The sequence below is a fragment of the Marmota flaviventris genome, chromosome 15 (assembly GCF_047511675.1).
Source record: "Marmota flaviventris isolate mMarFla1 chromosome 15, mMarFla1.hap1, whole genome shotgun sequence".
NCBI classification, from domain to species: domain Eukaryota; kingdom Metazoa; phylum Chordata; class Mammalia; order Rodentia; family Sciuridae; genus Marmota; species Marmota flaviventris.
The window spans coordinates 57,911,870-57,983,958 of NC_092512.1; the positions used below are offsets into that span (position 1 = coordinate 57,911,870).

General features: G+C 34.6%; 1 protein-coding gene across 2 annotated transcripts; it reads right to left on the bottom strand.

The window, feature by feature from the left end:
• Positions 1 to 17,396: 17,396 nt before the first annotated feature.
• On the bottom strand, positions 17,397 to 59,748 carry Crispld1 (cysteine rich secretory protein LCCL domain containing 1). Of its 2 annotated transcripts, XM_027948704.2 has the most exons (14): positions 59,491 to 59,748; positions 37,323 to 37,441; positions 36,864 to 36,996; positions 35,774 to 35,889; positions 34,993 to 35,093; positions 33,227 to 33,367; positions 32,985 to 33,045; positions 32,809 to 32,875; positions 32,472 to 32,602; positions 29,603 to 29,646; positions 29,434 to 29,506; positions 23,889 to 23,964; positions 19,824 to 19,954; positions 17,397 to 17,448 (listed from the first exon to the last, which is right to left on the bottom strand). In XM_027948704.2, exons 1-14 carry the CDS (start codon positions 59,746 to 59,748, stop codon positions 17,397 to 17,399), a joined length of 1,503 nt encoding a protein of 500 aa, XP_027804505.1. The 2 variants fall into 2 exon arrangements, with proteins under 2 accessions (XP_027804505.1, XP_027804511.1); XM_027948710.1 differs by lacking the exons at positions 35,774 to 35,889; positions 37,323 to 37,441; positions 59,491 to 59,748 and having other exon boundaries at positions 36,864 to 36,931.
• Positions 59,749 to 72,089: the final 12,341 nt, after the last annotated feature.

Here is a 72,089-nt window from a genome sequence, read left to right on the forward strand (position 1 = left end):
TATATGTTTGTAAGTCATGCATATATTAAACAGATTGCTAAAATATGGATTTTTATATGCATTTCCAAAGTTAAGTGCTTATCATATGCTCCAAAATTATATTTGAGAACAAAATTGGAGAAATTCATGACTTGGAGAGTCATGTTGCAGATCAAAGGTACGAAATGAAGTCAATAAGAAAGCATCAGATTTAGTGGAGAGCTGCCATTGGGGAGTGTGATCATGCTGTCAGTTGCAGTGTTGAGTGGAGGGAGTGAAGCCCTGAGCTCCTAGAATTCAGCATAAGCGATGTACTAGAGCTTCTCATAAGCAAGTGTGAGCCTGCTAGAGATAACTAAATGTTCCCCTAGGAGATGTTATCATCAAAAGGATGAGGGACACTATAACAAGAATCTGTATTGGATTCCTAATTTTGAACAACAAAAAAAGACCTGTAAAAAATAGGAAATTCTGCCTGATGTGGCTGTGCATGTGTGTCATCCCCACAGCTCAGGAGGATGAGGCAGGAGGACCTTGAGTTCAAAGCCAGCCTCAGCAACTTAGTGAGTCTTTAAGCAACTTAGGGAGATGCTGTCTCTAAGTAAAAATATAAAAATGGGCTGGGGTTGTGGCTCAGTGGTTAAGCAGCGTTCCATCCCTGGTAAGACCCTGCCCCTAAGAAAAAGGAAATTCCATAAGATAGGGAGAAAAAAAGAAAAACAGAAGGAGAAAGAATGGCCCCTGGTGGGGTCAGAAATAACAGCTGGCAAGTAGGTTGGGATAGAGTTGAAAGAGCAACCAGGAGATATTTCAGCTGTGAAGCTGTGTGGCCACCAGTTACTGATGTTAGCATATGAGAAAAAAGGAAGGGTCTTAACTCTGAATGAAGGCGGACTAACTTTTGGTTGTTTGCTTATATTAAAACCTGTCATTAATTTTTTTTTTTTAAATTAAGTCTTCACTTGTAGTTTGCAAGTTTGATTATTGATTATTCTGAAGACTGAGAAGAAAAATCATGAAACTTTTCCAGAGTTTCCATTCAAGGACAGGGAAAATTATCTCACTGAATATATTTTAAATAATTATAATAAAATAAAAATTTTCATCTTAATTACAGAGCACATCATCACTATTTAACATGGTTAAATTGATTATTTTCCACCATAAATATGTCATATTCAGTCTTTATTTTTGGTAACTGCCTGATTCAAGGTCTCCATCTCAAGATTTCCTGTATCTACTCAACAAGTGGGTTTACTTTGTATGGATTAAGTTGCTTTGACATGGAAAAGGGAAATGGTATGGATAGTTCTGGTTACTACTGCCACTAAAGTACTCAGTCATTCTGATATTTAGGACAGAGGGCAGCCATCTACTGTACCATCATGGGGTCCATCTGCTTCTAAACCCATTTACCAAATCTTAATTTCAATTATTACATTGTAGTTAAAGAACACTCATTTAGTTTCTTTTTTTTATAGATTCCAGTGCTCTGGTGAAATTCTTTCTTTTCATCTATGATTTTAACATATTAATCGGTTATTTTAAGTCTGTGTCTGATTATTCCATTAATTGGGTCACAGACACATCTGTGTCTGATTATGTGTCTCTCTTTCCCGTTTGTTCTGTTTCTTGTTATGCCTGGTCATTTTTTATTGAGTGTTGGGCATTTTGTATTGAAATTGCAGAGGCTCTGGATTGTTATTTCCCTTCTTCGGTCATATTCTGTGGTGAGCATCAGAAAAGCAGATCACCTCAAGCCAGTCTGAGGCTGCTCTGACTTAAGTTTGCTCTGCTTACAGTTTGTCTCAGGCTTCCTTATCTCTGCTTATCACCACTCACAGATGGAAGCATTCAGGGGTCTCAGATTTTCCTTAGGGCATAATTTTTGGCAGACCCTGACACTAATTTTTAATTATCTCTCTATCACTGTGATACTAACAAAATTTTTCCATTTCTTTTTAGAGCCTGTGCTTGGTTTCTTAGCATCTTGCTTCTCAGAATACAATCAGCAAATTCCCTGACCTTAAGGGGTGAAAATAATTCAGAGCTAACTACTTAGGGTCTCTCTTCTTTTGAAACATAGCTCCTCCTCCGGTTCTGGCTGACTTAGCATCTCTGCACTTGAAATTATCTTTCCCCAATTCCTTGAGTTTTCCTAAGGCTTTTCTGGTTTCTCTGTCTCTCAACAGCCACCCTCTACCTAACATTCCAGTTTTGTATCCAACACCAAAATTGGCGAGTGCCTTGTGGGAATGAGGAGCAAGTACAAAGTCAAGCTTACTTCAGTGATTTTCCTTCTCTTCTGGGACCTGGCCCTTTGAGTCCTGACTGCTTTCACAGTTCTCAAATGTCTTCTTACAAAATCTATGATTTTAAAACACTTTATGTGGCTATTTTAATTCTTGGTAAGTATTTTGGTCTGCCATAGGCTTCACTAATATAGGCAGAGTGGAAGTTCTATGTGGAGTCTTGAAGGGCAAATTAGGAATAGAAAACTGAAAAAGAAAATCTGTATAACAGTCAAAGTAAAAAGCATTGCAAAGCACAAAGTAGAAAGAAACTATGCTTTGTTTAGTGGGCACAGAGTTCCAAGAACAGAAATAGCACAAGTTTGATAAGGGGATAAGATGAGAGAGAGATTCTGGATTTAAGTAAGCAAATGTCTTGTTATTTCTAAGTAATATGGATTTTGTCCTATAGACAGTGGGATGCCATTAATAGATACTTGGCATGGAAATCACACAAGATACATGAGATATGTTTTTTTTTAAAGTAAAAAAATAACTCCTATGGTATTGTAAAACATGAATTTGAAGGGGTACGAATGATGGGTAGGTCAATTAGGTGGGCTGTCGATATATACCAAACAAGACCATCTGAGGACTTGAAGTAAGAGAGCACCAGTGATCGTGGGGAGATGTGAATTACAGAGTCAATGTGATTTTGTGATGGATCAAGCATTGTAAAGTAGAAGATCGATTCAGAAGTAACTCAAGTTTATGACTCTTAGAAGGTTCTACCATTCAGTTATAAACAGAATACAGACAAAAACCGGATTTGTTAGTGAAGAGAATAATATGTTGGACTTGACTTTCAGAGGCCTGAAGTACATTTATGCAAAGATGTGCAGTAGGTAGCTGCACTGATATGTCCAACCATTAGCAGAAACTTTGGGCAGGTGGGATGTCATTGTGGGCTGAGTGGTAGTTTCGAAAATAGCACTGCTCAGGCAGTACTTGTTCTCCTTTTTACACTAGCAATCTAGTGGAGACATAACTTGGTTATCAGTCCTTGCTGAGGAAATCAAGATATCAAGAAAATTTTTTTTCTAGAAGTTGCTAGAAATTTGTTTGGATCATAACTCATTTTCTTACTCCAGAGTTCAGATAAACTATCTGACTTGATCTATGCTTCTAATACAAAGATAATATAAATATTTTTAAGGGTATTATATTATTACATACAAACATATACACACAAACTACAGATTGAACTCAGGGGCCCTCAACCAATGAGATATTAGCTATACATCCTAATCCCTTTTAATTTTGAGACAGGGTCTCACTAAGATGCCAAGGTTGGCCTTGAACTTGTGATCCTCCTGCCTCAACTTCCTGAGTTACTGGGATTATAATGATACACCACAGTGTCCAGCTATAGACATAATATCGTTACTAAGGGCTCATAAAAACTTGAATTAGGCATGATTTTAAAGAATATTTGCTGTGGCTTAATCTTTCTATTCACGTGGGAAGGCATTCTTGAAAAAGGAAGGGTTTTGTGGCAGGTAAAGAATCTATTATTTGGAAGATATTTTTCAATTCACAACAAAATTTCTGCTGGCAAAAGTAACTCCTATGTGATATATTAAATTGTTCTATTATTATCTTAGGTATTATATCATAAGTTGATTCATTCTGAAACTATTTATTAAGAAAAAAACCAATACTAAACCTAAAATTGGATACATTTATACAAGGTGCGTAAAACATTAGCATTGTCAAAATTACTTAGATAAGACATTAATTTTGTATTGATAATATTGAAGATTCAAGACAATGTGCTATGAGGGAATAATAACATTACAAGTTTCAAAAACATGTCAAAGAAATAAGTCCAAAGTCTGAACTCTCAAAATACTCCCATCTAGTACATTTTAGCTCCTTTTAGTTTTGCCCTTTCTACTTTATCCATTTCAGAATTATAATATTTTAAAACATTTGAAGTTCTCAGTTTATGCCTTCAACTTATTTGTAAGATGACATTTCTGATTGTTTAGAGATAAAATTGTCATGTTGAGTACAATTTCTGTGTTCTTCCAAGCTTCAGAAAGCCTCCAATAGCATTCCTGCTTTCTAATCAAAGTCGAGAATTGATAAACTAGTAATGTCTGTGAGAAGCCACTAACATTTGTATGAAGTAAGGTATCTAACAAAACCAAAACACTTTGCAAATCATGTTACTTTTTAGAGATAAAGTGGCTGCTGTTATTGAAATCTTTTAAGCTAATTAAAGTAAAAAGTAATGGAAGATAGAATTCTCTTAGATTATATTTCTTTAAATCTAACTAAGGATTTCTGCTTCTCACCATGATGGAATGACTGGGCCAGATTTCCCTTTTCAACTGAAGTGTGCAAAATGATGGAAAAACTACATGAGAACACTCATTTCAGACTTCATCAGATAACACTTGTAGTGCCCACAGGAAAGAAAGCCAGCAAGGTGATCCCCATGGATCACCTTGGCTCTGTGCCCTGAGGAACATTCCATCTGGGCTGAAGGAGTAAGTTCCCAAGCAGAGTACCAGAGCAAGATTGTCTGAGCTGAGCAGACAGTATAAAGTTCAAAGGAAACGTACTCTATATACAAAGATATGAAAAATTGTACTCTATATGTGTAATAAGAATTGTAATGCATTCTGCTGTCATGTATTTAAAAAATAAAATCAATAAAACTAAAAAATAAAATAAAATAAAAGCTAGTATCCAGAATAATTTTTTAAAAAAGAAATGAAATGTCATACCAATTTTTATTTACTATTTTTTATGCTTCAAATAATAAAGATGTTTTTCCTAAAAAATTAAAAAAAAATAAAGTTCAAAGGAGGCACTTCTGGATATTGTAGATCAGACTTCTGGAAAAGAAGGAGTGATGTATAGAATGAGGTCAAGAAATGTGCATGGGGTCACCTTGAGTTTTTTGCTGAATACGAAGCTACTCATGCATAACACAAAATTCCAATTTATTGATTCTTGATTTTATTTGTTGGGCTTTAGGAGTCACATTCGGGAAGTCAGTTCCTAAGCTGACATGTTGGAGAGTTGGGCCTACTTTTTCTTCTAGTAAGTACAGGGCCTGTGGTCTAATTCCTAGGTCTTTGATCCACTTAGAGTTGTGTTTCATGCAGGGTGAGAGATAAGGGTCCAATTTCATTCTATTGCATATGGATTTCCTGTTTTCCCAGCACCATCTGTTGTATCTGTATTCCAATGTATGTTTATGGTACCTTTGTCTAGAATGAGAGACTTTATTTATGTGGGTATGTTTTTGTGTCTTCTATTTTGTTCCATTGATCTCCATGTCTGTTTTGGTATCAATACCATGCTCTTTTTGTTACTATACCACTGTAGTATGATTTAAGTCTGGTATCATGAATGATGCCTCCTGCATCACTTTTCCTGCTAATGATTGTTTTTGCTACTCTGGGTCTCTTATTTTTCCAAAAGAATTTCATGATGGCTTTTTAAAAATTTCTGTGAAGAATGTCATGTCATCTTTATAGGAATTGCATTAAATCTCTATACTGCTTTGGTAGTATGGCCATTTTGACCATATTAATTCTGCCTATCCAGAAACATGTTATGAAGAAGAATGAAATAATGGCATTTACCAGTAAATGAACAGATGCAACTGGAGAGAATATCATGCTAAGTGAAATAAGGAAATCCCAAAAAACCAAAGGCCAAATATTCTCTCTGATTTGTGGATGCTAACCCAAAACAAAGGAGGTTGGTAAGGAAAATAATAGAAATCATTGGATTAGACAAAGGAAAAAAAAAGGGAAGGGAGCAGGGGGGAATATAAATGACAGTAGAATTAATAAGACATAACTTTTCTAGCCTTGGATTTGAATAAACAACCAGGGTAACTCCACATCATGTACAATCACAAGAGAGGGATCCTAAATATAATAAGTTATACTCTATGTGTGTATATTTGACAAAATACATTGTACTGTCATGTATAACTACAAAGAACAAATTTTAAAAATATTCCAAGAAACTGGCAATTGGGGAAGAAAAGAGGGAACTATTTCCAGAGCTCTCATCAGGGACAGTGAAGATTCCTTTTTCATCGTTTGAAACAGATAACAGAGCCTTGGGATGGCCTCAAGTATGAGGCTAAACTCTTTCTAGATAGTGATAAAAAGACAGTCTTGATAGCTGCTAAGGAAGAACCAGCTGGTGCAGTGGCCCACTCGTGTAACCACAGAGGCTCCTGAGGCTGAGGCAGGAGGATCACAAGTTCAAAGCCAGACTCAGCAACTTAACGAAGCCCTAGCAACTTAGAAAGACCCTGTCTCGAAATTAAAAAATAAAAAGGGCTGGAGATGTGGCTCAATTAAGTGTCCTAGATTCAATCCCCAGTACCTCCCTCCTCCAAAAAAGAGAAGAACCATAATTTAAGCCACGATTTAGAGATGAATCCATTTACAGACGTTTCCTCACAAAACACATAACTCAGAAGACAATGAGATGTCATCCTTTAAAACTGCTGCAAGCAAACCACTGTGAACCTACAATTCTATGCCCAGTGAATATTTCTAAAAAAAGCAAATCAAAACTTTTGAAGAATATTTGTAATAATGAATTTGTGAGTGAATATAAAGATATTATATGCTATGTCTATGTACAAATATACCATAATGAATCACATCTGTGTATACATGTGTATATATGTGTACATATATATATATATGTCATATTAATGTACTAATTAAAATAACAACAGTAATAGAGGGAGATTAGTAGAGTAGAGCAAGTGAATAGGGAAATGATGATGGGAGGGAGCTGGAGAGTAATGGGAAGAAGACTCAGCAAATTATTATGTACATGTATGAATGTGGTGAGTGAATTCCACTATTATGTATAATTCTAATACACCAGTAAAAGCTTTTTAAAAATATCAAAATATGCTTGACAATTTAAAACAAACATAATTGTATATTATGAAATTTACAATAAGTTAAATTTATGTGACAAATAGTATAAAAATGTGAAGGGAAAAATGGGAGTACTTTACTGTAAGTGTTTTATATATAAGTAGAATAATACTTTGTAGAATAACTGTGATAATTTTAAAGATGAATATTGTAAACACTAGAGCAACCACTAAAAAATTAAAACAAAGAGAACCTGAAAAGGAGTGAGCAGTGGAGATAAAATGGAATATTAAAAATATTCAACTAACCCAAAAGAAGACAAAGAAGAAGTAAAATAAGATTGCAAGTAAAATAAAATCAAATCTAGCAAGTTGAAACCTGACCATATTAATATATACATATATAATAAACTAAAATATACATATATTTAATACATATGACCTAAATATCTAATTAAACTAAAGAAATTGTCAGACTGAATTTAAAAAGAAAATGCCCTATTCTATGCACCTATAGGAAAACCATATTAAATATGTTAAGTAGAGAGATTGAGGTAAGTCTATGATAATACACTCTCACTGCACACCTATTAGAATGGCTAATACCAACACATGCTGGTGAGGATGATAAGTAAATCTCAGTCGTTGATGGAGGAAATTCAAAATGATATAGCCACTTTGGAAAACTCTTTGACATATTTAAAAATGGTCAGATATACAATGTAATTTTCAAGGCAATCCCTATAAAGTTTTATTTATAATTACCAAAATGTGAAAACAATTTAATGTCCTTCAGCTGGTGATGAATAAATACACTGCAGTATAGGCACATAATGGAATACTGCTCAGCAGAAAAACTTAATGAGCCATGGAAGAATGGCTCAATATGGAAGACTCTCATATTGGTTATGCTAAGTGAAATTAGCCAGAATCAAAAAATTACATTGGTTCTATTTATATGAAATTCTGGAAAAGGCAAAACAATAGTTGCCACAGTCTGGCTGCAGCAAAATAACTGAGGGGTGACGAGCAACTTGTGTACATTGATACAGCAGGAGTGGGAGCCGTTTATTGTAGGACAAGAGGGGTATATATACATTACACACAGCTTATCTTAATTAACCTAAACTAGATACAGCAGTCAACCAATAAGGAATCTCCACACTTAACGGCTCGCTGGCGTTACTTCACAAACCACTCCCTCTGGCAAAATGCCAGGCACCATCTTGACTTGTTTACAGACCCTAACAAATAGTGAGAGTGATTTCAGGAACTGATAGTGGGAGACAGGTCTGACTTCATCAATGGAGCATCAGACAAATTTTGGGGTTGATAAAACAGTTCTGTAATTGTGTTATTTGCTAAATGACTATATGTATTTGCCAAAAGTTAGAGAATAGTATACTAAATATTATGCAATATATATAATAAAATGCATGAAAATTAGGGCTCAAAGATAAGTAACTGGATGGATGAAAAGCTGTTCCAAGAACAATCATAAAAATCCTGGAGTGACAAATAAGCTAGTCTTTAGAATAAAATTATTACCAAATATTTTATAGAGATTATAAGTTGGAATAATAATATTTCATATTCATTGGATTTAATAAAACATTATTCAAATGAACTTGATCTTTTTTTCATTTTATTAATGTAACTATTAGAAATTTTAAGATGATATATGTGACTCACATTGACTGTTTATCACATAGTGCTGGAGTCATGTGTCCAGACTTTTTTTAAACACGAGTATCATGGTAATTCAATGGGAAAGGACAGTCTTTTCAACAAATGGTACTCGGAAAACTGGATATTTATATGGAAACATAAATAAATAAGTAAGTAAATAAATAAATAAATAAACAAACAAATAAATAAAGTTTTCACTCTTACCTCACATATCCACAAAAATTAAATCAATAAGATCATAGAATTTGATCAATCCCTGGTATCAAAACTAGAAGAGACCATTGGAGAAAATACTTGTAATCTTCTGTAAGAAAAAATTCTTAAAGATGACACAAGAAGCATAATCTACAGAACAAAAAAAAATGACATATTGGTTTTTATCAGAATTTAAAACTTTTGCACTAACTGGAAGTAAATATTTGAACTATATGTATTAGACACAGGCCTTCTATCAAAGATATATATTTATTTTTATTCTTATAACTCAATAATAAAAAGACAACCAACCTAATTGGGAAATGGGCAAAAAATGTGAACAAATACTTAAGCAAAGTGTACAAATGGCACATGAAAAGAAGCTTAACCCTCCATTCATCAAATAAACACAAAATAAAACCAGAATAAGATGTCATTACACACTTGTAGAAAATGTAAAATTAACAGGTGAAAAATACCAAGTTTACCAAACATGTGGATCAATTGAAAGTTCTGATACCTCACTGTGGAAATGTCAAATGTCACAACCACTTTGAAAACTAATTCAGAAAAATGTTTTAATTTAGTCATACATTTATCATATGACTCAGAAATTCTACTTATTTACCCCAAAGAAATGAAGATATATGGCCAGGCACAGTGGTGCATGCCTGTAATCCCAGTGGCTCTGGAGGCTGAGGCAGAAGGATCACGAGTTCAAAGCCAGCCTCAGCAAAAAAGCGAGGCACTAAACAACTCAGTGAGGTCCTGTCTCTAAATAAAATATTAAAAAATAGGGATGGGGATGTGGCTTAGTGATTGAGTGCCCCTGAGTTCAATCCCTGGTATCAAAAAATTTTTAAAAAATGAAGATACATTTGAAGACTTGGACATGTAGATTCATGCACCTTTATTCATGTTAGCTAAAATTTAGAATGATTTTAATGCCTGTAAATAGGGTGAGTGAATAGGCAATTTGTTGTATATTTATATTTATACAATGAAATAAATACAAGGCATTGAAAAGAGGAGAAAATTACTTATAAATGTAGCTGCATAAATAAATCACAGAAACATGCAAAACAAAAGATAACAGCACAAGATAGTATATATCATATCACTAAATTTATATGATAAATTTAATCAGTAGTGGAAAAAAGGATAACAGTCGTTGCTGAATCTGAGGGCATTTGGGGATTGACAGGGACCAAGTGCCAAGGAATTTGGGGGAGTTTGTGGAAACGTCGTTTATCTTGATTATGATGGTTGTATATATGAATGTATACATTTTCATCGCTCAGATAATGGTTTAAATTGTGTTTGCCAAAATTCATCTGTGTAAGTCCTAATTATCAGTACTTCAGAGTGTGACTTCACAGATTAACTGGTTAAGATGAGGTCCCATTGGAGTAGGGTAGGTCTCTAATCCAATATGATTGATGTCCTTATAAAAAAGAAATTTTGAACAGACCCACACACAAGGAGAATCCTCTGTGAAAATACAGGTTAAGTTATAAGTCAAGGAATGCACAAACTTGCCTGCAACCCAGCAGAAGACAGGAGAGAGGCATGGGACAGATCACACAGGCAATCAGAGGGAGTATGCCCCTACCAACACCTTGGTCTTAGAAGTCTAGACTCCAGAACCATGAGATAGTAAATGTCTACTGTTTAAGCCATTTCCATCCATGGTGCTTTGTTCTAGTAGCCCTAGGAAACCAATACAACCCATCAAAATGTAGCACACAATATTTGTGTTTAAATTGTACCTTAATAAATTTGATTTAAAGTAATTGAATATATTTCATAAAATAATTCTGAAAGAAAATCCATGCAACCTCTGAGAATACAATCTCCTTCTGTCTCCCTATGTGTGTATATGTGTGTGTGTAATATCATTTAATTAGTGTTCAGCAAGTGCCAGGCAATTTCATCTATGTTCTTTAATTTCTCATATCAATGTTGTGAGGAATTTATCATTCTAGCATTATATGTAAACAAACTATACTGGAGAAGTTTGATAAAATGTCTCAGTAATATGGCATTATCTGATTAGAAAAAGGCAAAACCTTTACAAAAATACATTCCTCACTAGAAATTCAGTGCTATATCATGCCTTACCCTTAACTGGTAGTATCAATGTGCTTGGATGACTATTTATATTGTATATTTTTATCTTAAAGTAGAAATTTTTCTGTTCCAACTTCCACAACTACCCTTAAGATTCTGACTTTTAGTCCCTATCATGATGATAAGCTTGTCTTTATTCTCAGCCCTTAGAGTAAAATAGCTGAGTCTTTCCTCCTCTGATTTTCAAAGTCTGATATTGTTTTTGTCCTCTGATATTTTTATATACTAGCCTGTTCTTGTTTACTGTTCTTGTTTACTTGTGTACTGTCCTCTAACCTCCCTTTGAGGATATTAATAATACTGTTAGAGGAATGTTTACCTGAAACACTGGTTTTCTCTAATGTCACTCAAAGTCATGCTCACTTATCTGTGCCTTTCTCTGATGATCCTTTTAGTTTTTATGTTAATGTTTGAAGAAATTGATTCATGAACATAGGAATCTCTTATTATCAGTGGTGGCCTGACCTAAAATTCCCTTGTGCACCTGGTGACATGTTGGTTAGTTGGCCTCTTTTGCTGTTATGTGGGCAGGGTAGGGTCAGAGAATAAAGAATGAAGTCCAGCTGCCAGCAACTGGATGTTAGAAAGCAGATTCTGTGGTCACTTTAGTTTGTGACTCTTCCATAGGGTGACAAACTAATCCCTCACATCAGTGTCAATCTTGTCTACTGTGGGTGCTGAGCCCAGTCTCCTTGTGCTCTGAATTAATCACCAGTATAATTCCAGCTGCCATCCATCTTCAGGACATTCTTGCTTTTACGAGCACATTTGTGTTTCTCTTTATTTTCCCTTTTATGAACTGGGGGAGGGGGATTCAGTCTGTTTCCTGGAGAAAGTAGCCCAATGATTCAAAATCTGTGGAACACAAACTTCAGCTTTCTTTGATGTTTCTTGAACCAATATTCTTTTTATCTTTGTTATAGTCCACTTGTAAAGAAAGCTATTATCTCTATTCTTCTTCTACAGACCTTCCTACATCTAGCAAATTCCTGGAATAGCCAAGGATTATAAAATGTTCTATGTTTCTAAACCTGGCATGGGAGGAACTCTTGAGTTCATTCACAGTCCCAGCAGAAAGATCTTGTGGGGGTGATCTAATAGAGGAGTGAGGACATTGTGCTTAGAGAATGGAGATGTGAATTACTTTTCTCAAACTGGAGACACAATTTTGCTTAACCTTTTAGAATCTGCATTCTCACATTTAAGTATGGAAATACAATCTTGTCTCTTGGGTTTAAGAATCAACATGAAATGTATAGTGGTTTCTCTAACACATGGTTGGTGCTCAATACATGTCATGGCTTCTTCCTGCTCATAAAATCATCCACAATCCTCGGCTGGCAGATATTATAATCACTTAAAAGTCAAACTCTTTAAGTTCCCAGATTATTAAAGCACTTTATTGTAAAGTGATAGAGAACTCTAAGATTGATTTCTTTATAGAATGTATTCATTACTTTTCCTTCTGTGCTCAAACTCTGAATACCTGAGTGCCTTTTGAGTGTATTGATACCTGTCACTTCATAATACTTATTCAATCGAGGCATCTCTTTGAACTCCAGTGGTGCATTTTAATCCTAGAGAGGTTCTATCCAGGCTTCTCTGTTCCCTAACTTTGGTCCTGACTCATATAGCACATCATTTCTTCTATGCCCTCAAAACATATATATATATATATATATATATTTTTTTTTTTTTTTGCTGCTGTTCCTGCAATGTTCCTGCAATATGGTATTTCCTTCCTTCCTTCTTGTTGGTGTGATTATAATTAATATGTCTAATGAATATGTCTCCCTCACTAGATTCTGGTTTCCTGAAGACATTTTTGCTTACAGGCATGCATATCTACATTGATCAACAGTCCAAACACATTGTAGAAATTCAATATTTTTCTTGAATGAATGAAACCCCAAAGCAGAAAGCTTCAGGAGAGGCTATTGTACTTGTTTTTTTTTTTTTTTTTTTTTGTTGTTGTTGTTGCTGTTTGTTTGTTTTTGTTTTCCTTGTATTGTTTCTAGGCATGCTGTTTTCACATAGCTTTTAAAAAATTCTTTTTATGTTTAGCCCTCAGGACTCAATCAGTTTGGATTTTAGCAACCTGATTGCTATTAGCAACCTGATATTTTAAATAAGTTCATGCCTTTTAAATATAAATCCTGGATTTCTAATTCATTTTCTGTGCATGTGTCTTTTTAAATTGAGCTCTTCAGTTAATCTTGTGTGAGCCCTCTGCTTTTCATATTCATGAACATAGTCATAAACATAATTGTCAACAATTATGGTTTTAATTAGAAAATAGTTTTTAGCAATCATGGAAATATTAGTTTCCAAAACTTAATGATTTAGTGCAAGGATGTTTAGTTATCAACATTGTTTTCCACACTGATTATTTTGTGCAACATACATAAGAATTGGAGGATAAGAAGAAATAAAGAATGTTTAATTGCAAAGTGATAATAGCAGTTCTAAGGAGAGTGCCTGCCTTTTTTAATCTCAAACTGATATAATTTAGCCTTAATTCCAAAAAATGAATGAAAGAGAATGAGATTATTTCATTCAACTATTCATAACATTTCTCCTGAATGTTATGGTGCCAGGGTGAAATATCACCTCCTACATGTTTGTTTGTTTGTTTTTCTTTTTAAATCAACTTAAACAATGTAATTCTTTGTGAAATAAATAAACTCCAAATCTGAACTTTGGTATGTTTGTGAAAATGATAGCATGTTTCTTTGCTTAGCTCATCATATTATTTAGAAGAGTTGAAATTTCTTTTAAAAACATTTTTGAAATTCTAAAGAAGAGACTTCACAATATAATATTGAATGGAAAGTAGACACTAATATGAAAATTAACTAATGAATTAGGAGAGAAATTTATTTTTGTATTTTTCTCATTTGCTTGAAATTTAGGAATTATTTTTAATAGATGAAGACACTAACATAATTAACATGTGTTCTATTAAAAATTGAAAGCTAAAATAATGACGCTGATACTATTCTGTAAGTATTGACCTGTTTTAAATCCACATAAAGAATGTCTATCATCTCCATGAGCTATAATACTTTACATTAGTGTTGACCTTCCACTATGATAATATGCAAAAAAATATTCACTTATGTAATCCACAAATTAGGAATTATTGTAATATTCATTCAACAATATAGACACGGTAATTGCGGAGTGTAATAAGTGCAAACTCATTCAGCTAATTGCACTCTCAGGTAGAGAGAGATAAGAATATTATCATTCTCGAAGACTTACTGTCAAGTTTAAAGAACTAGATATAACACAAGCCAATTTAATAATTAATAGGGTCAAATTAAAAAGGCATGATATTGGGAACATTTAATTATTACCAAAAGAATTAAAAAAAATTCCTAGAAGATTTCATACTTACTGAAGTGTCCAAGGATGTATAGTATAGTATGAAAGGCACATAGTTTTTCAAGGTAAATAGTAACAAAAATAATGATAAAAATGAACACTGACCATATATTATTTGTGTAAAGTTCTTCTTAGTATATTACACATAATGTCACAATTGATTCTGAGGGCACTCTCTCTGAGAGGTTATATGTCCATTTTTCAGATGTGGTAACAGAAGAATAGAAAGTTTAATAACCCACCCAAGTCCATAGCCTTGTGTAGAAGACAGACAATATAAGTGTCACCATGTAAGTTCTTAAATGCTTTTACAATGGAGTTTGGTTTTCTTAAACAATGGAAACTCAGGAAAGGAAAAGATTTCAGTGAAAAAATAAACATGCATTAAAAAGGAAATGAGAGGGACCCAACAAAGGGGCTCCAGTGAGTGACAGTGCATGATGGAGCTCTAACTAGGGACAAATTCAAGAAACTGTATAACTAACAAAATTGGGAAGTCCTTACTGTGGGATAACAAGTGAGAAACAGAAGAATAAATTCATAACACACTATTTTAAAAGGTGGTAAAGTATGTATATTTTGGAAAAAGTGCTCCCACAAAATCTGCTTTAAGTTTTGAATTTTTAATGTCTAAATCATTAACTTTTGGCTATCTATATTTTGAACCAGCCATCTGCCTATTGATTGTCCATTAAGAAATTTTGGCTCATTCACAATTTGCCTTCTTATAGTCATGATTCTCTTTTTTTTCTTTTGAATTATCCAGCTTGCTTGCTATCCCTGACCCCTGCATGTAAATGATCTCCCATTTATCTGCACCTAAACACTGCTCAATTACTCTCTAAAAATATTTTAAGTATTTATTGTCTTGTCAAATCTTTCATAATTTCAGTCACTTCATATCTTTTGAGCTGTTTTCTTCTACTCTAAGAATAGATTTCTCTCATTTTATTCAAATTTCTTCTTGTGATTATGCTTCTAAAACTACATGACTGTAGCCAGGCCTGGTGGTGCATGCCTGTAATCCTAGTAGCTAGAAGAGGCTGAGAGCCAGGAGGACTGCGAGTTCAAAGGCAATCTCAGCAACTTAGTGAGGCCTTAAGCAACTCAGTAAGACCCTGTCTATAAATAAATAAAAATATAAAAAAGAACTAAGGATGTGGCTCAATGGTTAAGTGTCCCTGGGTTCAATCACTGACACCAAAAAAAGTAAATAAATAAAAGTGTTTTCTCCTCTACATTTTAAATATACCTAAGTAATTACACTGACTTTGCAACTTTTTATTATTATGCTTAGTTACACTAATATCAAAGTTATGGTTTGGATATGACTTGTCCCCCAAAAGCTTCTGTTAATGCAAAAATGTATTCAGAGGTCAAATAATTAGATTATGGGAGCTGTGACCTAATCAGTTCATCCTAGTTTGAATGGACTGAGTAGGTGGCAACTGTCCACAGGCAAGATGTGGCTAGAGGAGGTGGGTCACTGGAAGGGCACATCTTCCCCTCCCCTTCATTTTTGGCTTCCAGAATGAGCCATGAGCAGAGCAGCTTTCCTCTACTGGGCCCTTCCCCCATGATGTGCTGCCTCACCTTGGGCCCAGAGCAACAGAGAACTCTATGAAATGAGACCTCTGCAACTGTGAGCCCCAAATAAACTTTTCCTCCTCTAAGTTGTTGTTGTCAGGTATTTTGGTCACAGTGATGCAAAAACTAACTAAAATAGTTAATAAATCAAATTTAGACAACTGCTACCAATTGTGCTCATTAATTGCTTCTAAATCAAAGCATGCATCATACAAACAGAACTGAAAACAATACTTTGAAACATTATTAATTTTAATATGTTTATAGGAAATGCATAAATTCACCAGCAGAAAAAATACCAAACGTAACATTTTACAGATTTTTTAGTCTCAAAGCACAAAACATTTTTCATAGAAACAAATATATCACCACTATAGGTACCATAATATGACAACATTTATACACAAGGCCATTTGCCACTATGAAGACCAGTAGCAATGATGATGCAATACATTAGTTCATCTTTGTTAGAATGTTTTGCTATTATACTTCCTGGCCTGCAGGAGTATTTGCCAGGATACAAAAGACAATGTTATGACCTCAATTTAAACATTGCACAGGAAGCTATAGCTACCCATGCTTAAGCTATATTTACGACATGATTACTAGAAATGTTTTCATACCACTACTTTTACCATTAAAGCCATTCCCAAAAAACCAAACATTTTTTAGATTCATTTGAATATTAAAGAATTATTTTATACAAAATAGCAAGTGTAATAACATGATTTACTATTCTATATTCCTAAACTTAACAAAAGAAAAAAAAAAAACCTGTTCAGGTATTCAATGGAAAACAACTTGAGATTTAGTGCAGGTAACAATAGCTGAGGAAAACGTGATAAAAAGATTTCTTTTCATTTTAGAGTTGATCATTTTTAAATGCACCGGATAATTTTCTGAGGGCCATTCACATTCAATGTTGAGATTTGTTTTATTAGTGGCATATACAAAGCACCATATAATATAATATATATAATGTAGAACAATCATGACTATGTAATTAACTGTAGAAATAACTGCTAAGAAAATATAGCAATATTTAACACAGGATTTCTAAAACCATTACATATTCATTACTTTTTTCAAAGCTAATGTCCCATGTTTTATTTTATAGATTTTGTCTATCAATTTTTATGCAGTTGGCACTTTTGGGGGGCTGAAAATAGCTGCTATCTTCTGTACAGTAATGTTACAGTTTTATACAAACTTCAGAAATATGACATTTGGAATAGTCTTTATGATCCCCTTCCAAGTATTCCATTTCACACAACAGCAAATACTCTGAATGCCTTTCCTCCTGGAGGATTCTGTAAACTGCAGAAATGAAAAAAAATATTGATGTCATCTCTAAACATAATCCTTCTAATAAATCATGCTGTCTTATGACAGTTATATGAATCCAGACGGTTAACTTTCTAAGGCCACTATAATTTGTAGCTATTGGAATGTGTGAGTGAGGATGACATAATTCTTTAAATTTTGGTTGTACTCTAGACTGCAAGTTCATTAAAGAAATTGAAGATGTGCAATAGGAATAATAGTAGTCTCTAGAAAATGTCACAAAGTCTGGATCAAGTTTTCATATTTTATTTCCTTTGATTCTAATAAAACAGAGCTAAGCACCTATTGCTCCACTTTCTTGAGGTAATGCTGAGACTCAGTTTACAATTGATATTTATAGACAAAAGTTAACTCCAAGTCAAAAAGATGTCTGATATTTAAGCAATATTGCAGAGTACTAGGTCAGTACCATTTCTGACAGAATTTAAATTATATTGCTATTGCACAGATTAATTCTTCTTAACATCCACATTCTCAAGAAAAATATTAGCAGGAGAATTTAATGGTGAAGTCTGAAAAGATTCAAAAATTTGTTCACCAAAATGGAAAAATACACACACACATACACATACACACACACCACAAAGCATGCAGTGTCATTTTGGAGGTACTTTTAAAACAGAGTTAAAAGTAATGAGAACCATAAATTCTACTCTTTATTAAATTGTTTATTTTTTATTTGGCATCAATGATTAAACTACATTTTGTTTAAATTTCTAGAAATTAAAACATATTGATAAGACCACTAATCATTATTTCATCTTTAAACTAGAAGCTTTTGAAGTTTTTGCTTTTTTACATAGTTCTATTGGCTTAATAATTTTAAAAGATTTTAAAGACAATAAATGATCAATACAACAAATGCTAAGAAAGAGATAAAGTGTAAGTGCTTTCATGTATTTATTTATATATATATGTAACAAAAGGAAGAGAATTTTAAAGAAAGAAAATGATGCAGAAACCACAAATGTGCACACACACACCAAATGGATGGATGGACACACATGCACCAAGTTTTTCACACAAGCAAATGGTCAAGTTCAAGGTTTATCTCTGAGCCCATAGCCCTAGTGTAGAGCCTGAGTTCAGGGATTATTAAGTTATGTGACCTTGGGCAAGTCAATTATTTAATCAACTTGGAACATCAGTTAACATGTATAAACATCAGAGTTTACAGAACTGAATTGACATTATGGGGCTTTTAGTGAAGTTGAGAGAGAATTCTCAGAGTATAGTAGTGTCTAGTGTCTGGAATATTCATATTAGGTACTCCAAAATTATTATTCTCAGTTTTGTTAGAATGTCATTTTATAGCTTTAAGATGAATTTAAGAAATATAAGCAGTGAATGGAATCATATCACTTAGGTTAGCTTACAAAAGGAAATATCAGATTCTATAAACTCAATAATTCACTTTGCATATCATATCTGATTCTCAAGGCCAGGAGGCAAGTTATTGAGAAATCCCCCTCTCAATAATGGCCTCTTGATATGATCTCATCTGAATATAGATACTAAATGCAGATTTGTCTTTTTATGAGGCTGATACCCAGATGGTTATGTGAAAGACAATCTAGATATTCTGCATGTCATATCCTGTGGTGTACTTTAGAGTAACTAGTTGATATACGAATCCTCCATTGGTAATTTTGAAAATCCCAGGAAACATCTAAAAGGGATTTTATTCTGTGTCTATACAAATAAGTGGGACATAACATTACTTCCAAAGTACCAATAATTAAAAAAAATCATTGAAGGTTCATTTATCTTATTGTTTATTAACACTTGATAAGGTGAGCCACATGAATTTTTCTCAAATCCCCAAGTATATATAACACTAATGAGCTAAATACCATGAGAGGACCTGAAAGAGTTCGTTTACAACATGCAAGGCATCCAAGTTCCAGTGCAAAAGAGAATTTGGTTCTAGGGAAAATCAGACTCATTGTTTTTGTCAAATACTTTGTCAGATAACTGGATTAGAGAAATATTCAGTGCCTTGTTCATCCAGAAAGAATTAAGTATAAAACCTAATCTAGAAAATCCAAAAGAGGATGAAAGAAATTTCCTAATTATAAGAGCAATTAACAAAAGAGTGGTTCTGACTTGTAATCCGATTTTCATGTTGATTTTTATAAGCCTGCAGGAGACAGGCACCTCTGGTACTGCAGATTCTCCCACCCCTGGAAAACCAGTTGTTACACAAGTATATAAAGGAAACATCCAAGCTGGGTCGCCTAATGAAATCATGTGCAAGTGGGTCTGCTGTGAAGCAACCATACATCACAAGGTAGGTACATGAAAACAATTGCACACACACATACACATACACACATGCTTGTTTTTACCTTTCTGAGAAGATTCCATTCTGAAAAGACGCCGTGTAAGTCTTCCTTTTGTCCACAGGCATAACATCAACATAACCACCATGATTTCGAACCACTCCAGCATGTACTGCTGCTCTGCAGATACTGGACAGCTGAGGAGGCAAGGAGAAAAACATGCCACTATTAGGAAAGTACTGCGGAACTCGCCCAGCCTATTCTTCTACTTCTGACATCTGTCTATGCAGCCATTTAGGAGTTACTGGACAATGTTTGGCATATAAAGGAATGTTTCAAAAGGCACAAAGTCAAAGCCAATCCTGAGAAAGGTTGGATTATCTGTGCCTCATTCATGTTCCGTTTTGACTTCCATAAAAACTTAGCTCTATATTATCTCTATGGTCCATTTGCCAAAATATGGTCATATATTAAATGGGGATTTTTTTCCTATTACATAATACAATCTATGCAGAAATGTTTTGCCCTACAGAATAACACAAAGTGACCAGATTACAGATTACACTGTTATATTGTGTGCATTTACAAATATGTAGCAATGAATTCCACTATTATGTGTAATTATAATGCACTAATAAAATATTTGTGACAAAAAGGAAAAATTATAGCTTCTACTTAAATTTGCAATGGTTATTATTACTCTGGTTTGAAGGACCTGACATGAGTATTAGAAAAATGGCTTTGTTTACAATGTACCAGTTACATAATCTGAATTTAATACAATTTCTATGAAGGAGAAAATTACTGTTTCAAGTCTAATACTTTCAACATTTTTAAATGAATCCTAAAAAGTCAAATAATTTCTTTTGACCTATCACAGTCTTTCCTAGATTTTACTATTGGCTTTAAGCCAAATGTTCTACCAAAATTTGTCGATAGCTGAGTGCAGCCTAAGGGAATCCCATAACAGGAAATGCCTGAACTGTTTCAGTATAGAGCCACCCACCTCAAATCCCCATGGGTCTTTCCCAGTCTCATTGGCATGTTCTGTTCTTATCTCTCTGCACATGTGGGTGATTGGATATGCTTTTTTAAAGTTCACATAAGCGTGTATATCTTACGTGACCTTGCTTTCTCGCTGTGCTCTGAACTCTGTGCCATCAGTCAGTATTTATTAGCTCAAAGAGCCTGCAGCCAGGCTGTTTAATCCTTCTCAGGCTTTTCCTATCTCACAAAAATACCACACATCTAAAACCTTGTGTCCAGACTCTAAGGAGGCATTTTATTGACCATATGAAAGGCCCACACTGAATTCATAATCGTATCCAAATACAGTTCATAACAGATGGAAATAGAAACAGTTCTGTACACATATTTTTGCTCTTCTGTTAAAAGGGTAATATCAGCATTTTTTCCCCCAAGGCAACAAAAGTGCTTAGATGATAACATTCACTAAATCCAAACACTTTTACTATGTTTTGAGACTATTGTTTCGCTTACAGCTCTGCAGTCAGCAGGCATTCCAGCTGAGTTCAAAAGTCAGAAGTTTTATTTATTTTATCCATATCCATACTTTGTAAGAATATATTATTTGAAAGAAATAAGAATTTTCTCCAGGCATATAGTGGAATTTTGTAATGAATGTGAAATTAACAATCTGTAATAAACTACAAATAAAAATTCAAGGCAGTAAAATGTGCACGTTCTAACTCTACAGTGTAAAGTAGGAGAGGGCGGAGAGAAAGAGAAAGCCAGAGGGAGGCAATTTGGTTGACTCATGCTCATCTTTCCATATCAACCTTATTTGAAGGGATCATATATATTGTAGGAGCTGGGAACCCTGGAAATTATTGGTTTAATCTGACTCTGCACTCCCCATGTGACTGTAATTTTTTTATTGCCAACTTACTCCCTAAAGAACCAAATAATGATACATATTATCTACCCTTCACTGAGATAGGAAGATAAAATGATCTCAGGATACAAGATCTAACAAACTCTAATTTTAGACAATGATGGCTTCAAGGTACAGAACTGAATGGGCTATTCTGAAAGATTGTTTTTTTACAGACATGACTAAAATTAAAAGTTCTGATGCTTAATGGGAAAATCGGAAGAAACATCGTTTCTGGAAGTCTCTAAAGAGTCTAGATAGACACATTCCTACATATTAATTAGTTGTTTTCAGCAAATATTTATGTGTAAGATATTTGCTTAGTGTCTGATGCCACTGTGTGCTCTAGGTTCTGTCAGAGCAGAAACAAGCATAACTTGGCAGATACCGAAGAAGTGATGAAGAAATTTTGGACAGCACAGCTGCTGCCCTTGAGGAACTCACAAACTAATAAGAGAGACAGGGTAACCAATAGGATACCTAACAAAATAGGTAAAGACAACACAATAGGAGATGAAAGCAGGATGAATTCATGCTTGAATTAGGAGGGCCAGCAAGGTACCTCACAGAGAAAGTAGCAATAATTTGGAATATAAGAAACAGCCATGATTTTGACAGAAAAATTTCAAAAAGGGTGTATTTCAAAGAGATAAGAATATAAGCACAAATGTGAGGACTAGCAAATTCCAGGTATCTGTAGGACATTTAAGCTGCAGACAGTAATAATGCAAATTGCAAATCTAAAGCATGTAAAGCTTAGAATGGGAGAATCATTTCAAATTGTTGAATTTGAGCAAACCTTGGACCCAAATGAATGTTTCAAAAGAGACAAGGTGGTAATATGCATATTTCAGGCTTCTTTATACAAGCAGATTCTTGTAGTATTCTATTGAATAAGTACATTCTTACTTTGGATTGTGTAAAGGGGAGTGAGGGGAGGGGTGGGAGGGTTGGTGATGCAAAAGACAGTAGAATGAGATGGATACTATTACCCTATATACATGCATAACTACACTATTGGTGTGACCCTATACTCTGTACAGCCAGAAGAATGAAAAGTTGTGCTCCATTTGTGTACAATGTGTCAAATTGCATTCTACTATCATGTATAACTAATTAGAACAAACTAAAAAATCAAAACAAGAAGATTCTTAAATTTATTTTTGTAACTCTTTGGCTTAGAAATCTGTGATGGTTTCTAAATGTCTACAGCATGAAATCTAAACTCATCAGCATGACTTTCAGCGTCTTCACCTGTACATTCCCAGAGCAGATTCCTCTCTCTCTCTCAGACTAATTTGGCTGTGGTCCCTCTTAGCTTCAATTTTCAAGCTATGGCTACGAGAAACACATTTAATCCATGTATTTGTAGATATCATGCAAACCACCCAGAATGTTCCATAATCCCCTCTACCAACCAACACTTTAAACCTTGCTCAAAGTACATTTATCCAGAAGGAAACCATCATGGTTAATATTCATTGTTCAACCCTCTTAAGTCATCTACTTACAGCATACATGCTATTAGTTTACTTTTGTACTTTAGGGAATGATCTGATTTGTATTCTATTTCTCAAATAGATCTTTTTAAAATTTTCAACTAAGTTTATTAAGGAATAATTTACATAGAGTAAAATTTACCAATTCAACCTTTTTTAAAAAGGCATACAGTTCAGTGACTTTGTCAAACATATAGTCATGTAACCACTAGAATATTTTCTATGCATTTAGCAAATTCTATATGTTTAGCAAATTCGTAATCATCCAATTTATACTTAAGATGTAGATGAATTAAAAGGAAGAGAAAATAAAAATGCATTTTCCTTCCCAATAATGCCTCCAAGGTTATTTCTTTAAGTGCCTGATATAAAATACATGAAAAAGATATATGCTAGGGAGTAATATTGGCCAAATCATATTGTCATATTGTGTATATATAGGAATATGTAACAACAAATCAAATCATTATGTACAACTACAATGCAAACAAAAATGTGGTGAAAAGACATACTGGAAAGATATAAATAACAGCTTATGCAAAATAAATTTTTGTACACTCATATTTGCACATGAATATTCATTTTTCAGTGGTACTATTGAGTAACTGTTCCAAGAGTAAGTCTCTGGGTAAAGAAACTTTTCTTATTCTTACATAAAGGCACATATATACATTTAAATATATGCATATATTTTATATAAGCATGAATATTGAGATCTATATTAATTAAGATACTTACATCAGAGTAAATTCGAGATCCAATTACACGAGCATAATGTGGATTTGCCTGCATACAGTTACGAGGACAATATACTCTGAAAAAAAAAAAAAACATGTAATGTAAGTGGCTTACTTCAGTCTTTCTTATTAATAAGAACATAGGCATTCATACGCAGAACCAAACTCAACATTGTAAACCCTATTATTGTTTTCTCTCCTGAAGTAGGTCAATTGTACAATCGGCACAATTGCTTCTGTTTATATTATCCACATCTAGGTTTCAGCACAAATGTGAGATATTAAATTTAGTCAGGAAGACATTTAACTTGGGGATTCAAAGCAGAAGAAAACATCAAAAGCACCTCTATGCAGTGGAGAATCTGCTACTCATTGTGTCTGTAGAATGTGGCCAACAGACAACTAGAAAAATTCGAGTCACTGTCATAACACTTCATAATTTCTTTTCTGTTTACATGTTTTGTCTTGTATTCAATTCATGGCTTTAATTATCATCAACAAACACCTGATTTCCAAATTTGTATCTGTAGTTGGGACTTCTTTTATTCAAAAATTATAGTTGGGTGCAGTGGCACATGCCTATAATCCCAGAAGCTCAAGAGGCTGAGTCAAGTTCAAAGCCAGCCTCAGCAAAAGCAAGGCATTATATACATAGATATAGATATATAGATATATAGATATACATAGATATAGATATATAGATATATAGATTATATAGATATATATCCGACCATTTATTCAACACTCCTGTTAGTTTGAGGTCTAATAAATATCTCAAACTTATTTTGTATGAATCAAAATTCCTAAGCTCTACTCCCCAAATCTACTTCTTTGTAGGATTCCCATCACAATACATGGTAATTCCATTGTTATAGGAGTCTCAGCCAAAACCTTTATTCTACCCATGGTCCCTTTCTTTATCTCACATCTTACACTCAACCCAGCCATTTCTATTGGCTACACCTTAGAATATAAGATCAGGGCATCCCTAAGCATCTCAAGCTCCGTGACTCTGGATTCTATCATCTATTATCAAACTGACTGCAACAGGCTTTCCAGGGATGATCTTGTTCATTACTGGTTCTCTCCAATCTATATCCATATGTACAAGTCCAAACACATCATTTCTCTGCTTCAAATACTCCAGGGGCTTTCCATTTCATTCAGAAGAAATGACAAAATGCTTAGAATGTCCAACAAGCCCTGCATATTCAGTACGCCATTAACTTTCTGAGCTAAACACTCCTTTTCCTTCCTCACTCTGCTCCAGTCATGGTGGTCTGACAGTTATTTCTTATACACAATGTGATTCTGCATTGGGACATAATCATATTCTTCTTTGCATAAAACGTTCTTTCTCCAGATATCCTACTGCCTGTTATCTGACTGGATTAGTTCATTTAAAACAAATTTCCCAAAACTTTGTTTAAATATAAAATTCAGTTATCAGTGTTTAATCAAAAATATTTTCAAATCTACTCCTAGAGTTCAAGAAACTGTCATATAGCACATTTTTTAAGATCAATTGCTCTTCTTAGTTTATTCTCTCCCCCTATCGTGTACACACATGCACACACATGCAAGCATGCATGCCAACACATATTCATGCACTAAAAGTAAATATAAACCAACATTGGAAAAAATACAATTAAGTTTTACATATTAAATGAGATTCTCAATATAAGAACTACATGAAAATCACTGGTGGATGATGATATCAAGGATTTTCAAAAATCTTCATTGAAACTACCTTAACCAATGAAGCAGCTCTTCCTCAGGATAGCATTTAAAAAACAGCTCTAGTTCTTATTTCTAAAATGTGCATAACACTGTATACTTCAGACTGTACATATTTCATATTTCAATATCTAAACCAGAACTATTTAAACAATAAGAAATAAATGAATCTGAGCATTTTATAACTTTGAATTTAAAAATTGACTGTTATAAAAGACAGTGTTGTGGGGAACAATGGCACACGCCTGCAATCCCAGTAGCTGTAGGGCTGAGCCAGACTCAGTAACTTATAGAGGCCCTAAGCAACTCAGTGAGACCCTGTCTCTAAATAAAATACAAAATAGAGCTGGGGATGTGCCTCAGTGGTTGAATGCCCCTGAATTCAAAGCTAGTAGCCCCATCCTCCTCCCCCCCCAAAAAAAATACAGTGTCTGGGGTTTTACAGAATGAAGGGTGTCCCATAGACTGGAAAATGAGCTGACTACATCTGGGAACTGCTGGACATTCACTGCCCTCCCACTGGTTGTAAAACTACCTGCTATGCCCTTAAAGTCATGCTGTGTGAACTCCACCTTAATCATATTTAACACTTGGTTTACAGAAGGCCAAGGTCAATAGCTTTGAGGTGAGTTAATATCTACTTAGTTAAGTTCAGGTAAAAACAGAAAAGACAGGGCAACTTTTTTGCTTGTATCCTATATCTATTTTTAACATCTTGTTACGTTCTATAGAGAAGGTAGGCAGTGATCTAGTAAACATTTCATTATCTATATTTTGCCTGTAAGCCTTGAATTAAAATGCTGACACATTTTAATGACACTTACTTTTACATATTAAGCATTCAATAATTTTAAAGGCCTAATTATTTATAGATAAATGTAAAGCATGATAAGATTTCTAGTAATACAAATGTGCGTGCACACGCGCATGCACACACACATGCACACACAAATTCTATAGTTTATTTTAGGTTATTCGGTAGCTATGAAACCTCCCAAGGACATGACTATGCAGGCAGTCCTTCACGTCCTTCATTAGCTACTTTATTTATATTATCCTTGCCATTCTTCTCCAGGATATACCCTTAAGTGAAATAAAACTCTAAGGCATATAAATCAATCACATGGTTCCCTAAAAGTTATAAACTATTATGTCAGTGATATAATTAAGACCTAATTTATGAACTATTAAAAATTTTACATGAGAAAAGATAATCTTGGTTTCACTATTCGATAAAATAAAAAGTTAAAAAGTATATAAGGAGGTGCTTTCCAAACTACATAAGGTAAAAATTATGTATAAATTCTTAATTCTATGGATTTATTATTTGGTGAAAACATAATAAAATTAAATTTTAAAAATTTATATCATTTTCCTTTTTTGGATGCTTCCCTTCCTGGAACAAGCCAAGAAGTAGGAAACTCATTAATTAATATTTTACTTGAATGATTTTTCTCCTTGGGAAAAATATTGATATACATACTGTGAGAGAGATAGAATTACCATTTGTTGAGTATTTACTAGAGAAAGGCTTTATAGTCTATGCTCCATGGAGATTATGCTTATTATTTATTCCTACTCATTTAGCTGCATGGGCCCTAACATAGTACTGAAATATGGTGAATAACAAATATTTATAAATGTGTAATTGTGATGCTAAAGTTCATCAACTTCACCTATCAATATATCTCTACTTCTCCCTGTAAACACATAATCTGTGAGTACAGGACTAGTCTGAAAAAAAAACCTGCAAAATTTTCTAAAATTAGAATAATGACTGAATCAAATCAGTAAGCTTTGTAATAGCATAACTGGTGAAGCTCTAGAAACAGAAGATTATATTATTATAACAAATTTTTAACATAGCCAGGCAATAGGTGGCACATGCCTGTAATCTCATTGGATTGGGAGGTTAACACAGGAGGATCATGAGTTCAAAGCCTTCCTTAGCAAAATAAATGTGCTAAGCAACTCAGTAAGACCCTGTCTCTAAATAAAATACAAAATATGGCTGGGGATGTGGTTCAATGGTCAAGTGCCCCTGAGTTCAACCCCCAGTACCCCAAAAAATAAAAACATAAACAATGTTTAACATATAGTTCATTTGTGGTCAGATGGTAAAAAAAGTATACAAAGAATTTCATACAGTAAGGGATCCTCAAAGTATTCCATCCACTTTGTAATCTGCTGACTTCAATAAAACACATATGCTGAAGAATCCAGAAGTCTCGAATCAGTATGCACCAAGTTAGCTGACCAAAAACATTATAACAGTATTCTTGCATTACAATAGAAATAAAAGGATTTGGTGTTCAAAAGGAAACAGGTTAGATAGATATTCCTGTGCGAAAGAATTGATACCTTAAATCACATCAATAATTGAGAACCTTCCTTCTGACAGAATGAAGTATTTGCTTTCCTGTATCAACAACATAGTCTTTCGTTACTTTATCAACAACAAGCTCATTCTTGAACTGAGATATTACTTCAGTTTTAAAAGGGGTTTTCCTAAGTAAATAAATTTTACCATATAATTAGATTCCTTAGTTGTTTTTTTTTTTTTTTTTTTTGGGGGGGGGGGTTAGCAGGAACTGAACTCAGAGATGCTTGACAACTGAGCCACATTCCCCAGCCCTATTTTGTATTTTATTTAGAGATAGAGTCTCACTGATTTGCTTAGTGCCTCACTTTTGCTGAGGCCGGATTTGAACTCATGATCCTCCTACCTCAACCTCTGTCATCAAACTACCATTATTTCTCTAAATCTCATTATGAGTTTGGGAAGCAGCATGTCTACGACTAAGACAGTATGTGTAGGCACATAATTTACTTTTCTTCTGTGTTGATGATGGCTTGTGGATGTACTGTTCCTCTAATAGTGTTCATCTTAGCTTGGTTCAGAAAAGTGAAGACTTTTTCTTCATTATTTTATAGTAGATAAAATTTCATTATAATTTTTAAGAACATATTAAAAACAAAAAGAAAAGCAGACATAGGCCTTTTGACTTGAGTTGCAATTAGATTAATCTAATTTAGAACCTGAATAGCAATGCTAAAACTACATCATTTCAGTGTCCATGAAAGAACATTTTATAGAAAGAATGTTTTTGTATCTCAAAGTTCATATGTTGAAGTCCAAACCCCATTGTGACTTTGTGATAGGACCTTTATGAAGGGAATTAAGGTTACAAGATGACATAAGGGAGGGCCCCTTACCAAATATAAGGATTAGTGACCTTCTAAGAAGAGATACAAGGGAGTAAGCCCTTTCTCCAGCCACCGTGTGAGTACACAAAATACATGGTGCTGCCTGACAGCTAGGAAGAGTCCCAATAAGTAACCAAATCATACAGCAACTTGATTTTGGGCATCCCAAACCTCTAGAACTGTGAGAAAACATTTTTGTTGTTTATACTATCTGGTATATGGCATTTTATTATAATAGCCCAAGCAGACTGATAAAGAACTCTTTTGTAGCAAATATGAACATACAAATCACATGCACCATCCTTGTTGCTAAAGAATAGCAGTAAGTACTCTGGAATTTGGAGAAGACATACTAGGAGGGCAAGGAGTGTATGAAGTTTGTGAAGTCCCATCACTTCTTCCTGCTTAGCAGTTCAAGATCATATGTATATGATCTTATTTTATAGTCAATAAATTCCACTATAATTTGAATCCTGGAGACATAGAATTTCATGTAAAAACAGATCAAAGCCACACAAACACACACACACACACACAAACATACACACACACGTGCATATACATACACACACATATGGGTTAAAAAAATTAGAAAATGTTACCTTGGGCAATGTGAAGCAGGCTTATGAAATGGACAGAGCTGTTCCACAGTAGTTTCACAAGTCACAGCCTGAACTGAAGAATAAAAGCACAAAACAATAAGTGACTCTGTTAGAAGTGAAAACCCAACACACAGTAATAAGGAAATGAGATTTAAAAAAAAAGTCTCACCTGTTACTTTAGAGACTGTGAAGGAATTAGCAGACTGATATTTTCTAAAGATAAAAAGACAGTAATATCAATCATTTGCTTTTAGGCATCATCATAAGTATAACTACCTTTCAGATCCATGCACACTATATTTTTAAAATCTTTTTCATTAAATTACCTATGTAAGTAGAGATATAAGAATACATCACCTAGGATAAATCCATACTACGTTCACTTCTTAACATTAGAGGGTGGTTTCTTTTCATTATAAATCTCAAAAATAGATAATAACACAAACAATGCACATACTATCTGCATATTGGTTTCATATCAAAATTAAAATTCTTAAATACTAATTCCCAGTTTCCATGGAACCCACAGAGGTAAACACAAGACAATGTTGTATAAAGACTACAAATAATACGTCCCTTAAAGGAGTGTGCATAAATCAATTTTTATTTATCCTCATATCTAGTGAAGTGTCTATAGCACATGAATGAATCTCTCCTCATTATATGAATTATTAAAAATAGGAATATAAAGTTAGGTACACTGTTATATGTTAAAATTTTAATTGCTTATGCATGTCCAGATTTTGAGATAAATACCTGTTGCAGAAGGTAAGGATTTCTGTGATGGGGTGTGTGTGTGTGAAAAAAAAAAATATATATATATATATATAATATATATATAAATGTATATATATATTATATATATGTATATATATATTATATATATATACCAAATATATATATATATTTGGTACTAAGTATTGAACTCAAGGCCACTTGGCCACTGAGTCACATCCCCAGCCCTATTTTGTATTTTATTTAGAAACAGGGTCTCACTGAGTTGCTTAGCTCCTCACTTTTGCTGAAGCTGGCTTTGAACTCAAGATCTTCCTGCCTCAGCCTCCCAAACTGCTGGGATTACAGGTGTGCACCACCGCACCCAACCTTGTGACGGTATTTTTAGCATGGATATGATGTGTTCACCCTCTGAACATGTTAGCTCAGGATTGAAGGTGCAAATCTTTTTTTTAATGCTTCTATAAATTTTTATTTATTAGTTGCTCATGACAATACAATGATCTTGACATATCATACATTTGGTTCAAATGGGGTATGAATTCTCATTTTTCCACATGTACAGGTTGCAGGATCACATTGGTTATACAGCCACATATATACATACAGCAATACTAGTGTCTATTGTATTCTGCTGCCCTTCCTATCCCCCCTCACCTCCCCTCCTATCACCTCTCTCTACCCAATCTACTGTGACACATTTCTCTCTCTCTTTTTTTCTTCCCCCTCACATCATCATACATGTATTTTGTATAATGATGAGGGTCTCCTTCCATCTTCCATGCAATTCCCCTTCTCCCTCCATCCCTCCCACCTCTCTTTCCTATTTAGTGGTAATCTTCTCATGCTCTTCCTACCTACTCTATTTTGAGTCACCCCCCTTATATCAGAGAATACATTCAGCATTTGTTTTTTAGGGATTGACTAACTTCAGTTAGCATAATCTGCTCTAATGCCATCCATTTCTCTGCAAATGCCATGATCTTGTTATTTTTTTAGTGCTGAGTAATATTCCATTGTGTATAAGTGGCACATTTTTTTTTTTATCCATTCATCTATTGAAGGGCATCTAGGTTGGTTCCACAGTCTAGCTATTGTGAATTGTGCTGCTATAAACATTGATGTGGCTGTGTCCCTGTAGTGAAGTTGCAAATCTTAACAATCTTTTATTTCTTTCAGTTTCAAATTCAATATTCAATATTTATCATCTGCAATGTGACATCCCTCCCAATAACATTATTCGAGTCACAAAGTATATATAACCTATCAAATGTAGTACACTTCATATGTCAAGAGAATTTCTACAACAGACAAGAAAACTTAAACTTAAGAGAAAATATAAATGTTCTTTAATATAATATGCAGAGCTTGGCTTAATAAAGCTAATAACTAGTAATTATTTATTGATGTAATTTATAAATTTTTGCTGAATGAATTAGCTAATAAATATTTCTACAAATATATTTTACTAAAGAGAGTTTTGCAAGTAGCTAAAACCTACATATCAAGCCTCTGAAAAAAACTATATACATAAAAGTTCATTCCACAAATTTTAAGGGTTTTTAATAATTTATTTTCTATAACTATGAATTCCAGCTTAACCCTACTATGGAGCTTGATTAGATTAAGTTGTATAGTTACAAAGAAAGGAAATTACATTTGCTAAGAAAAACATTCTTCTGAAGTTCAACAATTCTTCTGAGGTTCAAAAGACACTACACAAAGATATGTCAAAAGATTATTTCTATTTTCTAAAGAAAAATGAACAAAAATGTAGTGTTTTAGAATAAAGTGCTTAGTGTGTATAACATGAGAAACATTGAAAACAGTAATCAGTGCTTCTTATGGTATTGAATTGTATTTAGACTGACAGTGAAAGACAATATAGTATATTATAGACTTAGCTAATTGTTCTTTACCAAGTAATCTGATTTAATTCATTAAAAAATTACTGTTGCATAAAATAAATCATTTTCCTTAAACAGAGCAGAAAGAATATGCAAATTAATTATTCTTCTCTGGGGTATCACTTGCCATAGCTAAAAAATTCATTGCTTTATATTAAACTGTAAATTTACACATTCTTAACAAAACTCTTGAAAATTCAGATCATGCCCTTTATAAGCAAAAAGGTTTCAACTTTGAATTTAGATCCTTTTCCTTCTTCTAATCTATGGACACTATGTAGCTAAAACACATCTTGAAAATTACCAACTTCTCTTCATAAATTAAATGCTTCTACACTTTGCCCTAAAATAATGTTTTAGTTCATTTTTAAAATTTAAAATCATCTGGGTACTTACCCAATTGTTTGAACACCGTTTCTATTGGACTTGATGAAATAATGTTTTCTTCCTTGTCTGGTGATATCAACCCAACCACCCTCATTGTCTATGATACCATAATGAATTGCAGCTCTACAGATGCTGGATTGCTTGAAGGAAAAAAGAGGAGACATCAGGATGTTAAAATATTTAATCTCTGCCTAAGATAAAACTACTTGCTACTGATATGACTTTAAATTAAATAAATATGTCTAAGAAAAATATACTTAATATAAGTTGCTATATCCCACATGCAAATCTTAAAAATTATAGGGAAGGATTATATTTCCATAAAATTAACATTTTTGATACCTACCATTTCATAATGTACACTGCCAATGACTTTAGCTTTACTATCCAAACAGCCAGCGGGACATTCATACCTAAATGAAAGTAATGGAAACAATATTTAGCTTCTCTGTACACCAGTTTGAAATAAAAAGATTTCTTATATATTGTCAGTTGATTTTGAGAATGATAGTTAAGTATTACCTATTACAGGTTGTCCCTTTGCACTGGTCTCGCAATCTTACTTCACAAGAAACAATCTGGGCTAGAAGGAAAATAAAAGAAATCACCAAAATCATCTAGATAATGTAAAAGCTGCTACATTAGTTATGTATAATATAATGACAAGTTTGGGTTCATTCCCAAATGAACCAAATTAACAAAATCTACATGGCCTGGCCATCTAGGACAAATTTTAAATTCTTATAGTGATGAAGAGGTCTTACACATTTGCTGTGTGCTGATGACCTCATTTCTGTTGCTGTCATCTGATCTTGTCTGGACGTGGGTGTCATGAACTTGTGCCTGCTGACGCTCAATTTCATTGGTTTCCTCTTCTCGAGGAGGATAATAGCTATCTGACCCTTCTGTCAGAAAGAAAGAGATATTTGAGAAAAATGAATCCCAATTTATGTGAGCAAAAGTTACTAAATAATGAAATGCCTGTATACAATGTTTAGTATTTAAAACTAGAAGAATCAGTACTCTTTTGGCACAGATTTTATTCTTAAAGTCATAATATTATGTACTGCACTGAAGTAAATGAAATACACATACAAGACTTTGAGCCCTTGATTCATCTGTGTGAGTATCTGGCTAATATTCAGTGGAGTCATTTCTAAACTCTGCTTGTATTTCAGTATGTTATCAGTGTTTGGTTTTCATAATGACATCAGAAAGTATGCATAGTGATTTAATAATGCCAGGTATTAGGAAATGTAAGTTTTGCTTTCCCAAATGAAATCATATTTTTAGAATTTTCAGCAGGATCACATTTAGAATTCTCCCATAAGAAAGATTGATGTGCCTAAAGAAGGATTGATGTGCCCTTGTTATTTACTACAATATCCATTTCCATGGAAAACATTTTTTAAGAAGGAACTCAGTATTCAAAAATTTCATCTTGACAATGGGAGATAGTTTCAAGCTTTAAATATAATTTTTTTTCTCAGACTGTACTATATCAAGGGCTTATCAGTGGCACATTATAGAGCAGTATATTATTTTCATGTGTGACCCAGAACTCAAAACCTAGGAAAAATGAAGTCTGAAGGCAGAGGAAAGCCAACTTTAAGAAAAATGATCCTTGGTAAAGGGCAGAGACATAGCAGGTTCATGGGTAGAGTATAAAAAACAAAAACTAAACAAAACAAACAAACACACCCTCCCCCACACACACACACACACACATACACTCACAGTGAAAAGATGGTGCAAATGCTTCCAGGAATTTAAAAATAATCTGACCTAGATGGGCACTTCTTGACTGCTCATTATAGCTAATGAACATTCATTCATCAAGAGAAAGCAAGACATTTCAACCAATCGTCATTAAGAAAAATGTACAAGGCAATAAAAAGTGTCCCCTTGGATCCTCAAAAGCATGACTTTCACAAAGCTGTGCCAAATATAATTTGTCTCTGTGTACTATAAACGTGACACCATATTTATATTTACTTTTTAAGATTTCAAACGCATTTGAGTGTACTAATATTATAATAGTTTCATAGTACAACAAATGCATTAATATTATAACAGTTTTTATAGTACCATTATATATGTTTTGGGATATTTTGGCATAAAGAATTGTACAGCCTACAGTGAAAAGTGGAGAATCAATATGATTCATTGTGTATAAGGTACATGGAGAGTTTTGCAAAAACTCTAAATTCACTAAAAATAAACTTAAATTGTCAAAACCTTAAAAAATTAAAACAGTTATGGAAACAACTCTAGTCAACAATATATCCAAAAACAGCTACGGAAACTAAGTGTACTTTTGTGTAATTAAGTACATTTTTAAATTAATTATTATTATTATTTTAATGTGTGTGGTGCTGTGGAGTGAACCCAGAGCTTCATGCATGCTAAGTAAGGATACTACCCTGAGCTATACTCCTAGCACTACTTTTTTTTTATTTTTTAGTACAAATTAATGCAGACTGAATTAAAATATAAATCAAAGTGAATATTACAACAAAATAGCACTTACCTTTGTAGCACAGATTTTCTCTACAGCCCCCTCCAAAACTAGGTGGGCAAGCAGAACAGGGTCGTCCATGTTTGTAAGGGGCATGGCCCCACCAGTTTCCCCTTAAAGAGATGATACACTCCATTAAGAGGTAGTCTGACAGCATGATTTATAAGACACTGAAACATATCACCCTATATGAATCTTCCAAGTAATGATCTTGATGTGTTACATGTATATATTTTGGTAAGTAGTCCTTTTGGTTACTAGGTTTAAATACAGATTTCTACCTCATTCTTCTGAAAATTATCAAAGTAATTTACTATATTACTGTTAAAGATTTAAATTTTTTACTGTAAACTAAATATTATAATGGAATATTCACCTATATCCCATATGCTTTAATAAAAATAGCTCATAAATTTAAATTTGTCCCTAAGAATGGTTGTGTAATTTTTTAGAGAATGTTCAAATGGTCTTTATAAAGATAAAAATACATTTTCTCTAATCAAAATTACTAAACATCTATGGAACAGAATAGTTCAATGAGTGAAACTGAAGACATAAATATATGATTCCTATCTTCACAAAAAACATATTTTCAATTTTCATAAACCCTTTAAGCACTTATTTTATGACCTATGCAACTATAATCACTGTTATATTAGTGATTTAGGTAAAGTGAATTAAAACAATGTGGTTTACTCAATATATACTGAAAATGAGAAAAAAATCACAAATATAAATTATTTTCATGTTCTTAGAAAAATTTACATCTAAAGGTAATGTTTTGTCTACTCACTTTGGGGAATAATTGCACACCAAGTAGACAGCTTTGGGCCATATCTGCCCCCAGATGTTCATGTTATGGCACAAATTAATGGCACAGCCTATTCTGTTACTGGTTGCCCACACCACCTACATAAGAGAAAAGAAAGATTCAGAAAAAGCAGGCTAAGATGAACGAAGACAACATATCCAGGAGAAAAATGAATAGAAATTGAACTGGAGAAACCAATATTTATCAACTAATGTGAAATGAGGCAATATCAAAAAGTGTATTTTCCCCAAGACTTTGGTTTCTGCTGAATTAAATTTTTAAAAGGAATCTAAAGGTAAATAATTCTTTCTTGAAATATAAACTTACTAAATAATTCAAAATTTAATATCTTCACAAACCTGTTTGCCATATTAACATGTCTATGAACTGAATTTTAGATCTTAAACAGAAAGCACTCAGAAAAATATTGAAGTGTTGAGATTTCTTATATGACAGGATCTTTTCATTGTGCCACTGGTAATTAGGAAGTTCCAAGTTGATCTTAAATCTTATCACATGGCAAAGACATATAGGTTTCATCTCACTGGTAGATTATTAGTCTCACTGATAATAGGCTATAGGAATTCTAGAAACTGAAATCAGTGGTGAGTTTTGTCTAGTCAAATCTGCCTATTATTTTATTTAGAAGTTTAGAACACATTCAATACCAAATATGAACATAAAATATAAAAAAATACATAAATGCTATACACCTATAAAATGAATTGTTACTAGTAAATAAAACTAAAGTTTTATACTTTAGAGTAAAACTTTGACATTAAAAATAGTAAACTGCTCCCCATATGCATTTATTAAGGCCATATTAAAAGATGTTTCATATGAAAAATCATGGAAATAATGTCTTTTTAAGTCTTTTGGACTTTTTGTGATAATTAGTTTTATTATTTAAAGAAATTTATAAGGCTGTTTCATGTAATCAGTAATGATGTGAGTTTTTAAAACAATAATCATTTCAAATAACATAATAAAGACACATACTCAGTAAACTCTGTTCTCCTCCTGTTGCTTAATTAAATTTGGAAGAATGGAGAGAAACATACCCCAAACATACCTGCGTGTAATGAGTACATACAGGGCCAGAACATCTGAATGGACAATATGGGTTACATTCATGTTCATAAGGGTAGCTAAAGTCTCTCACTTCATCATACCATGCTTGCACATGAAACGTTGGGGGTCTATACCTGTTAGAAGCAAATAACGACAAAGAATAAGTTGGAAAAATTTCAAAACAAAATATGGCAAAATAGATATATAAAACTTGGTTGAAAGATAGTTCAGTGTAAGTTGCACATTTTAAGCACTTCTGTCCATTATATTGTATCAATGATTTAAAACAAGCCTAAAAACCTGCTGACAATTCTGGTATGATATTTCATTTTTGTTATTTATTTTATGATATTTTATTCTTTTAAGCATCAAGGCTTTGAAAGTCTGCAATGAGAAATTAATAAGTATTTCATTTCTAGCACTTATGTTTTTGAAAACAAAAATTCACATTTTAAGCTACCTTCCCCAATGTGCTCCCAAGTTTTGTCCGATGGATGGCAGCAAGCTTGCAGGTCCGTGCTCCCACAAACAAGTTTCAGCCCAGGATTCTGCAGATCTTTCCAGCTCTACATCCCATGTCTACAATTCAAAACAGAAATAAAATAAAGTTACAAGAATACAGTGTGCACATAGAAAGTACAGACATCTCTTAGGTTTATAGCATTCATTATTCATTTCTTAGGATTTCTTCCTTCTCTACAAAGTCAACATCTTGGTCTTATCATCTTGATTTTCTTATCTAGACTTTTGCATTAGTCATCTAATTAATCTCCTTGACTATGTATTTCCTTCAGCCAATCTGTCTTACAAATGTTGAGAGCTACTAAAGTGATCACAAATATATTTTTCTGCTTAAACACACCCAATAATTTTCCATACACATAAAACCCCTGGTCTTTGTTCCTTATGATGACATGCTATTCCTTGCTGGTATTGTTTCCTTTGCCTTAAACTTCAGTTATTGGTCATATGCACCCCTACTGTTTTTTTCCTATCCTACCTTACATAACACAGTCTCCGTGATACCTTTTCAATTCTTTTAGAAATTTTGAAGCTCTCAAAGACTCTTTATTTAGCACCTATGACACTATAGTATTAATGTCTGATTGCATGTCTGATCATTTTCCTGAGACATAAAGTTGTCACAAGGCAGTTTACCTCATGCATTTTCTGAGTCTGTCAATAAATGCTGGTTGAAAACATGAATGAATAATAAATTTGATTCCTATAAATTATATATGATTTTTATACATTAAATTAAATGACAACCAATTCATTTTAAAATAATCTATAAGGAAATTATTAAAATTATAAAATGATTACAGAAATAACTTTTCAAACTCTGGGTTTAGAATTCAACTTGGCATTTAATTTGAAAAATAGGCAGTGTGCTAAACATGATAGTAAAGGCACTAAGTCAGGTAGAAAGGGGTTTGATCTTGGCACTACCACTTCAGTGTTATGAAGACAGGGAAAGAGTTCAGGGAAGAGAATATGAGTACAACTAAAGGACTAGCAAGGAGATTTCAGAGAGTAGATGAACTGAAATGACATTTAGGAATCTAAATTCCTCAAAGTTGATGGGAGACAGAAGGTAAGTGGTAAAGAAAAAGAAAAGGTGAAGACTGACATGTTATAAGAAAGGAAAAAGGGCAAGAGAAATAGATTGTTGTAACAGAAGTATGTGTCTATGGATTTCCCTGGCAGAATCTCAGCAGGTGGTACAAGGACTATGTATCTGAGAGGTAGAGCACAGAAATATATAATTGGAGTTCTGGAGTTCTATGTGAAGAATTATGCAGTTATTCACCCAAAGATTAATTTATTCAGGAAAAAAAGATGTAGAATGAGAAGAATAATTTAAAAAATATATATAGGGTTACCAAAATTGAAGGGGAGGAAGAACAATTAAGATTGTACATTGTGTCAGAAAAATGACAGAAAATTGAGAGAATCTAAAAAGGACTAGATTACAGGAACGACAGAACAAGAGATTTAGGTAATCAAGAATGGGCAATAAGATCCAGTGCCATATAAAGGTTGAGAAATATGAGGTTTGCTAAGTACCCATTCTGGATTAAGAGCAATTTCAGATCAGTGATGGGGAGAAGTCTTAATAAGTAAGTGGAAAGAAGGTGGAGAAAAGCAAGCATGGGTGAATTAATGCTTTGCACAGAAGGAAGAGAGGCGAGGTGGAAGTTGAAGAAGGGAGGATGTCAGGGTGTGGGGAGAATTTGTTACTTTGATTTCAAAAAATGAAAGAAACCATGAGACAGACAGATAGACAGACACACGCACGCACACACATACACACACACACACACACACCCCAGTGTGAGGAACAGTCTCATAATTCATTCATAAAATTTCCCTAAATAATCATTCCTCTCCATTCAACTGTGAATCTAAAAGAAAATCATGTTTTCAAAGTCACAAAGTAAAATCTAATCAAAGTTAGAATAAGTATATTCCTATTATTGCACACTTTTATTAACCAGGAAAATATACAAGGATATATGTTTACATGCAACTAAAATCTTAGGAGCTGTAAGACTTTCAAAAAAACTTAAATTTTACTGTTAATCAATGTCAAATATTCAAGATAACCAGTTTTAAGACAAATGTGAGAAATGCATGCTACAAATAAATATTTATCAGACATGTACTTTTTGCTAATATGGGCATACTATTCATTAACTTGTAACAATTAATTTGTTTGACTTAATTTTATAATTACGTATTTTATCTATTATATGAAGACATAATGCAAGTTGCTATAGTTATCTGTCTAAACAAAATTTAGGTAAAAACTAATGAATTTAGCTAAAGTCCCAGAAAATGGGCAAAATGCTGATTTTCCTTTTGTTTCTAGAATGTTGAAGAAATAATCAACTCTCAAAAGCAGTCATGTTTCCAAACAGAACTAAGAAATAGGTTGTCCTTAAGGGACAAATTGTCTACAATGCTGGAAATCAGGGACTTGCATCTTGTTAAGTCATACTACAAAACTACACTTATCCTAAGGTTTCCAATCCAGCAACCGCCTGTCAGGAACAGCCAGGAATTGGAAGAAGATCACACACAGATCTAGATGGCTAGGGAAAAAATGTCTAATGATGTTTTAAAATGCTCTCTCCACATAAGGTATAGATGAATTCCCCCCCCTCTCTCCTTCAGTCTGAGCTGCATAGTGACTTCTGATAAACAGAATGAGGTTGTAAGACTTCTAAGGCTAGGTTAGGAAACAGAACTTCTATGTGCTTTTGGTTTATATTTATTTTCAATTTTAAGAAACATCTTGAATAAATGAACCAACAATTTAAAAGTTGGGCCACAGTAAAGAGATAGCTGGAAAGACAATGTGGAGAGACAACACAGAGATGGAGATCAAGAACAGTTTGCTCCAGCCTTGTAAGCTCCAGCCAAGCCCTCACGTGATGGTGCTCCAGGTCATGGAAACATGTAGGACCCCAAAGGAGCACCACCAGCTGACCTGCATTAGAGTCCTGAAGACCGTCATTTGAGGTCATTTTGCTCTTGTTTCACATGATTCTATAATCTTAGATGTCATTTTTTTTTGGATAAAATTGAAGATAGACCCTTTTTAGAGAAGATATACAACTAGCTTCAAATTAATAAATTTGTAAATTTTGATAGTTTGTTTATATATACTATATAGAATTTAAAATAAAATCTAAAATATTTCATTCATATGCTTTAGGCTAATTTTTCTTATTTGTAAAATATGTCAGCTGAAATTTGATTACTCAGAAAGATGACTTTGAGGACTAACTTCATTTACTGTGTATACACCATGTGTAAGTTGCTTCTAAGTTGCAACTTAAATTTTTGGTTAGCCCACTGAAAATAGGAGGAAAACACGTTGAATAAACTATAATATCACCAATAAGGTCATTATTATTTTAACATAAGGGCTGAGGCAGAGAGGGCATACAGCAAAATTCAGTCCTTTATCAATATTTAATAAATATTAATTAGTGACAATTTAAAAGAAATTATTTAAAGAATGTAATCAAGAATAGGTATTTAGGTCAGATTCAATAATACAAATCAAAAAGATTATTAGAACACAAGGTACTGGAAATATAGCTCTTCTGGAAGAAATACTGTCTGTCGTGACATGATGACAGTATGGTATGTGTATATTTTCATTCTACAACATGTTATTTCAGGTTTTAAGACTATCAATAATTCATTGTAACCATTCTGTTTAAAATGAAGGTTGGTCTCTAAGAATTGCTATTTAAATTCAGGTTTGAAAATTAAATCAAGATGGCCTAAGGGGCTTTGGTTTTGTTTCTTTCCCTCTCTGAAGTATTCACCCAGCATTCAAGTCAAACTACACTAAAATTACCATTTTATAAAATGGATCCCGAGGTATATAGAAATGAAAACGCCTTTGTTTTCCAGCAATATTTATATGTTGTTCCTTCTTGGAACATAGTAATGTCTTCAATGAAGTTTTATTAATAAAAGAAACATTGAGAATACTATTGACATTCTTTATTTCATTAGTATTTTTTTCCTGTTTTTTGTTTCTGTAGTATTGGGGATTGAACCTAGAGTTTGCATACTCTAGGCAAGTGCTCTACCACTGAGCTACACTCCCAGCTCAACATTTTTAAGCCAGTCCAATATGGCGGCTCACTTATTCCAAGTATGTGTGTGTATAAATTTAAATCTTAACAAAAGACTTTGAATACATAATGACTTTCGTATTAAAATATTATATTTGTAGAAAGTAGAAATTAATAGTTATCTGGACTAACATTAAACTTTGACCACTATCCTTTGTGAAATCTGAATGAATATGAGCAATTCATATTCCCACCAGGATATCTGCTATCCTGCTCAAATAGATTATTCAATAGTAGTTGGAAATCATTCAAGAAGATGGCTTTAGTAGAGGTAATACTACAAGCTTACCAATAAGTTATATCACTGTATATTAGGCAAAAAGACTCCTTTGAAATTTAGTGTTTTCTCTCTCTTAAGTATGGAGAAGTTTTCTCTTTAATAGTTTTAAGTATTTTCAAGTACATCTTCTTGAGCATAGTAAATTTATAGCTATTTTCAGATCTATATACTTTGGAAATTGAAGTTTTGGGAATTCCTCTTCATAGCTTCAAATTTTTTATTGCACTATGTCATATAAGAGTTTAAGATGAATGTTGATTAGTCACTATGAACTGTTTGGAGATGAGCATTATCTGATAACTAAGTCTTTGCAATTGGTAGTTGCTATGATTTGAATATGAGTAGTTGTCCTCCAAAAATACATATATGATGACTTGGTACCCAGAGCAGCTCTGTTAAGAGGGGCTGTGAAACTTTTAGGAGATGGGGCCTTATGAGAGGTTCTTAAGTCATTGGGGGTCATACTCTCATAGGACTGTGGGTTCTACTCATTTTCTCTGCTTCTCTGCTTGATATGTGACTGCCTGGTTCATGATATGCTCCCACCATTGCCATGGGCTGTCCTCACCAAAGGCCCAAAGCAATGGGGTAACCTAATCCTAATTTGAACCTCAAAAACTGTGAGCTAAATAAACCTTTTGTCTTTATTAATTGCCTCAAGTATTTTGTTTTAGTAATATGAAGCTAACACAGTATTAAAAACTAAAGTGGAAGACAGACCATATTCCACATAAAAGTTAAACATCCATTTCATACAGAACATATTATAATCAATTATTGAAATACTATAAATAGCATAAAAATATATAAGACTAAATTTGTTGTATGTTTTCACAAAAGTGATATATCTTTAATGTATTCCCAAGATGAATGTGAAAAAAAATCATAATCGGTTCTTAAGTATCATACTATTAGGTAATCTAATGAAATGACAAACACAAGCCCATGACATCATTTAAAACTTAATGTGGACTTTTAAAATATGCATTGCTTTCTAGCAAAATAATAATCTAACATAAGCACGGTGGCATTAAAAAAGCAGTAATGCTGGACGTCTGAATCTATGTTGGATACTCTGGCCTTGCCTTCCCACCACTGAAAATTTCAAGTAACATGATAAAAACTATTTCCTAAAGCTGTTTGAGCATTTGGAATAAACTCTGAAAAATAAATTCCACGGTCAAGGTCAATGAGAATTTCCTCTCCTATGTGGAAGCTAGAAAGGAGAAGGGGGGGAAAGATGAGTCTTTGATCTCATAAAAATAGAAAGGAGACCAGAAGAATAGAAAAAGAGGCCAAGTGGGGAAGAAAGGGAGGAAAATAGGGATTTATTCAATATAGCAGAATGATATTGACCAGATTACATGGTTCTATCATTGGCACATAAGTATAATTATAATGTCAAGTTTGGTTTCTGTTTTTCTTATCTGTAACATCAGAGAAATGGAAAATATATTTTTCCTTCCTTTTAGCTTTAAATGCTATTATTTGGACTTACGTTCCCTTGGAGATACCCCATAGTACTTGCAGCACCCATAAGAACATACTAACAATAAAATAATACTTCTGCTGACAATAAAGAGATTTTCTTAACTAAGGGGCAAAAGCAGTTTTGTGACTTCCAAGATCACATAACCAAGTAGGCTTCAGATGTTCTAATTATGAGTAATTATTAAAGTAGAGCTCAATTGTTTCTGAGCCACCTGTATTAACACTGTTCAAAATAGATAAATATAACAAAAGGTACGAAAACGAATTTCCAATTAAGGGAATAAGAAGATATTTTTAATCAAGAAGTTAAAACCAGGCCTCTCTTTAGCCTTGTCCTGAAAACACAATGGTAATATATTTGAAATAAGGCACAGTCCTCTTTGTGTAATTTTTCTGACAGTTAACAGGAACACAGTGATTTTTGTGTCAACTCACGAACATCAAAGTAATTTAAATATATATATATATATATATATATATATATATATATATATATATATATATAATTGTCTTTTATAATAACACCTTTACAAGATTATTCTTGCTATCTCACCACTTCTAAAAGACAGGTTCTTAAATTAATCATCTTACTTCAAAATTGAATACCTCCTCAAATCGCCTGTTTGATTATTTAAATCAGAAACTGCAATAAAAATAATCTGATGAAATGTGTTGCCCATGTGATCCTTTCTTTAACTGGATCACCCAGATATCCCAACAATTCATTATTCTATGGAAGCAACATCAGACAGTTTAAAAGTCACCGGATTCAAATTCCAAATACAACTCTTCATTCTAAGTCTTTAAAGTAACTTTCTTTTCTTCCAAACAGACATCAGCGAAATAAATAAACAAATAATTCTGTGCTGAAAAGGCATCTGATATTTTAGTTAGCAAGTCACCTGGTACTAAAAAGCACTATGGAAAAGAGCCGCAATGTGCCCCTGGCCATTTGAGGTTACTGCAGGTATTCAACTGCTGTTTCACCTGTCCTGAAAAGACTTTGTAGTTGTGGGGAAAATGCACAAGGCTCAGGTTTCAAAGAAAGCACTTAAGTCACCAGCACAGAGGCACTGCCAGCTTCTAAGAGAGCAGGATCACCTCAAGGCCATGCACACACTGAGGTCTCCAGGAAACTGCAGAGACTGTGAGGCAGGCCAGGCAAGGTTCCTTTAAAATTGACTCTAAAACAAAGCCACATCACTAAAAGAAAAGTAGTAACCCATGAGAGAGATGCCTAAAATTAATTTATTTCTGATATGGAAATCTGAATTCCAATTAAACACCCATGTTTTAATATTATACAAATACTATACATATACATATTTTTTTCTGGGGGGAGAGGGGCATTTACAGGGGATTGAACTCAGGGGCACTCAACCACTGAGCCACATCCCCAGCCCTATTTTGTATTTTATTTAGAGACAGGGTCTCACTGAGTTGCTTAGCACCTTGCTTTTGCTGAGGCTGGCTTTGAACTCACCATCCTGCCTCAGCATCCTGAGACACTTGGATTATAGGCACATACCCCTGGGCCCACAGCTACTATATTTAATATTATAACAGATGCATAATATAGGGCAGATTGTCCTCATGGGGCAATAGAGCCATTAATTTGAGACAACACTTACATTACATTTGTCCAGAATTTCTATTAATTAACCTCATCTCATTGCACCATTGAGGCCCCTGTGGCCAACCATTCTCAACATGGGCCCTTTACAGCTGCTCTAATAAACTTTTACTATGGCTCCTAATATAAAATTTGGCTTAGAATAGATCACAAATAAACACTTATTGATTATTTCTAGTCTCACATTTGGCCTGGGACTGAGCAATAACTTAGGTCAGATGTACCAGAACCTGAGTTCCCAGCCTTAGATAACCATGCTTAGAAACCACTAGGGAATACTGTCAAAATATAGATTATGACTCAGTTGGTCAGGAGAGAAATAAATGCTAAGTCTAACCTGGTGCCAGGACCGTGCTAAGAAGCCATGCTTTCAGTAGTAAGGTTCTAACACCTGTCCATTCATATTTCTTGGTCACACCAGAGATAACCACAGGTTATCTTCAACAGGACTGTTCTCTCTATCCTCTCTTCCTTAACTACTTAAACCCTATCCTTTCTCCTCTTGGAAAGTCCCTTCTCTTGGAACCAACTGCAACCACAAAACTCCCTTTATCTCACCCTCCTCTGAATCTTTTTTAAACATATAAGTTACCTATTACTATATGTTATGGTTTGTATGTGTTGTGGTTTAGATCTCGAGTGTCCCCCAAGGCTCATGTATTATAGGCATGGTCCCCATGAAGCAATATTCAAAAGTGGATGTCTGGAGATAGGACAGGATTGTGAAGGCTCTCATCTCACCAGTGGATTAATTCATTGACAGATTCATAATTTGAGGGTTTTATTGGGAGATGGTGGAAACTGTATAGAAAGTGAAGCCTAGTAGGAGGAAGTAAGTCAGTGTGGACATGTCCTGGAAGGGTACATCATGTCTCGTGTCCCCTTTTCCCATGCCCTCTCACACACTCTCTGTTTCTCCTCTCACTGTCTATCTGTCTCTTTCACTCTCTTGCTCTCTGCTTCATGGCCACCATGAGCTAGCTGAACAGTCTTCCTTCCACCATGATGTTTTTGCATTGGAGTCAGCACACAATGGCCTGAATCCTCTGAAACCATGAGCCAATATAAATTTTTCCTCCTGTCAGTTGATTTTCTCAAATATTTATCACATGAATGAAAAGCTGACTACCACACTACATATTCTCCTAATTCTCTCTATTGCTTTGAGTCTTACCAAACCAGAATTTTAACTCGAAATTTGTGCCTTATACTTTTTTTCCATGGCACCTGTGTGCCTGAGACTGGGCAATAACTTAGGTCAGATACACAAGAACCTAAGTTCCCAGCCGCAGAGGTACATGATGATTTAAATTTAGGTGGAAGGACGTCCGTTACATAAGGGTAAGTCCCTATCAGTTGAAGTTGAATTTTTCTGTAAATGTCATAACTTTTTATAGACTTTCTGATAAAGGCTACAGTAATGCCATTACTCTGTTCATTGTCACGTAAAGAGAAGAGTCGTTTACTCTTCAGGACTAAGCTCTCAAGATCTGAGGAGATCTCAGTATTCAGTTTTTAATATTTCATATATTTTATATTTTAAGATCAAAATGATAGTAACAGGGTTTGAAACTAATTAAAACTTGCTTTAATTTACTGCACTTAGAGATGCCTACTTTAAAAACAAACATTAACATGAAAATTTTGTAAAAGAAAAAGTTGGTGGACAGATATTCATTTTACCTCTCTCACTGTATTGAGAATTCTGTGTTTTTTCCAATGATTCTTGCCTCAGGAATGACAGGTTGCTATGCTTCCATAGAAAGCCATGCAAACTCTATGGTCTTCTGTTTTCTTGACTGCCAAGAAGCTGAAAGCTATTTTAATAACCACAGCATTTCAATCAGATTCTTCACTTTACTGAGGAATATGCCTACAGCATCCCCTTCCTGACATTTAAAACAATGACTATCATGATGGCAAATATGCACATACAGCTTTCCAAAGTCTTTATCTGAAAACCTGAGAAATAAACATTATGTTATTCTTCATTTGTCTCCATACAGCTATCTCAGCCCCCGATGTCATGTACTATATTTCAAGAGGCTCAACTACCTAGAGCCCCCTCAGGCTCTCTGGTTTCTGGTTGGTTTTGGCCAATGGAAGACATAGATGACAAATCAGGGCAATTTAAATACTGATTATGCCTTCTGAGTCCTCTCCTCTCTGCCTGTCCATGGTGATGGTGTTCTCTCACACAGTCCAGTTCCAGGTTTCAGTCCCACTAAGTTGTGGCTCCACCATTCAAGGCTGAACATCCAACCATCTCCTGTACGTCTCTCACCTTAACCCAGTCCACACTCTGCCTATAGACCTCTCTTTATTTTATTGTTTTCTGTAGAGCACATATTAATGTATCATTTGTTTCCTGAGAAACAAATATCTGAGTATAAAAGGATCTCAAAATTTTTATCAGCAAACTATCTAACATATTATTGGACATATTCCAGATCTTAATAAATGTTTTCTTCTTCCTATTACTCTAAGAATCACAAGACTCTAAGAATCTGCTGTAATTAATATGAACTTTTAATTTCCATTTGGAACCTTGTTGATATTCACATGACCAAGGATGAATTTCAAACCCATTTTTTTCATCAGTGTTGGGGATCAAACTCGGGGCCTCTTGCATGCCAGGCAAGTACTCTGCTGTAAGCTATGCCCTCAGCTCCCTAAATCCAAAGTTTCGAATGATCTAAACACAGGATAATCACTGCCATCTAAAGTTCAAATGAAAGAATAATCACAGAATATGAATTAAAGTTTAGAGTAAGTTATTCCTAGCATTGCTTTGAATCTCTTAATAGTCAAATAATTGGAGACCTTGCTAACATTAAATTCCCAAATTACATTTCTTCTAAAGCTTCTAACTTCAGGAAATAAATGATACAACAACATGTGCTCTACAGAAAAACTAAATAAAAGAGTTTAGGTGATACCAATACTATCTATCTATCTATCTATCTATCTATAAGTATATACACACACATACACAGAAATACATGTTTGTATATATACATGCATATGTATCTATATATGCTAAGACAAATATTTTTAAAATATGAAGAAACCCAAAGTTTTGAAATAATTTGTATTGATTTTCAGAAACCAAACTAAATGCTGCCAAACTACTCCCAATGAAATGTTTCTTTACAGGTAAGCAGAGAAAAAAATTAATAGTGATATGCTGTTGCTCAAGTCTGCCATGAGTATCACTCAATAGAACAAGATTCTCCATCATTTGGGAAAATATCCCCTTGAATATCTACAAAATAGAGGCCCAGATCAGTTCACACAGATCACATCTGCCACACTCTCCCCTTCAAAGCTGCACTCATATTTACCTACCAATAACTACAGATAAAGTTCTCACCATCCAAATGCTCTATACTATAGACCCTACTACATAATCACTATAACCTCTTCCAAATACCATTTCAAAATATACCTCTTCTAATATACCTCCCCTGGCCACTCCTTCGTTCTGAATTTGTTATGCTTATGCAGTTTAAAAGATACTAATGTTTTCTTCTTACTTTATATGCTTTATATGTTGAAGACAGTTCTCAGTGGAAAGCCTTGGCATTGTGATCATTCTATCTTCAGGAAGATCCCCTCCCTGCCTTCAGAGAGGTTCTGACCACCCCACGTCACATGACAGAGATGTCAGTGACTCATTGTAGCTCTGAAAAATCACCAAAATCCATGAGAATTTAAAAACCCGTCATGCTTACTAAAGAAGTTTTTCCCTCTAATCAAAAAACTGCTGCACTTAAAAATGGAAAATTAAGTAAAACATAAGCTCTCTACTTCACTGGGAAGAATGCCTTTGCAATTTTCTAACGGAACTAACTTGTCAAAACAGAATCAAATCCTTTGCATTCAGTCCACTTTAAATTGTTGAAAAATCTAGTCATCTTTGTATTCATTCATCACACTGTTTCTCCTTCCAACTAGCATAATACTGAGCTTAGAGCACCTGTGAGCTGCTCAGCTGGGGATTACAAAGATTACTACAGCACAGTTTCTAACCACAAAGGAATGCGAGGACAGGGGGGAGGGGGGACATATAGAGAAGAGGCAGAGGCACGTCTAGGAGGTTATGGAAACCAGAACTGGGGTGGAGGCAGCATCTGACTCTGGAGGGAAGGTTTATTCAAAAGCTGATTATGAGGAAAAGTAGAAATCCCTTAAAGAGAAAGAATCTGCAGGGATGAATGAGCTTGATCAGCATAAAAACCCCAAAGGCATACAGAATGAGTACAGAGATGTTCCCATGTAATAGCACTGCTTTTTATTGTTTTAGTTTTACTCACTTTGTTCACAAAAATCTCAGCAGAAGAGACCTCTTGGTCTTTTCTTCACAGACAATATCTGATGTCCTTACTCCATCTTCATTCAAGAGCCACCCCAATGCATTATCATGTCAGTCTTTGGGTGACTGCTCTTTAATGTAGGGTTTGCAAAGCTCTCCCTTTGCAACATAAAAGGGAGAGCTCATAACAGTAATTCCATGTTCATGACAGGTCTCACCTAGTAGCTGACTATCCTATGGTCTAGTTTCCACTCCATCCACACCTGCCCTCTCTGAAATTCGCCTTCCTCTCTTCTCACTCATATGCCTTTGAAATGTCTCCTGTCACTGGCAGCTCTTTCACTATCCAGTAGAGCAGGGTCATTGCCTAATTTTGATGTTGCATTTCCTACTCCTCAGATGGAGCTCAACAGTAGGCCGACATAGTGGACATGCTGTCCAAGCCTCTTCATTTCTGAAGTCTAAATACTTAGGAGAGTAGGAAAGGGGCTTCTCTTCTCCTGCATCAGTTGTTACACTTGATATATTATAAAAAAAGAGAAGGAGAAAGAAATCATTGAGAGGGAAAATTAAAGAAACTGAATTCTGGAGTCAGCTATTCATGTCTGCTTTTAAACCTTGCTTCCTGCAGGAGGCAGAAAGCTTTCCTTCTACTTCATATGGGGATCCCAGCAGTTACCATAATCACCTGGAACCTTGTTAGGAATGTAGGATATTAGATCCACCCCTAGATCTACTAGGTCAATATCTGCATTTTAACAAGAACCCAGGGAAGTCTATGCACATTAAAATTTGAGGGAAATGGAATAAAGTACCCCTATTTCTACCCTACAAACCATATCTCATTGGTTTTTCATGAAAAATACTTTCTACCCTTAATATCCTGGTAACTGATTTCAAAATATGTGTTGGTTAAATGTGTAAAATATAAAGCATGCACTGCTTTATGCAAAAGAGACTGTGTTGGTTTTCATATTTTGCCTTTGAAGTTGATGAGCCACTAATACAGGCTATCTGTTTTCTTTCCCCCAATAAGCTACATGTAGGTAGTTGACATAGTAATACCTTATTGATTCTATTAATCAGTATAAAGAAAATCAGTAAGATTCACCACATCACAGTGTTAGGTTCCTATCTTTGGCCAGTTCATAACCCATGAATGCAAGTTACTTAGTTGGGTCAACGGTACCTAATTGTATTTTTAGAGTTCCTATACAAATATCTATATTTAGCATTCAGTTTTCAATGTAAACCTCAAATATACTATCTGGTCTGTGTGTCCTGATCTGTAATGTCTAATATCCAGATACTTTAAAAATAGATCCCCTCCTATGATGACTTTAATTATCTCTTTCTTCAAATGACTTCAATTATCTCTTTCTTGCCTAGTCAAGCAGTGACACTATGGGTAGTGCCTGGATAGAGTGGTCTGAACAATGGCAAAATAGAAAAGGCAACATTATTTACCATCTCTGAATTTTTTTTTGGTAATATCATGACATACTAGTAAACTTCTCCCATACCTAATAGACTTCTGAACTTAAAGTAATGAGAGAAAAGTGAACTTGAAGTATCTCAACACCTCCCATACGTCTGACTCCATAAGTATCCTTACCCAGAATCTCCAGAATCACTATTTCATAATAGTGATAATAGTCCTATCTTTAAACCCCCTTCTTTCCTTCCCACTCAATCCCAGCTGATGCTTTTGCTTTGTAGTTCACCAAAGTAATAAAAGCATTCATATAAAAATTCCCTTTTCTTTATCAAACACACCAAATGACCTACTTCTGTGTCAACAGCCTCAGCCTTTGCTGTTTGAATAAATGAACTGACTTGTAGTTCTATTTTCTCTCTCCCACACCAAGGACTTTCTCAACTTGTTTGTTTCCATTGACCTATAAATACGTTCACAAAAAATCAAAACAAAGCTTTTCCACATGCCTCTATAGCTATAGTCTCCCATTTCTCCAATTTCCTTCCCAGCAATGGTATCTTGAGTAGGTAAGTTACTTAATTTGCATATCCTCTAATCTCTTCTTACTCCTCATCAGGGCTTTTGGGCACATTTCACCCCTGAAATCCCATAAAAAGGTTACCAATAGCCTCCATATTGACAAAATTAACTTATCTTCATATCTTACAGCTTTTTCAGCAATACTGAAAAAAGTGACCTCTCCTTTGTCAATCTTTCCTCTCCTGGCTTGGGCGACACCAACTTATTCTGTCTTTCCCTCCAAGCTTGCCAGCCTCTTATTCTCAACTTCTTTGTTGGCTTCACCTTTCTGCTGGGTCTTTACATAGTACCATGCCCCTGGGCTCAATCCAAGGTGTCGACCCCTGTAAATAAGTCTTCTCCTTAAATGATGTTGCTCGGCAAGTTGAGTTCAGATAGCTCCTAACAATATCTATATGATCCCCACACTCTTATCTCAATTATTTTCATCTCTTCACTGACCTTAAAATGCAACTGAGGATGGCTCAGAACCTCAAACTAAACTTAGCCAAAATGAAACTCCTGATTTCACCTTCACCTTCTCCTGCTGTTTCTCCTCCTGTCTCATCAAATGCTTCAACTATTCACCAAGGGGCTTTTAAAACCTCAGAACAGGAGCTGGGGGGATAGCTCAATTGGCAGAATGCTTGCCTTGTATGCATAAGGCTCTGGGTTCAATCCTTAGCACACACACCACACACACACACACACACACACACACAAAAAAAAAAAAACCTCAGAACATGCCATATTCTTTCTTATACCTCACTGTTTACAAAACTAGTCAGCAATATTATTACCAAATATTCACTGAAAGCACAAACCTCTCTCCATCTTTATCAGTCTCACCCTAGCCCAAGTCACCACTATCTTTTACCTAGAATATAGTGATGGATTCCTAACTCAGTGAAACGCTGAAAGAGATTGACACTGGCAATAAGGCTACATCAGTTCCTTAAAAGAAACTGTCCAGTGGCTTATCATACTAGGAATAAAATCCAACCAGACCCAAAAGTTCTCTGGCCCATGCTTGTGTATCTATTTCATCTTCACTTCCCCTGTTACTGAAGAACATTCAGTCACATTGACCTTCTTTATGAAGCTCCAAAAGATGACTTAAAGACCTTGTGCTTAGTATATTTCTTCTGCCTAGAATAATAGTCTGTGTATCTCTGCTTAGCTGACTCCTTGTAATTCAGTTCTCATTTCAAAAGCCAACAACTCAGAGAAACCCTCCCCTACTATTCAACAGGACTAGTCAATAGATGCTTAAATCATGTGCAATTATTTGGTTATATGAATTCCTAAAAGGAATATCTAAGAGAATACAACCCGAATGATAACAAAGAATGAATGATCTTGAACTATCCCTCTTAACTGTGATTATATATAGCTACAAATAAATATTTTCAATTTTTCATGAAGGACTTCAGTAAAGATAACAGAAAAATGCAAGGAAATTGCATTTTCATATAAACTGCCTGTAAATTTGAGATCTGTTCCCTCTTGAATTTCCTTTCTAAAACTAAGTTGAAAAATTACAGTTAGCAGAGCATTAACAATACGTTGTTCTGTTCTGAATCTCACGCTAATGTTCTCATCTTCTGTTATGCAGGGAGTAGGGTAAATGGCTGGATTTAGGGATTGGGGAGGAGATAAATTAGGAAAACAGCAGACTTCTTTTTTCAAGGAAGTTAGAAGGCAAGGTAAGTTCTACCACCTCTAAATTTTTAGGATTGTGCTGATAACGTGAGTATCAAGTAACTGGTGATGTTTGGAATCTCTGTAACCATTCTGGATGCCCCTACAAGTTGACAGATCCAGAAACTTCTCCATCAATATTTAAACCAGAATGGATAATGCCCTCAGTTTTCAAAAACCTGAAGCCTAGGCATCAGAGATTTAATTTTGTACTAGATGCAGAAAATCCCAGCCTACTAGCAGCAAAGTCAATTGCATAATCTGGCAATAAGGCTTCCTTGATTTTTTCAGGATCAATGTTATGATTACAAAAAGGTTTACATTCACACTCTTGCTGCTTTTCAACACCTTCACAGCTGCCACCACATTCCTAGCCACCGTCACTGTGATTACTGCAGTCACTCTGTCTCTCTTCCCGTTATTGCCCCTCTGTTCACCACTTAAATATGATTTTCAACAAATCCAAACAGTCCTGAGTAAGTATAAGATAAGCTCCTCCTCTATTCAAATCTCAAAAAAAATTTTTTTGTTTAATCACTAAAAGGGAGAATCTCTATAATAACCTGTATTTTTCCTTGCTAACTAGTTCTTCAACCTCGTTTTCTACACTTCCCCAGCTTTATCAGCCACATTGCCAGGTCTGGACACTCAGGGGCTTCACATCTATTCCTTGCTAGGAATAATGCTTGCTGTGTTCAGTGCTGAGCCCCAAACAGTGCATGGTAAACACCAACATATATTGAACAAAAGAATTAATATTATTACAATTGCAGAATTTTGTGGCATTCTTCTCTGATTATTTCATTGTAACTCCATGCCATGTCTTGCCTGTCTAAAGCTCTACTTCAGTTGCTTACATTTAGTAACTCCCAGAACTCCAGGGAGTTCCTCTACAGTTATTATAAAGTTCAGTAGAACTGGGCTATAAGGTCACTTTATTTCTACAAGCAATATTATGTACAGTGCAATTTCCAAAAGAAAAAAAAATTAAAGTGTCAATGCATTTTTTAAAATTCAATTTTCATGTACTTTAAATTTTTGTAAATGAAGATACTTAAATCAAAATATAACTTTATTATTTCTAAGCATTCTTACTGAAGTGAAATAATACTTTGGGAAAATCAAAGAAGCTATTTCGTCTGGATATGGTGGCACATGTCTGTAATCCCAGCAGCTCAGGAGGCCCAGACAGGAGGATGGTGAGTTCAAAGTCAGCTTCAGCAAAAATCAAGGTGCTAAGCAACTCAGTGAGACCCATCTCTAAATGAAATACAAAATAGGTCTGGGGATGTGGCTCAGTGGTCAAGTACCCTGAGTTCAATCCTCGGTATTAAAAAAAAAAAGCTATTTTAAATTTAGAATATAGAAATTTTAGTTACTTTAATTAATGATAATATTCTATGAAACATAAAGGAAATTTCATGTACCTTTAAGTGCATGTAAGTACTGCATAAAGTTAAAAATATTTAAATTTTGAAAATAACCAGAGAAGCACTATTCACAGAAAACTATTGCGTTAGGAATCAAGAATTACAATGAAACTTTCATTATGATAAACTGAGGATACTATTTTAAAGTAAGAAATGTATAAACACTGAGCTATGGGTCAATGAGTCTAAAGCCATCACGTGTTCATCTGCATTTATTTTAGATACATATTACTGAGGGCAAATAAGAGATTTATGAGAGCAAACAGCAACCCACAGCTAGAGATTTTTGCACATCATTTGTACATCCCAGATTAGCATCACCCTGTTCAAAAAACAAGGTTTCCCCATGTTAAGTTTCTGGAATTATGTGCTATGAAACACATAAGGAAAAACCCAATTTCCAATTTTAAGCATGGCCTTAGAAAGAATGCAAGGGACACACTGGAACCAAGCCACTGTTTGCCTCATCACACACTGCACATTGAAAGTACCACTGGGTTCACAGCCTCCGGTTGCTTAGCAAAAGGAGAGGCCTTCAGTGGTATTTTGTTCACATTTGGAATACAGTCCTGCCAAGCTTCTGCCCATATCCTCACCCACATTTGAGATGAGAGTAAACACATCCAGCCATCAACCCTCCCAGATGGCTGCCAACAGGTCTCAGGAAGACATGGAAACAGCAGTAATAGCGGGAAATGGTTTATATAATTGGGCAGTGTGTCGTTTTTAGGTCAAGCGCTTGATTGCTAAGGCACATTCTAGACATAGCTGCACTTTGTACAATAGTAAATGTTTTAGATTTTAGTTGATCTATATAATGTTTTAAGAGAACACATGTTAAAAAATGTGTTAACAAGATACAAATACCCATTACTACTTTTTGCTATTTAAGTTCCAGGACACTTGATAATTTTTAGCATCCCCTAAGTATCTGAAAAAAAATTGTGAGGGGTTCTGAATTATCTGAAGTATTTATGCCTTCTTCTCAAGTTGTTTCTATTTTCCATTAAGTGTCTCTGGTGTTGGTAATATTCTTTCTTCCAGAACTTTAATTATTTAATAATAAATTTAATTCTTATTACCTGACCTCCTTAGTTATCCCACATATAATCTCACCTGTTCTTTTATCCATCCCTTCATTCAACACATATTTACTGAGCATTCAATTAACAAACACTTACTGAATACCTCTTCTATGCACCAAGCATTGGATGCTAAAGATAAATAAGGTATGATCCCTAATGTTCTAGGAAAGGAAAACAGAGAGGCAAATATTTTATTGCAATGAAACTTAAATACTATTAACAGGCTACAATGAAGTGCTTTAGGAGCAGGATAAGGAAATCAATACACCAAAGAAAACATCATAGGAAAGAATGTTTCAACTTAGTCTTGAGGGATAAATAGGAGCTTGCTAGGAGAAGACAAGAGTATAGGTGAGTGACCAGCACATATTTGTTTAAGGAAAATGTCAGTTTTCCTAAAAGGGAGGAGGGTGGATTAAGTCAGAAGTAAATTAGAAACAGATTGGTATAGTAGGCAGGTGGAAAACTCTACTACCCATGTAGACATGAGGCAATGAGCAAATGAAATACAAGAGGATAAAATAGAAGAGATTCTGAGACAAATTCAGAAATATTCTTGAGACAAACTCTACTGAACTAGGCAAGTAGTTGGTATTTGTTTTTTGTGTGGAAAGGGATAGCAGGACTTGAGGATGTGTCCAATTACCTGTTCGTTCATTTGTTTCTTGGGACTGAGCAGACAGACATCAGTGATATTCACTTAGAAAGATGACAGGAAGGAATGCAGGTGGGCAAATGAGAGTGAAGGAAAAGGTAGTTAGTTTCCTTTTCAGACATCCTTTGCTTGAAATCCCTGTGGAAGAATATCACACAGAGATCATGCAAGGGACAGGAAGAAGAATGAGAAAGATGTGCACAAAGAGAGCGCTCAGATGGAGAGATGGAACATGAAGCCATGAATATCAGAGGGTATTTAAAGTCATGGAGAAAAGGCACTGTAGAAGTAAGAAGGACAAAAAGCAAAATTCTGGGAAACAAATTTTAAGGATGAGCAGGAAACAAGGACATAGGAATGTATAAGCCAAATGATGAGGTCCCACAGCTCATGGACCGAAAGGCTTGAAGAAAGCAAACCTGTTCAACAGACTTCAATGTGTCCTCTCACGGCAACCTGTGGGCTTTATATTTTTTCACGGATTTTACCAATGAAAGAAATAATATCCATAATGGTTACCAACCATCAGAGTTAATACCAGCAATCAGCAGAGAAAAAATATGACCCTATTTAGTTCCAAAGCCAGTATTTTTTCCTTTAAAATCCATTGCGTCTTCAGCAAGAGTTTCCTTTGATGACTAAAAGGATTCCATTTCTCAATGTGCCCTAAATTAAATATAGAAAATCTCTCTTCAGGATTACTGGTTCCTGTCATCAATAACTCATTTCTCCCCTTCCTGACTCTGCCACATATGTGTGATTTCATCAGCTCGATGTTCTTCTAGTTCCTGATAATCAGCCTGACAATCCTTGCCTCCTGCATGTGTCTGATCCTCTTCTTCTCATTGACATATGCCCTCCAATTTCTTATAGAGTTCGTGGTGCTGACCACCTTCACGAAACACCAAACAGCTCATCATTCTAACTCACAGTTAGAACATTCCACCACTCTGTGCTGCCCTGGTATTGTCCATAAACAAGGGATGTTGTGTTCTGGCTTACTAGAAAAGTTTCAGGTATTTCTATTCCTTCTTCTCAATCAACCTGTAAGTTTTGCAAGGGAAGATGCAGCTTTCCAGAGTCAATGTTTAACCCTCCAAGTTAAATGAGGATAAGAGTAGGGTGGGGATGTGATGCTAATACGTGTAGATGTGGCTTGGCTACCCTGGCACTAAAATAAGCACTAATTGTAAATAAGGTAACTGGTTATTCAAACATGGAGTAAGAAATGACATACATGGTATACATGGCCAAAAGTGGTGGCATCTATCATAGGACATGGCAGATTTTATGAAAACAGCTCTTTGGACAATTTTTAATAGTATTTTTCTCAGAATAAATACATTCTCAATAACAATTTGAATCAATTGTATTTTACAATATTGATCCATATCTGTACTTATACTATCATAAAATACATAAATCAACAGTATTTCCAACAAGTAATATTTTTTAAACTTCTCCCTGAATGTGGATTCTAAAAATCCTGTATTCCAGTATTACAGTGAAGCACTGAACTCCTCTGAAACCTGGTTAAAGGCCAAGACACAGTTCCAGTGCTAATAGTATCTAAGGGCAACACAACATAAACCCTGGCTGGTTTCTGAATCTACATTTCAAGGACAGAATGAAACCAATGAAACTAAAAAGAAACCCATATAAACATCCCAGACCAGACATCATACAATAGACAGTTATTTTTTTTGGAAGTCAGACATGAAAAGGAATCACAGAACTGTTCTTTCCTGATTTCCATAAATTTCTTAAATCACACACAAATATTTTCAGATTTCCTTTTGTGGGTTTGAACTCCCAAGTTCTTCTTTATTTTAAAGAAAAAGCTACTGAATACCTAGCCACATGGAATAAGCATAGAGTGGCCTACTTGGAAAGGCTCCCTAATTGGGAGCCTGTTTGAAGGTTGGTAGATGAAGAAGTCATGCTGTCTTTCACTATGGACACACACTTTAAGATACACAAGAAGCAGAAATAGGAAACATTCGAGATGTTATATCCTGCACTGAATTTTGAGAAGAGTTTAATGATTTCTTTAGATGATATTTTTAAACATATGAGGAAGAAATAAAATTAGTTGTATATGGCATAGTTGTATATATAAACATATGAGGAAGAAATAAAATTAGTTGTATATGGCAAGATCTCATATCTTACTGAGATCTTGTGAGACACCAGTTAATGAGCTAAACATTGTACAGGTTATCTATCTCATTTAATCCTCACAACAATTGTCTAAGATTAGTACATGCATTCATTATACATAAGGAAATGAAGTAGAGAGAAACTGCCCCACATCATACAACTAATGGTGGTCAGTGCCAAAATTTAAATCCACACAGCCTGACTCCTGGCCCCCAATTCTCAAGTTCTCTTGAGTACTACCTACCTTCTTTGGGGTAAAATATTTTGTCCAGTAAAAATCAAAACAATATAATGCAATATTTTCTAATGGGTAATGGAAATTTAGACTTCTATATTTCTTGAAAGTTATCTAAATGAAGAATACCCAAGACAACTAATGTAAATGTAGAAAAAAGGAAAAACCAGAATGCATTAAAAATAACCACACCCTGCAATGTATGCAAAGGAGAAATATTATTTCTAATGTTCTTTAAAGAATCTTTGGTGTCACCAACTACTATTTACTATCAGGCTTTGCTAGTGCATAGCTAATTCATGGAAGTAATATCATGAATATTTGACGTTTTCTAAATATGGAGAGTAAACTAATACAGAAGTAATTTAGTTTCCCAAACTTGTTAATTTATGCTGAGTAAATATAAGGTTATCAAGGATAAGGTGGATATTTTTATTTAATACTTTGCCCAGCCTTATTTTCATACTTGAAAGTTCACAAAAAATGAATCCAGGGAAGGGGAAAGTCATTGCTGAAGCACTGTAACATATAAAGCAACCACAGAAATATGCCCTTTACAATGTCAAAGGCCCACTAGAAATATATATATGGAATCCAGAAAGTTTCTTCAGATTCATTATCTCGGAACTTTCCACAACCACCATTCATAAGGTTCTATCAGATATTAGAATGTCATTATTCTATTAAGTCACTTAAAAGCCAATGCCCCTGCTGTCCAGCAGTATAGAGACTTTCAGGTAAGAGTAGGATTTGGAGCACTTTAGCTGCATTTGAAGGTACTTAATTCTCTGAAACTCAAAGAGCTCTTAAAAATAAGAGGAACTTTAATAAAGAATGTGCAGAGGAAGATATCCTTGAACAAAAGCTTTTTTTATTTCATACAGGACAATGGTAAAAGATTAAAGAAAAGTATGAAGAAATCTAACCATGATGGCTGAAAGCATCAATAAACATTTCTTTTGTATTTACCAATTGAAAAACATCCTTACCATATACTCCATATTTGAAGCTGTTGGATACACCTGACTTCGTAATTTATTATGAAGGTCCAAGATACTTTGCATGTCATTGTCTGTGATGGCCCTTTTGCCTCTTTGCTTGGCTGTCCACCACTCACCATCCTCATCCATGTATTTTTCCAACAGTTTCTCCAATAAAGTGGCGTTAGGAACCACCATGGCTGGAATTATTCTAGCCATGAATAGCACTGTGGTTACTCTCAGCCACTCTTGCACGGTACACTTCATAATGAATGACCTCAGGATTTCCCCGGGAAAATCTCCAAGACAGGCTCTTCCACTCCTTTTGGCTATAACGACATGTCACATGATTAAGATGAACGTACCAGTAGATATTATTAATACTCTAATAACAAAAGCAAAACAGTAGTTACAAAGGGAATGTGCCAGTTCGTCTATATAAAACCTTTCTGAAATTAGTTATCTACTTTCTTAAATTAATTTATCTTCAATCCATTTATTTTTCTTTTGGAGTATTTTAAACAATGCACCATTTCCACAAAATAGAGAATTTATTTTCCAAGATAACCACAAGGTCAAAAACGAATGGGAAAAGTAGATCAGGAGAGTCTAAGCTAGAAAAAAAAAATTTTTTTTTCTTAAATACAAGACTTTAAATTTCTACACATTACATAGTGCCTGAAAAAGGTGTTATCTACCTAGAATGTTTATTTCCATCTGGAGGTTCAGTGTTCCTCTCTGATGACTTTTAAGGTATTTTTGTTTTTAAATTAAGGCATTATTTGATTCCAGTGTCTCATTTTTTGTTAAGAGGCATTCATAATGACCATTACATTTCTGAAATTGAGGGTGAATGTTTTAAAGAAGTATAAAATGCAATTCATACTTGTATCCGTGGGCACATAGAGAGGACCCAATGAATGATAAGGGTCACTGGGGAAAGTCTCTTATCCATGCACAGGTCAAGAACTCGATCAGTCTTTCTTGGAAGGTTTGTGCCTAACCTGTACCTCATCCAAGAAAGCCAGCAACTTCAGAGATTTTCCTCCCTTATACTAAAGGCGCACACTTAACCCAATGGAGAGCGCGCCTCTGGGGAGGTGGTGAAACCAACAAAGTCACTTACAAGAACAAGATCCCGCTCATCTCCACAGCCACTGCTTTCTCAGTAGCCCACCTATCCTCCATGCTGGACCATTCTTAACAAGTTGGCTTTTTATTATTCTTACTTAGAGTTAAAAAGAAAAGGGGAGCTAGGAAAAAGTAGCAGTGTGACCAGTGAATGATGCGTTTTAGAAACGCCCTTACCTCTCCAGTGTGAAGTTTCCTACAGGAGCTGAGCCCAGCAGGACGGCCGGCCTCTGCAGCCGCCTCCAGTCTTCACACTCCACTGCAAACACACAGCCCTGTTCAGGAGAGACCCGGACACAGCGAGTCCCTGAGCAAGGAGGGCGCTGACTACAGGGGACGCGAGCCTCTGACTCCTCGGTTCCTTTCAAACCTGGAAGAAGTAGCAGGCAAAGCGCTCCAAGTTAGACCAAGAGCTTTGGGGCGGAAAGAGAGCTGCTTCGTTAGCTTGCCACGGTGGGCGCCCAAGCGTCTCTAAGCGTTATCTGCAGGAGCAAGGGGCGGGGACACCAGCAGGGCTCGGCAGCGACCTCGCGCTCCTGCCGGGTGCAGTCTGGGCGCGCAGAGCCAGGCGCCAAGCGCTTCCGCCGCTCCCTCGCGCTCGCGGGCATTTATTGCGGTCCCTGCGCGCGCACGTGACGTGGGCGCTCCTCCTCGCCCACCCCACCTCCACCTCACCCGGCCCTGGCCCAAAGCCCGCTGCAGCGCTGCAGCGGCCCGCCCCGCTTCTCCTGGCCCGGGGAAGCCAGGGCGCCCGGCCTTTGTGGGCGAGCTTTGGACCTCAGAGACCAAGAAGGGCATGGACTGAATCCTGGGAGGTGTGTGTGTGAGGAGGTCCCCCAATTCCTCCCGCCCCTTTGGATTCCTCTACTTTCAAAGATCCTCTTCTTAGTTCCTTTCTGATGAGATTCTAAAATGCTTCAATAGACTTTACAGCTGCCCTGCCTGAGAACAGGGGGTAGACGTAGGGGGTTATCCACACCTTAAATGGAGGCACAAAGGAGAACTGGGGGAAGGATGGAGAAAGGAAGCCTTTTTTTTTTTTTTTTTTTTTTTTCATTTTCTGCAGGGGTCAGCATCTGTTTCAGGAGCTAGTATCTAGAATAGAGAAGTTATTCTTTTTGGCTCCATTACGTCTTTATGAGGTCCAGATGGAGAATGGGTTTCATAAAATTATGGCGCTATGGGTGGTTAAGGTTGCCTGACAACTGAGAGCCACAATTCACCCATCATATATGCAACACTGTCTTCCCACGGTGACCGCAGATTTTTTTTTCTTCCTATTAATGTATATACTTATGAAGTTAATATAAAGGGTACCAGCAGTTAATTTAAACAGTACTAGGTTGACACAAATTCAAACTCCAGTCCTAGAATAGACAATGAAAGAGAGTCTCCCTGTTGTCTATGTTGTAATTTAGAGTAAGAACATTAATAGGTTACAATCCATAATGTTACAGGCTCACCCTGCTGAATACACTGATTTCTACAGGAACGTTTTGTTGTTGTTTGTTTGTTTGTTTTTAAGTGCAAAAACAGTTTCTAACTTATTAATTCATTAATTTATTTATTTATTTTTGCATTACAATTCTTAATACACCATCCCGTTACTTTTGGAAGGAGGGGTGGTACTGCGGATAAAATCTAGAGCCTTGCATATACTAGGCAAACACTCTATTAGTGAACTACCTCTATAGCCCTACCTAGTTCATTTACTGTTGCTTCCTTTTTGTAGTGAGTTATAATCTCGATATCTAAATGCTGGAGTATCCAGCATATGATTAATATAAAACATTCTAGTAACTCATACCTCAATGGCTGCCTGTCTTCACCATCTAACTACACTTCTTTTTAAATTAAACTTGAAAAGCTCAGCTTTAAGCCTCATGAGACCTCTCTTCTCACAGGAAGAAAGAGGAAGCATCATTTATCTGAAGGGTGAGAAAGGTGTCAGGTTCTGGTGCACATAAGTCTTCCATAGGTATAATTTCACAATTTTATAGCAACTTAAGCACAAAAGGACTGTTAAATGCATATTTTCAAATGATTATTTTTAGTTCTCATGCACTAAGTTCAGAAAACTTGATATCCTCCTACAAACTGATGGAAGATCACCAAAGTCCATGGTTCAAAAAAAAAAAAAAAAATCATTTGTAAAAGCAATCATTTGTTACAGCAATTAAAGAACATGTTTCTATACTGCAACTTTTACATGGCATTGAAAATAAACCAAGTATTGAGTAAAAAGCATTAAAAGTAATAATATTACTTGAAGTACTTTAAAAGAAAACTCAAATTGGGAAAAAGGAAATTAAGATAATACGGAAATTAAGTTAAATGCAGTGATAATCCTTGAAGGTTTCAGTTTAAAACCTTTCCACACAATGGACAAATCTGACTCAAAAATGCTTACATTAAAGAAAATAAAGTTTAGTTTTAAGGTTTTAATTCCAAACTTTCTCCAGGCAAGAAAAAAAAACCACTTTAACTCAATGTTTTCATTGGTTTTAATATAAAAGAATGATTTTATATAATTCTCATGTTAAACATTAACATTTCAGTGATAAATCTTGTCATTCCTGATTCAGTATATACGTTATTTTGAAAAGAAAAATCATCAATTAAATATATTTTTTTTAAAAGTTAACTTACCCAAAATACTATGACAAATTTTCTATGACAGTTGATGCATAACAGAGTGGTTTACCTTAGTACAGAATTAATTCCTTAAGGAAAATAAATGTGCTCCCAATTATATAGTTATTTGACATAGTTTCAAATTTTTATTTTGATAAACACATAATTTATGTGTTTAATAATTTTGGGTTATTTTACACAGTTTATAAGAATGCTTAAATGGGGGATATTTTTAGGACATAGTAAACTATGAGTAAAATACAAATTAATATTTTCTATTTCAGAAATTCAATTTATATTTGTCTGCAATTCTGTCATTTCCTTTTTATGTAAATATATGATGTAGAAATGTCATATTGATGAATAAACTGTTATATATTATTTTGAAGTAAACTTACCAAATGACAATCTGTAAAAAAAAAAAAAAAGGAAGAAAGAAAGAAAGAAAAGAAAAATCAAATACAATGTCGTCAAGTACTCAAAGGGAACACTGTGCACATTTTACTCATTGTTGAGAAATCTGTGTAGACAGAATAAAATCTCTTCCCCACACCCAATTCATGCCAAAATGGCTCTCTGGTCTGTGGCTAAACTATTACATGTAAAGACCAGCTATTTTTAGCATTACTTCTTTTTTGTGGTAAATATTGTTGGTTGTCTGATCAATAACCAGCTTTCTATCCCTTTCTTTATGCCAAGCCCACAGCCTCAAATATACTCAGGATGTCCACATTTTTATACACAATCAAGCTGACATCCTCAGGAGGTGCATGTTGCTTAGCCAAAGCCTGGCATCTATCCCGGCTACTAGCAACTAATTCTGCATAAACAGGTCATACAACCCTGGTCACTGGAAGGAAGAAAGACAGTTACTTGGAAGTGAGGAGAAGTGTTGGCAAGAGTTTTTTTTGCTGATAAAAAGAAATGGAGTCTCTTTATCCATTCATCTATTGAAGGGCATCTAGGTTGCTTCCATAGTTTAGCTATTGTGAATTGAGCTGCTATAAACATTGATGTGGCTGCATTACTATAGTATGCTGATTTTAAGTCCTTTGGGTATAGACCTAGGAGTAGGATAACTGGGTCAAAGAGATGAATGGCTAAAGAAACTGTGATATATATATATATATATATATATATATATATATATATATACACACACACACACACACACACACACACACACATATACATACACACACACACATACACACAATGGAATATTACTCAGCATTAATGGCAGGGAGTGTGGGTGGGGCATGGGAAAAATGGAGGAACTTTGGGTAAAGGGGAGGAAGGGGAGGAGAGGAAGTATGGGGAAAGGAAAGATGGTGGAATGAGATGTTCATTAGTACCCTAGGTGCTACATCATGTACAGTTAGAGAAATAAAAAGGTGTCCTGCAATTGTGTGTATACAATGAGTCAAAATGCATTCTGCTGTCATATCTACCTAATTAAAAAATAAATAAATAGAAATGCAAACAGAGAAAGTATCTCTTTAGGTGCTTATATATAAGTTTGTGAAATTTAAAGATGCAGCATACCAAGAAGAGAGATAACCTGAAGGCAGAGACATATCACCCTTAGTACAGAATTAATTCCTTAAGGAAATTAATGAAAGCAGACATAGCTGAATCTCTCTGACATTAACCCATTATCGGTACACCTTCCCTCCACATTCTTGCTGTAAGAGGTAATGAACGTCTGAAGTCACGTTGATATCAGAATTCAGTTACTTGCAGCATAAAGCATTATAGCAGATACATTTCTACAGAGATGGTTTCTTCCTCTATCAATGTCATATTTTCTTCATGCTGTTATTTTTATTCATGTGCACAGTTAGATGTTATTTTTAAATGTGTGTTTTTCCTATGTGTGTTTTCTAATCTCTGCACTTACAAAAGTGAGCATATAGTCATTTTTAGACATTTCATTCATTGTGTATAGTTTTATGACATCAAGACTTTTCGCTCACCACATAGTTGGTAAGTCCATCACTACTGGGAGAATAAAATTCTCATGGTAGGTAGTTTGGGAGGAGGTAGCATTGTAGCACAATGTATTAAGACATAGAATATAAACTAAGCTACTTAAATTCATGGGGTCTTGAGTATGATACTTGACCTCTGTAAGCCTTAGATTCTTCCTTTTTAAAGGGAAATAAAACTAGCCACCTCACATTGTCACTTTGTGTATTAGGATGAGTTAATATGTGGAAGCACTTAAAACAATAACATAAGTAGAAAGTACTCAATAATGGAAAAGTATTACTACAACCAAAACTAACTAGGGACTTTGTATTTGCTATTTTATAAAGTCAATGGGCTTTAATCAAAGTGTTGTGTAGTTTTAAGCATTAAACTTTTGAATAGAAGTAACTGGCTATACACATGATTCATAATAAATCTTTAAAATGTTTGGTCATGTGTAGTGAATTTATTCTCACAACCAAAACAGTTTTCAATTCTGCATATTGTAGGACACAGTTTTCATTCCTATTAAAAGCAGTCATTTTAAGATATATGAATGTATATAATATGCAATATTTTAGAATGTTCTATTTTTAAGAATACTTAGTACAATTATATTACATGACAAAATTTTAACACACAGGCTTTCTACTTTAATTGCAAATGCATAGTTGATTATTAAAAGCTCATTATTGAAATGTTGCACACATGCAGTAAAGTGAAAAAAATCTTAAGTAGGCAGTTAATGAAATTTTCCAAATTTAGCACACCTGTATAAAGACCACTCAGTTACAGATAGAGAACATAACCATCTCTCCAGAAACCTTTTCATGCCTCCTTCCTCTCCAAAGATAACTTATAATCTTTTATTGAAAACCAGTTTTGCTTACTTTAAATCTTTATATAAGTGAAATCACAGAGCAAGTAATTCTGTGACCAGGGATGTAGCTCAGTTAATAGAGTACCTGTCTAGAATGCACGAAGATCCTAGGTTCAATCTCCAGTATTATTCGCGCACCCACATACACACACACACACATACACACACACAAAAAAAATAGAGCAGATGATTCCATTGTATAACTTTTGTGTTTAGAGTTTTTCATTCAATATATTTGTAAGATATATCCATTTTGTTTTATATAACAGTAATTTATTATTTTTGTTTGATGACCATACCACAAGTTATTTATTCATTATGTTGTTGAATATTAAGGTTATTAAACATAATTAAATGCAATGTTGCTACGACCATTGTTATATGTGTCTTTTGGTGCACACATTTATGCTTTTTAATATTGGCTATGTAGTTAGAAGTAGAACAGCTGGATGCTAAAATATGCTTATTTAGAACTTGAGTAGATAAAGTAGGTTGTATATCTTTTTCTTATTGACTTGTAGGAACTTTTTGCAAGTGTTGGGTACATGTACTTTATCATTATTCCTCTTCATTTTTGGCCTTTTACTCTGTCTCTTAACAGAATATCTATCCAAATTTCAAGAAACTTCAATTTATTAAGCTTTCTCTTTATAGTTAGTGCTGTGTCAGATCTGTCAGAGAAGCATTTGCCTCTCCCAAAGTAATGAAAAAAGTCCACATTTTTATCTTCTAATTCTATTATTTTAAATTGTAAGTCAAGTCTTTAATCCATTTGTAATGAATTTTTTGTTTCATAATGTAAACAAAGAAAATTTAAGATTACAATGATTACATTAAAAAGTCTACATTACTTGCCATCATCATTGTAAAACTCTTCATGAATTATTATTCTGCTTAAAGTCAAATTTGAGAATTCAAAGATAGAAAAAAAATCATTGGTCTTTGCAATTAGAAATATAATGATGCTTCTTCAATTGAATTATTAAAAAAATATGAGTGCTGAGAACTACGTTGATGCTACAAGCTGGAAACTCAACCTATTTCTTAGTGTGTAGAGAAGTAACAACTTTAAATTTAGTTTTAGATTTCAAAAAAATTATTTTATTGTCTTTTTGCAGTTTGGCTGGTTTTCAATCATGAAATGCAATGATTTTGTTAAATATTATTTTAAATATTAAATAAATATAAATATTATGTTAAATATTATTTAAGTTATCTTCTACCAGTCATGCACCTCTCTATGCACTGGAAACAGAAAATAAAAATCAGTAATTTCTATGTCTTTCTGAGCCTTTCTTGATACTGTTTCCAGTGCTGAAAGTCTTTTTGATTCATGCTTTCCTGATTTACCCACATTCGAAGCATCCTCCTCCACAAAGATTTTCACTGTTGCAGCCAGTCTTTTTCTGTTATTTTATTTTTCTCTAAATCTGATCACCTTTTGTATTGTGAATGACAGATCTTCATGTTTGTATTTCTCCAACAATGCTAAAAGCTCCTTGAGAGAAGATATCATGTTCGTATGACCTTTGTATTGCTTACAATGTATGTTACATGCACAAATCTGGATTTTTTGAATATTGCATATTTATCAGAAAAGTGCATGTATGTCTGGATGCACAAGCCTGTAGGCAGGAGAACTAGAATCTACAAAATGAACAAAGCACACCATGCTGGAGATGGTGGTCACCTAGAGCTATTTCATTTGAAGTAACATCCTATGCTGAAGTACACATTAATATCATAAATGTGCACTAGTGAAGACAGGCAATTCAGGTTATTTTAAAAAATAAAAACTATGTGCAAAATAAATACTCTCTACAATATCTCCAGATCCACTATCATTAGCCCTTTTTCAGTAGTTAAGCAATTTAAGGAGCACTGGCCTACGCCATTCATTTGGGATAAAATATATGTTTTTAAGTCCTTTGGGTATAGACCGAGGAGAGAGAAAGCTGGGTCAAATGGTGGTTCCATTCCCAATTTTCCAAGGAATCTCCTTACTGCTTTCCATATTGGCTGCACCAATTTGCCATTCCACCAGCAGTGTATGAGTCTATCTTTTCCCCACATTTCGCCAACACTTATTATTGTTTGTCTTCATAATAGCTGCCATTCTGACTAGAGTGAGGTGAAATCCTTAGAGTAGCTTTGATTTGCATTTCTCTAATTGCTAGAGATGATGAACATTTTTTCATATATTTGTTGATTGATTGTACACCCTCTTCTGTGAAGTGTCTGTTCAGGTCATTGGCCCATATATTGATTGGTTTTTTTTTTTTGGTTTTTTTGGTGTTTAGCTTTTTGAATTTTTTATATATCCTAGAGATTAGTGATCTATCTGACATGTGAGGAGTAAAAATTCGCTCCCAAGATGTAGGTTCTCTATTCACCTCACAGATTGTTTCTTTTGCTGAGAAGAAACGTTTTAGTTTGAATTCATCCCATTTATTGATTCTTGATTTTAATTCTTGTGCTATAGGACTCTTATTAAGGAAATTGGGGCCTAATCTGACGTAATGAAGATTAGGACCTACATTATCTTCTATTAGATGCAGAGTCTCTGGTTTAATTCCTAGGTCCTTGGTCCACTTTGTGTTGAACCAACCTAAATACCTTTCAGTAGATGAATGGATTAAAAAAACATGGCATATATACACAATGGAATATTACTTAGCAATAAAAGAGAATAAAATCATGGCATTTGCAGGTAAATAGATGGAATTGGAGAAGATAATGCTAAGTGAAGTTAGCCAATCCCCCCCTCCTCCCTCCCCCCAAAAAACAAATGCCAAATGCTTTCTCTGATATAAGGTGACTGACTCATAGTGGGGTAGGGAGGGGGAGCAGGGAGAAATAGACGAACTCTAGATAGGGCAGAGGGGTGAAAGGGAAAGGGAGGGGGCAGAGGGTTAGCAATGATGGTAGAATGTGATGGACATTATTATCCAAATTACATGTATAAAGACAGGAATTTTGGTGTGAACATACTTTATATACAACCAGATATATGAAAAATCGTGCTTATGTTTTGTGTAATATGAATTGTGATGCATTTCGCTGTCATTTATTTTTAAAAAAAATCAATAAAAAATAAAAAAATATACATACTTCTCTAAAAAGAGAGAGAGAAAGGAATAGTCTTTTTTTTTCTTAAATCTTTTATTCAATATGTTCTTCCTAACCATTCATAAGAAAATGTTTCCTATTGACAGAAGAATCAAATTATATTTCAGAATGATGCTCTATTTCATTGATTTTTTAATGTATCTTTTATCAGCTGTTAGCTAATATTGCCACACATCTCTTCATGGCTGATATGAAGATCTACCATTTGCTTAGTGTTAATTTCTGCAGATTTTAAGTCATAACAAAAGCCATAGATAGAAAACTGAAAAGAGCTATTCAGTGATATGAAATTCTCTGTCCAGGTTAAAGAACTGTATGTTTAGGAGCCATGGTTGTAGCTCAGTGGTAGAGCACTTGCCTGGCATGTGTGAGGCTCTGGGTTGAATCCTCAGCACTAGATAAAAATAAATACATGTGTCCATCTACAACTAAAAACTTTTTTTAAAAAAAGTAAAAGAACTATATTTTAATTTCTCCCAATCCAAATACCATAAACAATTGGTAATAATAAAACCTTTTAAAATTTAAGGAGTGTTTCTAAAATATGTTCAAGGTGGCAAGAGAAATCTAGCAGCGGCTCTATCTTTTGATGATCACTTTTCTTTCTGGACCCACAGAAGGACTTGACAATGTGCTTGGGTTAGAGGTTGCCTGTCAGGTTTACCAAGAAGGGCAGCTGAAAGGCGGACATTGTAAAAGGAAAAGTACTCACCCTTTCATGTGCAGAATTAATGTCAGACGGGCTTTTCATCCCAATATAAGGAAGATGAAAGCTTTCTCAACTGTCATTAGTTAGCCTATGAAGAAATAGTTGGAAGAAAACCCCTGCAGCTCACTTTTAGTGATGATTTTAAAGAATGATATTTAACAAAAGTGAAAGAAGATTCCTAGTGTCTAGCAAATATATATCCTCTCCAATTAAATATCGTATGCTTGCATGATCATGTAGTACTTGAACCTTAAACTCATTCTTTAATAGATAGCAGGGGAGAGATTAAGAAAATTTAATTTTAACTAGATAGGTTGCAGAGAAAACACGGAAAATGTGGAAGAAAATGGACAACTTTATATTTGCAATGTTACCTCTAACTATCCTCCTGAAAAAAAGCCCAAGAATTAACACAGACTTTAGAAATTCTTTGGTTCTAAAAGAATGAAATAACTACAAAATAAAAGCTTTGGTAACTAATGATTTTACAAACAGGCAATAATCACATGAATAAATAGAAAATATGCTTAAATACGCTTTCACACATGAATATGAAATGGTTTTTAACTCAATGCTCTGCAGCTGTGTAGTTTGCAGAACATGCCCTTTACTTCTGCTTTCACCTTACTTCATGTTGTACCTTAATTTGGATACCCATTCTCACTATCTCTCTGCCTCCTAAATATTCCTAACTTTGTGCTGTTTGCCCAAATTCTTCCCCAAATTATAACATCTCTCTTGATTGCTGCATGTATCTCTCTTTCTTTTCCTCTTCTTGCATCTACAATCTGATTTCTCCCAAGAAACCTAACTATTTAGAAGTATTCTACCTATACTCTAAAATCTATATAAACCTGAAAACACTCAACGAAAGCCAAAGTTAACTGTAAAACTATGAGTTTTTATTCACTTTTTAAATTTTGTATTTATTTATTTTTATTTGTTCTTTTCAGATATACTTGGCAGTAGAGTGTATTTTGGCATAGTATACATACATGGAGTATAACTTATCCTAATTAGGATTCCATTCTTGTGGTTGTACATGATGCCGAGTTTCAATGGTTGAGTATTCATATATAAAGATAGGAAAGTTATGTCCCATTCATTCTACTTTTTTTCCTAATACCACCCCCTTCCTTTCTTTTTATTCCCCTTTGTCTAATTCAATGAACTTCTATTCTTCCCTCCCCCATCCTTTTGTTATGTTAGCATCCACATATCAGAGAAAATATTTATCCTTTGGTTTTGTGGAACTGGCTTATTTTAACCATCATGATAGTCTCCAGTTCCATCCATTTACCAACAAAAGTCATAAAGTAATTCTTTTTGTGGCTGAGTAGTATTTCATTGTATATATATAGTACATTTTCATTATCCATCTGTTGAAGGGCACCTAGGTTGGTTCCATAGCTTAGCTATTGTTCATTGAGCTGCTATGAACATTGACGTGGCTGCATTACTATATTATGCTGATTTTAAAAGTCTTTGGGGTATATGCCAAAGAGTGGGATAAGTGTGTCAAATGGTGTGTCCATTCAAAGTTTTCTGAGGAATCTCCATACTGCTTTCCTGCCACAGTCTGGCTGGGCACAAATCACGAGCCACTGAAGCAGGAACAAACTTTATTTTTAAACTGCAGGAAAACACTTCACACAGCTCCTGGGGAATCCTCCTGACCGCTGAGGCTTGTCCAGGAACCCCCAGCCGGAAATATCTCTCCCGGAAATCCCTCCTCCTGCACTTCCCCAACCAATGGGAACTCTCGGGGAATCCCCGGAAATCCCCACGAGAACTCCAAAATAGTGCGAGAACTCAAAAGTTGTGGCAGAGATGGATAGTAATGCCTCGCCTGTCAATCAATACTGTTGGCAAAATGCCAGGGGCCATACAGACTCGGCCCGTGGCTCTCAGCAATCATCCTGACTGGAGTGAGATGGAACCTTAGTATAGTTGTAATATGCATTTTTCTAATTGCTAGAGATTAAAGCCATGTTTTTTGGACCTAAGAAAATCCAGGATTTCATTGGAATTTTACATTATACAGTGGATCCAGATATTAGGAATTTTAAAAATAGAAATTATTTTGTTTAAAATAAATATTTTATTAATTAATTTATTCATTTATTTATTTATTGGTGGTACAGGGGATTGAAC

Coding starts and splice junctions, on each gene's coding strand:
- Crispld1 (XM_027948704.2), bottom strand. CDS start 59,748: ATGAAGTGTACCGTGCAAGAGTGGCTGAGAGTAACCACAGTGCTATTC. Junction 32,603..32,808: donor GCAGTGTACATTATGAAATG/GTAGGTATCAAA, acceptor TTTTCCTTCAAG/CAATCCAGCATCTGTAGAGC. Junction 23,965..29,433: donor CCTGCTTCACATTGCCCAAG/GTAACATTTTCT, acceptor TTTTTTTTTCAG/AGTATATTGTCCTCGTAACT.